The following is a 66,869-nucleotide window of genomic DNA, read 5'->3' on the forward strand; positions in this document are numbered from 1 at the left end:
TTCTAGTTAAAGATGCTAGCTTCTATGCTTACTTTCGTTAAAAGCTCCCTACGCTCCAAAGCTCTAGCGAACACCGCTACAACAAATGTGGGAGAACTACGCAACTCCATACTAGGCTGTCGTCCTATCGCCCTAACGATCTAGGAGCACATCTATCCTTCTACCTCGAATTTATTAGAAGACAAATTAGCACCGTGCCTTATTATACTTATAACATAGACTAGCGCTTATAGTCAGCATATTTCTAAATATGTTTCGGAATATGCTACCATGTTTCTAACTTCCTGCATCCTCGTTATCACTACGTTAGTAAAAGACATCGTCTAGAGAAGTTCTGCCCGCAAGCGACAGCGCCTTCGACTAGCAATCGAATACATTTTAAGCCTCTATAGAATTTTACAGATACGCAAAGGCAGTATATTACTGCACATCTTCTCGGAAGGAGGTGCCAACAAAGCCTGCGAACTTAGAATAGCATACTATGCTGTTACTAGCAGGCAGTTTCCTATTTTAGTAATGTGCCTAGACAGCACACCTAGCTACCTACGCTTCCTGCGGCTCTGCTCCGCCCTAGCGAAATCGCTCCCTCTAATACCTATCCTAAAGCAGTTTGCTACAGTAATCGCAGTTGTTGTGTTAGGACTAGTATGGACTGCGTATCACGTTTTTAAGGGGTACGAGAATAACCCTGTCTTGCAGTCGAGGAAACAGCTTCTTGACCCAGAATTGTTTGCTCTTACAGTTCTAAGGTGCTATCTCTACTCGAAGAGCGATGCCCTAGTCGCATGGCAAGACATCTACGAGCATGCGAGCGATTTGATCAAGCAAGATAGATGTGTAACAAAGACTATCTTTAAAGCCTCTTAACACGTCTCTTATGTAAAAACTAAGTCAAGGCGGTATTAGGATACTGTAAGAACGGTTTGGATGTACAGCTAGGAGAGACATAAACAGACTAACACAAAACCTACAAGTAGAAATCTACAGCTACCTAAGTCCGTTTTCCAAGATAGAGTTGTTACAGCTCTAGCCCCTGTAGTTAGGGGATCGCCTGTAAGGAGAGATATTAGGCGAGAGAGTGAGAGGTATAGCGCGTTCGTCTAGGGCAGATCGCCTGCTAGCTCATACGTGCTCTTAATCAATCCCAGATCTTAACACCTTCTCCGGCGTGTTGTACATAGCATGTTAGTTTGTTATATTAATACATAAGTTTTAGAAAAATTGCAGTTGTGCTTGCGTGTAGTAGTTATAAGGTAGTAGCAGCTGTATAATAAATGCGCAAATCGCTATCTAAAGCACTAAGTCTTTGATTAGGGAATATTAAAATGACTAGATGTTCACAATCAGTTCTTCTATCAGATGTTCAAAGCCTAACGCTAGCCTTTTTTAATATTATCTAGAACCTAGAACGACCCGCTACTTGCTAGAAAAGGCTTAATCTGTGCAGGACTAATGCAACCAAGTGCTAGGACCAGCACAGTACGACCGCTTATGTTAGCAGACAAAGAAAGCCTAATTACTAGTATCTAAGGCATTATTTAGACAGGTGCGAGCGTTATGTCCTGTCCTTTTGCAGCGTCCGCAGTGCCTTTTACGCGGCTTGCAAGTAACCATCCGCCCCCCGCCTTCGTTCCTTCTTACCTTAATCCGTACCCTAGTGTTCGAATAGGCGTTTAGATCTTCTCTATCTTTATCTAAGCATTCGCCCCCTCATGACTTTCTTTTGCGTCGCGTACATCCAGACGCAGCCTTGTCTAACGCCTCTAATTGTACTAGTTTAGCTGCTAGCAATTTCCGTAAACAATAAATTTCTTGTCCGAGATTATTAAGTATCTTAATTATAGAAGGAAATAAAGAAGGCTAGCTAGCTCGCATCTAGCCGCTAGATGGACTCGAGCGAGCCATTGTTTTCGTAGCGTTGCCGGTTGAGTTTTAGTGCTTTACAAGAGCCTAGTAGTCCTGGAGGAGCTGTTTGCACTCATCGAGGTTGCTCTCCGGCTCCTATGTCATGTCCTCTTTAGGCTATCTACCCTATTTGATGAGATAACGCTTCTGGCTAGCATACTCGTTATAATCCACGATTCGCTCAACTCTGTATCGATCTTCTTTTCCTTCGCTAAGCGCTCTTAATCGTTTCCTGGATCCAATGTTACTCTGTCTGTCTTCGTCTCTCAAATCCGTCCATGCAAGCGGAACATCCTAGTCTGCTGCTTCTAAATGTAAAATCGATCCATCTGGTGATTGAAGCAGCTCTTGTCTAACCTCTAACTCTAGTGCGCTCTTAGAATAACTATTCATGCCACACGCTGTCATTCTAGTAGAAAGGGTAGGTTCTATAATGCATTCAGATTGCAAACCTAATACGTAGGCGTCTGTAATCGGTATAGGTGACAATTTAGCTGTGTTCGGGGCCGTTAGGGCTTCTAGAGAACCTCGTTGTTAGTCTAATTGCAATCTGCAATCTAGGTTCTTTGTCGCACAGATCGATTTGCTAGGAGAGGAGCGCTGTCGCTCGTCTAATTCCAATAGTATGCTAGCCGCTTTACTATTACAACTAACAGGAGGAGGCATACTAATGGCTGTAGTTTGAATTAGACGACGTTGGACTGCACTTCTTAACTAGTACTTACTATAGCTGTGTGTATCGTATATAGGAGGGTCGGATGTGTCGGTGTCCCCTAACTCCTGAAATATCATTTGCAGGCAATCTCTGTCGCTAGCAAATTAGTAACCAAAGTCTTTTATTAGGAACTCCTAATCTCCTATTAATTATTAGCAAATAATTTAGCCTTGTCCTAGCGAATCTACCTAGAGTACTATTAAACAGGAAAGCTTCCGCTGCTGCATCTAGTTTCGCGGTATCTGCAAGGTCCTGCTTTTCTTCCATAATAGAGGCTTTATCTCTAACCTCACATTAACCTTGGTTTTGATTAAGGACAGCGGCGCTAGCATTAATAACTGTATTAGCAAGCTTATGTTAGTTAGGACTCGACAAATTGCAAGATGCATTAGCCTACGGTACCTTTATTATTAATAAGAAAGCTAGACTCTGCGGTTATAAGAAGAGGGGATAACTCTACATTAGAGATGTAAGGCAATTTAGGAGTTAGCCCTGGAAGGATACTAATATCTTTAATTCCTACACAATTTTTGTTTTTTTTCTTGTTGCTAGACGTGTGCTAGGATACCTTCTTCTTCCCGTTCTGCTTTGTAATAATTGGCTTGGACCTAGTTAATAATAGGTCATACAATACGAACTTCGTTTAATTGTACCCTTAGAAAGCGGTAGAAGAATTAGCAGGGAAAGAAGACATTTTGTAGGATTCCTAGGAGCCTACAGTTTCGTATACTAGGCGAAGAAGGCTAGTATTCCTAGGAGCCTACAGTTTCGTATACTAGGCGAAGAAGGCTAGTATTCCCGTGAAAGGCTTCTTTTGTTTATATACTATTGCTAAGAGGGCTAGTAAATAGGCGCATAGGTTTCGCATGAACGACGCCCCTAGGACGATATAGCAGAGTAGAGACAAATATTATAGCCTAAAGCATAGCCTAGAGTATAGCACTATAGGAGCTGCAAATGCGTTGGCTTGAGGAGCTATAGGATCTGGTCACGATAGTGCTGATCCTTCATTCCATCCAAATAAGTCTAATTATCGAACTTTCTAACAGCTACTATAGTAGGGGGTACGTGTATCCCGGCTTTAATAGGTTAGAGAACTATAGAGGAGCAGCTAGTTAAGATAAAATCCTTTGATTGCTAACCTATTAGCGCACGGAACATAACTACTTGCATAAAATAGGGCTAGCGATTAATCTCTCGGACTTAGTTTGCCGTGTTCTATATTATTATCTTTCTAGGCTATTAGTCACATTAGCTACTTACAGCCCGATCGATGTTATTTTTAGACCTTAGGCTACCTACTTCCTAGAGCAAAGCTATTCGAAAGCAGTGTTAAATTTCAACTTCTAGTCTAGTATCTACAGAAGTTAGGCCTTAGACTATCTACCCGCACTTAGAGTGCTGCATAAAGGTTAGCCTTTACAGGTCTAGTCTATCTAACAGCAGGGGCAAGCTGCAATATAAGGACAAAAGGCGCTAACCCTAATAGCCTGTTCGGGTCTAGACGACTGTAAGGTGCTCGAATATACTTGCTAGCTTTAATAGTGCGAGTAGTGTTAAATCTTGCCTAGATTAGAAGAGTGACAAATTCGAAGGAGCATGTTATAACTAGATAGCGATAGGTTAGCAGACCTAAATGCTTGTAGAAGGGCAAGGATAGCCTCTTTGTTACTACGTGCGACGGTTGACACTAGAAGCAAAGCCGTAACTTTAGGCCTAGATAGGGGTAACTGTAACAGGGGCCGGTTGGGCGCAGCGTTAGGTCTGCGTATAGATGTAGATGCTAGTGTGCGACGATAATGCCTCGTAGGAATTTGTTAGGAGACAGGCAGCGCTAGATTAGGCGATGCTATCTAGCACAAAAGGGTAGTGTAAGGCAGACTTCACGCGCAGAAGAGCGAACTGGTTGAGTAGAAGCTTGTATTCGGAGTAGAGAAAATAGCAGACGCAGAGCCTAGAAGAGGCAGAGCGTACGCGTACTTATATAGCCTAGAGAGAAGCGAAGCGAAAGGGGTACTAGACCGTAGAAGGTCTAGTAGTTTAGGCCTTCGAAGGTCTAGTAGTTTAGGCCTTCGAAGGTCTAGTAGTTTGCGCCTTCGTAGTAAGACGTAGCCTTTTACTCCTTAGCTCTAAACCTCGTAGTAAGTAGTAGCTAAGGAGAGGCTATGTCCTTACAGGTAGGAATAGAGAGAGATAGCTAGCAGATAGGAAAAGAAGACGGGGGGGTTAGTAGCCTTTTATAGTAGGAGTCGAGGTCAATTTCCTATTTAGGCAGTATTACGAAACGCTGTAAGCCAAGGCTCGGATTACCCGAATAAGGTGCAACCATTTCCTAATGCAGGTCATCCATTTCCTAATGCATGCTTGCCGTCTTATTATTTACTCTATTAGAAATTAACAAGTACTAGCGAAAGATTAGATCCCTAATGTTTACAGCTGTAACAACTTGTCTAGATATTGCATTCGCGACATTACAACTAGCACGCTTTCTAATAAATCTAGGACAGGAGTATTATAATGCAGCCGATCGAGTTCTCCTCTACCTGCAGAGCACTAGAAATCGAGCGCTCGAGCTTAGCGGGGATAGTCGACTTAAAGTCGCGAGCGACGCCTCTTTTGCCGATAACACACTAGACAGAAAGAGCTCGCAGGGATATACAATCAAGTTATTTAGTAGCTTAATTGCTTAGAAAGTAAGTAAGCAAGATATAGTTACAACCTCTACGACAGAAGCTAAGCTTCTTGCGCTATTATAAGTTGCAAATAAAGCTATATTTATATCACGACTAGTTAAGGAACTGCAAATTAATCTGCCTAAGGAAACAATTACGATACAATGCGATAACACTTAAACTATCTAGCTAATTAATAAGGAGGTCTCACAGTTGCAAACTAAGCTCTAGCATGTAGATATTTACAATTATTAGCTAAGACAGGAGGTGTTAAGAAGAAGTATTTAGGTTGTATATGTCTAATTAGACGACATGCTAGCTAACAGTTTTACAAAGGCGCTACTAGCTAATAAATAGGCACAGTTCCTAGGCTAAATAGGTCTTGCAGAGCGCATGAAAAGCGGAGAAATAACAGCAATACGCCTTAAAGAGACCTAAAGCTAAATTAAGAAGCTAGAGGTCGAACAGGCGTAGCTAGACTGTGATCGAAGCTTCTTGCACACGACCTCTAGGTTCGTTAGAAGACAACAGAAGCAGCTCCTATCTAGCTTAGAATGGTTTCTAAGCTAAGGGGGTGTGTTAGATAAAGTAAGCGATACTGCATCGTAGACGGTATCACCTATGTATCACCTAGGTATCACCGACGTATTAGGTTTATGTTCAAAAAGGAGAGAGAACAGACTAACGAAAAAGAAAAATGATCAAGACATAATCTATCATCGCAATCATAAACTTCTCCTAAGCTCATTTTCAGCATTTTCATCTGACACGAACACGACCACCCTAGCACTATTTATCACATATCTCCCTCTACAACAGTTAGATTATCTTTAAAGCAGGCTTAATTGACGCGCTAAATCTTGTTGCACAAGGCTGTGCAGTTGCAGCGCTCCGCAACCTAAGATGCCAACGATCCCTTCGGTTTCGCAAATCAGGGGATTGATGGTCACTTATTTAGGGTTTCTCGGAGGATTTTTGGCTATTGCCAACGATCCCTTCGCCCATTAATGATAGTATATCGTCTTAATAGACTAGAGACGAACTGCTACCAAAGCATAGTAGCGGTTAAGAGGCCTATATACCTCTAAGCGGCTTGGCGTAAGCCGGAGCGAACCATTAGGAGCGGGTTTCTGACATATACTGCGGGTTATCAGTGAAGACGACAAGAAACGTGGATACACCAGGTTTCGCAAAACATACAAAGGAAACTTGGAAAACCGTTGTATATTTACATCTACCGAGACATCCGAGATTACATAACCATACCTACTACAGTATTATAGTAGTTTTGGTACTTAGCATGCCGGTAATGGCGCGGGATGCAGTAAATGACTTAAATAAAATAGAGTTCCATCCGCTAAGATCCAATTGCTCTATGGATATCCATGGAGTAATTGGAGCTGGATGGAGCTGGATGGAGCACTTGGAAAGAGTATCCATGTCATTCATCGATCATTGCAGATTGTAAACATACGAAACCTTAACTACAAACGACAACTCCACTTTACTGTGGAGTTGATATGCTACAAAATCAAGTGAAGCTTCCTACGCACGTGCCGATATTCTTGCTTCTACCGCAGTCCAACTTGTTACGTATTGAGAAAGACGCCCACTTTTTGCATGGCCTTGCGCATGCGGATTGGTAGCACCATTTTCGTTCCCCGCTGAATCTCGCCCTGTTAAACACTTCAATTCTCCTATGCCAATCCGAATTGTTGTCCTAAATCCACAGCTCGCGCGGACTTAGTTCTTAACTCCGGGTTCAGTTGCGTCGTCGGCCCAACCAAAGGTTCCGACTAAATGAAACACCCAGGAGAACGGTTTCGGCCGAGACCATATGGTATGATCTACATAGAATGCCGGATTTGAACAAATAATATTATTCGGCTGGAGTCTGAGAGGGTAATGATAGACTAGTTCATGTATGGAATGAACTGAATTTCCTGATATATACAAGGTCGAGTATCCCCTCCAACAGGTATTTATAAAGGTCTATAAAGCGCCGCACGCCCATCTAAGAATAACACTTGGATATCTTACCAGTTTGCCTTTTGCTACTTGTTCATTCAGCGGCCCAATTGCTGCCACGTCAGGACCTCGAAAAGAACGATATGGCAGACCATCTTGACTTCGTTATTTGTCGCACTTGTACTACGCAGTACAATACGGCAGACCCAGCAACATTAAACAATCGATGCGAAATCTGTAATGTAAGTATGCCACATTATTCGCGTTTGTAGTGCTGACCTCTGGAGGATTTTCGCTGCATGGTTTTAGTCCCAGGTCAGTCTTGGAGCTCCTTGCGCAAGCTCCAAGACGCTGGACACAAACTCAAGCGTGCAAAGCTTGAGGACGATAGAATCACAATGATTGAAATAGAACCCAAGGTAAGGAACTATGCGCTTTGTACGTAGTGCCATCTAATGCAGAATGTAGTTCGGGCTTGTTGGCCAGAGAGCAATGCTCTTACAAACGCCACATGGAAACGTTCTTTGGGACCTTGTAACGTACTTGGACCAGGAAGCTATTGATTGGGTAAGTCGCCACTCTTCTCGCCGGAGTCTTCAAATTTGAAGAAGTATGATGTTAACTGTATCAAAGATCAAATCTATTGGCGGACTCAAAGCCATCATCATATCGCATCCACATTACTATACCTCAATGAATGAATGGCGGATGGCATTTGATTGTCCAGTGTATGCGGCCCCCGAAGACCAAGAGTGGCTGAAGAACACTCCAGCAGATGAGAAAGTAACTTTTCTTCATCAGGAGGTAACAGAGATTCTGCCAGGAGTGACAGCTCTTAAGGTTGGCGGTCATTTCCCCGGCAGCTTTGTCCTGCACTGGGAGAACCATATTTTCCATGCAGATTCCTTTGAGACCACATGGGTAAGTCCCCGTTTTTTATGAATCAGAGAAAACAATATCAGTGATATACACAAGATTAAAAGATGCTCTTATACTCACGTTTCGCATAGATTGCTCAATCTGCAGGAGACAGAACGCCTAAACATGCAGAGTATGGTTTTCTATTGTCTGTTCCCTCACAAATGCCAATGGGTCCAGACGCCATAGCTAATATCTGGCGGCTGATCAAACCATACAATTTCAATGCAACTCATGGAGCCCTTTCTACCTGGGATGTTTATGGAGATGATTTGAAAGAGAGGATCCTCCACAGTGCGAAGATATGGATTCAGAACATGGGCCACCCAACGCATCCATTGTTGCTAGAGACAGTCTAGGGTTCCATGGCCAAGGGCTAACAGGCGTTCCATCCCGGTAACCATATCCTCTTGGGAGCGGAATCGATTGACGATCTTACTATATCTCTATTCTACATAACCCAATAAATAGCTGTTACGAAAGCTACATAGAGGACAGGCCCTGACGAATAATAAATAAGATGACAGCAAAATGAAAAAAAATCACTAGAACAGCTATTCAAGCCAATCCCAATCTAACGTCCCTCCCTGAGTGCTGAGACGCCCGCCGTGCTGGGACAAACGAGGGGTACTTTGACTTCCAGCACTTCGCTCTCGATGTGCAACGTTGCAGGTGTGTTGGGTTCGCAGCTGACGTACCAATATAGACGGTTAACGCCGGCGATCTCAAGCCGGCGATTGCACCGGGGGCCAGCGTCTAGCAGAGTATTGATGCTGTGATCGGACAAGGGTTTGCAGATCAGGTATCGAACGCGGTCGAGGGGTCCCGCTATTCACTCCTCAAACTCTTGCTTGGGCTGCTGAGATACACCAGCTTCGCTGAACCCTTCCATATCGCAGAGGTTGAGCGGGGTGTCTGCAGCTACCTGCGCGTGCAGACAGTCAGCGTCTCCCTGAGCAAGTGCAAAGCCTTTAATCTCGTCCTGATCTAATGCCTCGCCGCCGCGTAGGAGTTGTGTAAGTTGTGAAGCATCCTAGCGATGCTGCACTTGTAGGATAAGGTATCCGCGCTCGTCGACAGTGTGGATCTCCTGCTCGTGTGTCTCCTGCTCGTGTGTCTCCTGCTCGTGTCTCCTGCTCGTGTATCTCCGGTTCGTGCGTTTCCGGTTCGTGCGTCTCTATTTCTCCGAGCTCTATTAGTCGCGCTTGCGCTTCCTTAACAATCGCCTTAAAAGTTGCCGCAAGATCTAATTTAGAAACTAGCTGCTTTAAAGATGCGCTTGTCGGTCTAGGCCTACTGTGAGCGCGTTCGTGGTGGGCTTCTGCTAATTTAACTTCTTCTAGTTGCTAGACAAGCTGTTTAGCAGCCGCTATTAGCGCATTAATAGACTCGTTATCAGAAGGACGTCGCGCTGCTATCGCGAAACAGTAGCCGTAAGACTCTTTGCCCTATACCGCGGCGCGTCGCACGTAGACGTACACGCGAACGCGTTGTTAGCGCACAGGCCCTAAGAGCTGTTAGTGCCTTTGTGATCCGTGCGCAAGCTTAGCACTTGCTCTTGCTAATTGCTTACGTAAGAAATTAAAGGATTAGCCTTAACGTGGTTCACAAGCGAGTCGCCAACACAAGCGGGTCGCCACCCCAACACCAGCGCGGCGCCTGCACAGCAACTTCACGTAATGTCACAACTACGCAATACCCAAAGAACCTACAATGAAGGCAATATACAGCTTGCTATCTTAGATATTAATTCTCATCAGTTTCAAAGCAACGCACGCGCTGCAGCAATCTATAACGTCCCACGAAGAACGCTTGTTGACCGGCGCGCTGGACGACGCTCTCGACGCGATTGTGAGCCGAACTCAAAACGCCTTACAAATCTAGAAGAGGAGGCGATTGTACATCGTATACTTGAAGAGAGTCTACGTGGTATACCACCCTTAAAGGCAAACGTACGAGATATGGCTGATAGACTGCTAAGAGAGCGTGGTGGGAAGCCTACAGGCAAGAACTGGGTTGATAACTTCATTAAGCGTACACCTGAGCTGCGAACGCGATGGAGCCGTCCGTATGATCACCAGCGAGCTGTCTGCGAGGACCCAGCGATTATCAGGCCCTGGTTCACGCTTGTTCAATCGATGAAGGCGAAGTATGGCATCGCAGATGAGGATACCTGGAACTTTGACGAGTCTGGCTTTATAATGGGCAAGATATCCTCTCAGCTTGTTGTTACAAGCTCAGAGAAACCTGGGAAACAGAAGAAACTACAGCCTGGCGATCGCGAGTGGGTCAACAACAAGAGCAACAACATCAACCCAGCTATACCACCAACACCACCTACTCAAAGCCTCTTAAGCCTGCATGAATCCCCTCAAACTACCTCATTTTCTGCGCATGATCATGCGTAGTCATACTCCTTACAGGATTCTTGCGCAACGCACTAACCATACCCGACGTGATATCCCTCACAGCCACATTCCCAGCCCCATACTGCACCGCCTCACCTTAATCCTGTGTCAAGCTATCCTTCCTAGACGACTTCTCCTTCTCCTTCTCCTTCTCCTTCACAGGTCGCACGGTAGTAGCCTCACTGCTTTCAGAGACGACGAGGGTTTCTTGGAACTGCGTTTCGGGCGGGAAGAGTCTTCGTCGTCGGCGAAGTTGATTTTGGGGGAGATCAGAACGGTAGGTGCGTTCGGATCGGTGGGAATGTTTCCTGGATTTGGAGACGGAGGATTCCGTGTCCTCATCGTATTTCTTCGATCGGTGACTGCTGCGGTGATACGGCTGCTTCGCTATCCTACGCTGCGATTTCCATAGCGAGAGACACCCTAACCTAACAACTCTAACCTGTTTCACCAGCGAGCGGCCCACCCCACCGAGCGGCCCATGAACACCAGCGAAGCGTACGCGCAGCGACGTAGCTTAGCACCACAACACAATTTTTATACTCTTGCAACAGTATAATATTATTTAGAAGCGTCGCTATCATTCGCATCCTCAATTTCTACCTTGCACGTACGAGAGTTATGCCCAATCTTGCCACAACGGCCGCAGCGTCGCCCTGCGCGCACCCTCTTCGCCGGCTCCTCACCCTCCTCACGACTGCCACCCTCCTTTTCAGCAATTAAGTCTAATACCTCGCCAACTGTCAGTGTCTCCTCTGCCCGTACGTAGCGTCTCTTGCGACTCTTACGCTTAGTAAGCGTCTCTGTTGCGTCTCGAAGGCGCCCCATCTCTGCGCGCATTAACACCATCTCATGAGCTATCTGCTGCGCGCCTTTTGTTAGCTGTCGCACCTGCTCGTCAAGTGAACTTGCTGGAGACCCTCAATAGATTTGCATTTTGTTTCGAATCAGCGTTGATTGCGCCTCCATTTCTTTGGCGTTGCGCGGTGTTTGCGCCTCCTAAGCGGCGTCATCTTGCTGTGGTAGAGTTTGCGTACGCAGCTGCACATCCAGCTTTGATAACACGGCTTGTGGATCATGTGGACACAATCCAGCGCCTCGAAACCCTGCGCAAGCATTCTCTCTTGTAAATGCCTTCTTAAAAGCTACTTTAAAGGCTGGTAAGAAGGTCTGTTTGTTGATGTGGTGGATGCGATCGCGTGCCAAGGCTGAGATCTCATCGCCGTACGCGCGCTTCAACGGCGAGAAGCAGGCAACGTCAAGCGGCTGCAGGAGGTGCGACGAATGTGGAGGCATACAGAGGGCGATAATCTTCTTCTCCTTGCAGCGTTCCTGAAAATCTATTAAGCAATGGCTCTCGTGGCCGTCAATAATAAGCAGCCTGTACGCTCCTACAGGCCTCGCATGCGTATTAAAGTGTTTAAGCCAAGCAAGCGCTAGATCGTTGTTTGTCCAGCCTGTTGGGCTTACTTGAATAACCTAGTTGCGTGGGAGGTCCTCAGTGAACCAGTTAGAGATAAGAACCTTGCCGGCAAAGATGAGGAAGGGTGGGATAACGCGCCCTATTGCGCTGACGCCCTGTATCAACGTAGTCCACTCGCGATCACCAGGCTGAAGCTTCTTTGCTTTCCCAGGCTTGTCTATGCCTGTCACTACGAGTTGCGACGATATCTTGCCCATCAGGAAGCCAGACTCGTCAAAGTTGTACATGTCGTCGTCTATAATGCCGTACTTCGCCTTCATGTTCTAAACCAGCATGAACCAGGGCTCAATGATTGCTGGGTCCTCGCAGAGAGCTCGCTGGCGATCGTATGGACGGCTCCAGCGCGTGCGCAGCTCAGGTGTACGCTGGATAAACCTGTCAACCCAGTTCTTGCCAACAGACTTGACGCCGCGATCGCGCAGCAATCTATCAGCCATATCTCGTACGTGTAGCTTCGAGGGCGGTACTCCACGCAGATTCTCATCAAGTATACGTTGTACAATCACCTCCTCTTCTAGCTTCGTCAGGCTCTTTGAGTTTGGCTCGCAGTCGCGTCTAGAGGGCTTCCCGTCGCGTCGCCGTCGTATCGTCGTCTTTGGGACTTTGTAGACTGCCTCCGCACGCCGCAGGCTTGGAATTTGGTTACGTTTAACGTCTAAGAGGGCAAGCTGCACATCAGCTTCAGTATAAGCCTTGAGAGGTTGTGGTTGTTGAGACATTACGTGTTGTTGCTAGGTACGCGTGTTGGTGGGGGAACTGGGCCGCTCGGTGGGGTGGGCCGCTCGCTGGTGAAACAGGTTAACGGTAACAAATTCTTAAAAGGACTGCTGCAACACAAGGAAGAGGCTCTTGGTGTATGCGCTGGTATGATTTGTATGGGAATTGATGTTGATTTCTTTACAAACTGTAGACGGATCTCACTTTGAATTTTTCTGGATCGCACTGTTGATGTTCCGGATTCGGGGTTAGGGTGTCGGTCCATGATCTAGAGCCGAAATTCGGGAAAGGAATTCGGGAAAGAGATTCGGCATGAACTCTACTGAATACATTAGCCTTATCATAGACTACGGCACGTGTTTGTGAGAGATGTGGGTTGGATCTAACTTGTTTGAGAACATGGAACCAAGTGAAGGGGCAGATTGACTGCCTCCTTGGATGTAGCTGTGCCGGCTCCACATCTTCCCCATGTTTTTCCCCCGCAATATCAGGATGTAAAATCTGTACATGCTCAGCCGTAAACAACCGGAATAGCGAGATACACTGGAGTGTAGCAGGTATATAAGTTCAGATCCCAGCAATGCCGATTCATCCATTTATCGCATATGTGAACATCCCAACTTTACAAACATGTTCGCGTTCACAACTCTTAGCACATCTATCCTTGCTTTCTCTTCCCATGTCCTAGCAACCCCTACCACAACTCACCACGACGATTATGTCAATTGGAGAAACTTCAGAGCCAATGGCGTCAATCTCGGCGGATGGCTCTGTCAGGAAGCCACCATCGATCCATATTTCTGGGGAACATATTGCAAAGGTACCGCTGATGAGTGGAATTGCTGTGCCAAACTTGGCGACAAGTGCGCATCGGTTTTTGAGAAACGCTATGCGACGTATGTCACTCGCGATGATATTGATAAGCTTGCCTCGGGCGGAGTGAATCTTCTTCGCATTCCGACCACATATGCAGCTTGGATCAAGGTTCCAGGTGCGCAGTACCACTCTGGCAACCAGCAATCGTACATCAAGAAAATCACTTCGTACGCTATCAAGAAGTATGGCATGCATATCGTTCTCGATATTCATGGTCTGCCGGGTGGTATCAATGGTCTAGATATTGGCGAGGTGAATCTTTTTTCACATGCAGTGCTTAACACATACATTTACTGACTCTGTCCAGCGCATTGGCAAATGGGACTGGTTTAATAACCAAACCAACCTTGACCTGTCACTCAAAGCCGTCGACGCAGTCTTGAGATTCATCCAGAGCTCAGGAAGTCCGCAGTCATATACACTCGCTCCCATCAATGAACCAGCAGACAATCCCGACTTTTCCACATTCGGCACTCCAGCAGCTTTGTCAGATAATGGCGCTGCTTGGGTACAAAAGTACATCAACGCCGTTGTCGAGCATACTAAAGCCGTGAACCCAAAGATCCCAGTCATGTTCCAGGGCAGTTTCAAAGGCGAGCCATTCTGGTCAGGAAACTTTGCCGCGAACACCAACATCGTTTTCGACGTGCACAACTACTACTTCGGCCGCCCCAGCGATTCAGACAACGTTACCATTAGCATCTGCTCAGACGCAAAGATGCTTGCTGGTGATGGCAAATTTCCTGTGTTTGTGGGCGAGTGGGCCATCCAGACATTGTCGAACAACAAATTTGCGAACCGCGCCAAGAATCTGAACACTGGGCTCTACGCATACAACAAGTACACACAGGGGAATGCGTACTGGACAGCAAAGTTCTTCGGCAATGTTTCAGTTGCGGGTGAAGGGGTGCAGGCCGATTATTGGAATTATCTGAACTTCATCGACATGGGCATCCTTGAGCCTAGCGCTGGTCAGAACTACTGTTCATAGTTGCTTGATTTAGCAAAGAAATACTTCGTGCCTTTGTCCTGTACGGAGATAATGTACTTGGGGGAATCAAAACGTAGGAAATCTAGGACTGTTCCCAAAGCTCGTAATACCGCCCCTTTCTCTCACACAATTCTTTGTGCGTTCCTCTCTCTACAACACTTCCCTCATGCAACACTAGGATTGAATCTGCGTCTACAATTGTACTCAGCCGATGCGCAATGACAATAACAACCCTCCCCTCTTTGAGCTTCTCAAGTGCCCTCTTGATCTTCCCCTCTGTCGCTGTATCTACCGCACTCGTCGCCTCATCCAACAGGACAATCGGTGAGTCTTTGAGCAGCGCCCTCGCAATCGCAAGTCTCTGCGCCTCGCCACCCGACAGCTTGACGCCGCGCTCGCCGACTTGCGTATTGTAGCCCTGGGGGCAGCGTGTAATGGTGTCGTGGATAGCGGCTGCGCGGCATGCTTCGTGGACTTCTTCGTTGGTCGCCGTGCAGCGTGCATATCGCACGTTCTCCACGATCGAGGTGTTGAAGAATGTGGGCGCCTGGGGAACTACACTTACGGCGTCGCGAAGGGAACCCAGTGTGACGTGCCGGATGTCTTGTTTGGAGATGGTGATGCTGCCGGATGTGACGTCGTGCAGGCGCAAGAGCAGTTTCAGGATAGACGATTTGCCGGCGCCGGTTTGGCCTACAAGGGCGACGGTCTGGCCTGGCGAGGCGGTGAAGGAGATGTCTCGGAGTGCGTAGCGGCTGGAGTCGTACCTGAAGGAAACTTCGTCGAACTGAACTACAGCGTCGCGCACTGCGAGTGGATAGGCTTCGTGTGCGTCCGTGATTGATGGCTGGGTTCGCAGAAGGTGAAGAAGTCGTTCGGCATCAACAAAGTCACCAACCAACCATCGTACATGGTTCGTCAAAAACTTTAGCGGGTAGATGATTGAGTCCCAGTATGTAAGAAAGAAGGCGAAGTCTCCTGGTGATGCTGTGCCCGCGGTGATGCGCTGAAGGATAAGGTAAGCCAGAGCAAAGAAGGTAATCGGCACCACCAGCTCAACGAGAGCCTTAATGAGTGCTTGTCGTGCTTCGAAACGTGTCTTTGCCTTCATGTGGTCGCTCACAGCACTGGAGAGTACACTAGCCTCTCTCTTGAATCGGTTGAAGTAGGTCACAGTTTGCCAACCTTGGATCGCCTGATGCATCTTTCGTGTCTCGAGTCGTTCGGCCTTCGTCACATTCCTCCGGTCGCCTGTCGTGAGTCGCGTTGAGAATGCTTCGGTAGCCAGGTATACGATTGATGCACCAAGCAAGACCATTGCCACCGCTGGAGTGAACTTCCGGTAGAAGACAGTACAAGCAACGATGATGTCGATCAAAGTTGGTGCGATATCGATGACCACTGACTCGAGGACGTTGCCCAACGCTTCGCCTTGCTCAACGGCCTTCATGACCTCGGCTGAGTCTTGTGTAGAGTGAAAATTGATTGACTGGGACATGACATGGTTGAAAGCAGCGTTAGTCAATTGCTTGTACGAGAACTGCTTGATGGGTATCTTTGAGAGCTCTTGAACGAAGAGCAATCCTGATTCGCCGCTAAGTACATCGAGGGCAAGGAAGACGAGGAGTTCTCGAATAGGTATTGATCCATGTGTGACTCTGTCGGCGATAATTCCAAGAACATATGGGATGGCGACATGTAGGACGCGCTCCATTGCGATCGTGAGGAGACAGATGAGCAGACATATCTGCACTTTGATGTCTCGTCTGGGTATGACGTAAGGTAGGAAGATAGTGAAGTCTTCCAGGTAGCCAAGCCAGCCTCCAGTCTCACGTAACCGCTCAGCACGAGCCTCTTTCACATCTTCGTCCTCGCCGCTATCATCATCGCTGTCTTCTTCGTCGATCTTGAGGTAATCGTCCTGGATTGGTGGAGGTGATGCCGCTTCAAGCAATGGATCGGTGTCTTTGGAGCCTTGTCCGGGCGATCTTCAGAATTGAAGTGGCATTGCCTGGAGTCGAAATGTCGTTGTGTGGCTTAATTTGCTCAATCACTGTCTGTTGCACATGTTGCTATAAGGGCCATCTTGGCAGCTAGACATGCTTACCACCGGTCAAACGGTGAGTCACGGCAGCCCTTTTTCTTCTTGTGTCTAGATGCACTGCACACAAAGGCATCCGGGGAACCAGAAAAGACCGAACGTCCGTGGTATGGGGATTCCATCTTCATGGTGGATCCGTTAATCTGTGCACAGTCACCGTGCTCAATACGCGCGGACTCTAGAGGTAGTGCGCCCTTTTGATTTTACGGGTTTGGGCCCTGCACAGCCACGGTACTGCTCCACAAGCTGGCGTCCAGCCGCTCCCGATGCGATTTAGCTTATGACCCAGGCCGTGGCGCAAATCAAGACTCGAAGTGATGTGATGTCGTTCCAAGCCGGCGCATTATGATCAAAAGCGGACCGACTGTGAGTCACGAGATACGTCGGCGTTGAAAGATGAATTGACTAATCTGCATCTCTTGCCTCGATGGCTCATTTATCAGGGCCCTGTGCGAATCTATTGCAAACCTGGCGACTTGGAGTTCAGAAGGGACGCTTGGGCAATCTTCTAAAGCACGATCATCTCAGGGCCTCTCCTATATCCCTTGCGTTCAGGCTAAGCTTTGCATGCGTTGGCTGATGCACGTTCATCTACTCTTGCTTGGATGGCTTTGCAGAGAAGTATTCGGATACATCTCGTGCTCCACGATGGTACAGTGTCCACAGATTACGCGCAAAGCTAAGTTGAGGAAGTAATATCTACTGGCATTTGCCTAGCATCAGTGGCGCCTATGTTGAACGAGAGTCGTTACCAAAACTGTGATGAGACACCGCTAGATCAGATGCTTTTTTCGGCAAACCTCGTATAATTGCATCTACCAGCAGTTCATTGGAACACGAGAACACAAACAGCAACCTTCACGGATCAACTCTGCTTCTTTTATGCAAGATTTTCACCGCCAGATGTTATTAAGCTTGACAACTCATACTCAAGAGACTAACTTTGCCTCTCTCGCGAGGTATTTTCACTAGCATAAGTGGTATGGGCTGTCGCTATAACAAGTCAATCAGGGTTCGTTGATGCAAGAAGTGCACCAATATATGTAGCAGAGCCTTCCTCGTCAGCGAGAATAAAGTCGAAGCCTCTAGCTGATTAGAACAATTTCCATCACACACACCCCGCAGGATCCACCATGATCCGCTGCTAGCTTCAGCTCGCCGCGTGACAGCAAAGATATTCAACACTACCTTTATTGAAAGGCGATAGGTCTGCCTTAGCCAACTGAGCAAACCGTATTACAGTATTTTGGGCGTACGTTTCCCTCTCCTGACCTATTCATACAACATGTTTACGTATCGCGTCCTGACTATGCGTTAGAGTCTTGTATCAACTATGTCAAAATTCAACTCTACTTCCGTAGAACAGTCGGTGTCCGTCATCCGTGACAAGTGGTGTATGTCATTTTCACATCTACGACCATCGAAAACCTCTATTGACGCTGAGCTTCACTCCTAGACTACCCGGCAGTAATTGCAAATGATCTCAACGACGTAAATCTTCCCCAACAAGCCAAAGAAGAGATTTATGCATGCGCATGGGAATACGCCCGTTGCGTTATTCCACAGTACACCAACTGGAACCGCTACGTTGCATGTATACGACTTGCGATCATTGCAATCGTTGCTGAATACAAGGGTGATATGATTCAAGTCGCAGTCACAGACGATCTGCTTGGATATAACGTCAGCACTCTTCTAGCCCAATTATTTGAAGGCACTCCAGCACAGTACGTAAATCTTGTCTTTCTCACATGATACATCTTCTACCTCGCAATGCACTACCAGTATACACTGAGAAGCTAACCTGAGTCTCATCAGTGCGGAAATGGCACGAGAGTTCCGCTGCAGTCTTCTTATTTCGGCGGAGAAATCAAGCAACCGAATCAAAGGTTTGCTATTCAAACGATATGTTGCTGCCCTCGCCAAGTCTCCCAGGCAGTGCTTCCGGATGCGCGATACGGATGTCTTGCTTCGTTTTGGTATTTACGCAGCTCTTGCCTGCAATGATCTCGATGATTTTCAGTACAGCAAAGATGAGTTAGAAATGCTAAACGAACTTGGTTCCACGCTTTACGATAGCGTTGCGTTCTTCAAGCACCGATCTGAAGGCGAGATTGTAAGTAAACGCACTGGTACGAAATGCGTGTAGTAAGCGCCGCTAACTTGGTGTTTACCCAGAACTCTACATTCGCATATGTACCTTCGAGTGCACGCATCAAGGCTTTTCGTCAATGCCGTGAGTTACTTTGGGCGCTAGATGTTGCGTGGGTTGGAAGACCGGAACACCTCGCTGTCATCAATTTCTTGCGCTTCTTGGGCGGACCCATACACATGAGTACGCTTTTCCCAATCACGATTGATCTTTTAGATGCCTAACCGATGGCCTTTGATATAGTGATGCGCCGGTACCGCTTCGTCGGAGACGGACTGGTGATCGGTCGACCCGAGACTCCAACCGTTGTAAAGCAAGCACATGGAAAGTTTAAACTCTGGAATCGTGTTGACGCTCAAGACAGCGAGGTCGAAGGTGCTGACCGTTACACAGCTATGATCGAGAGAAGCGATGAATTGCTGTTCGATGGTCTCAGCGGATATTTGGAAGCCAGTAACAATGTGACTTGTCAAGAGTGTCGAGAGCACCAGTCTTGTAAAGGAGACTCGTTATACGGGTTTGGAGGTGTGCGATTGTGCGACAAGTGTCGGGGCGAGTGGGGCGCGTACATCGACACTTTTCCTAATCGTTTTGCGAGCGTATTCCCTGAAGTCAGTGATGGGGTAGGGTCAGGTTGCCCGTAGGAGCGAAAACGGTGGCTATGCTTGTGGGGGCCAAGAACGGAAGCTTTCATGAGTCGTAGCTCGCGCATCTTAATGTTACAGATCTTGCAGCAGCCAGAGTTTATTGGACTAGCCATGACGTAACAGGGTTGTACTCGGGCGATGCGGGAGGTGGCATAGCGCCCAGGGTAAGCAAAGAAAGCTTCGAACATGAATTGAACAGCGCCGGCTGAGTTAGTCCGAAATACTGCCCGTCTTGTAGTCCATCCTTCTTTACATTGTTTCTTTCCAATTGTGCTTGCGCACAACCAAAGCAATCACTTCCCACAACGCAATCGACATTACTCTTCAACGGGAAGCTCTGCGCTCCACCGCGCTCACAACCCTCGCAATGGTGCCCTAAACAATCACAAGCCTGCTCTTCAGCCTACCCACCGAGCTCCAAAACGTTATTATCGATACGCCCTCGCATCCCCCGCGCGCACCCTCCAATACAAACCCCTCGCCTCCACCGCGCACGGCAGACCCATCTTCAAAGGCACACTAGGGCCTGAATACAACCAGAGCAGATGCACCCACAAGCAGCTCTACGTCGCGACCGCCGGTCTCGAAGTGCGCTTTAACACGCTGCGCTTCGAGCTCCGTGAAGGCGATGCCTAGACGCGCGCGCGGCGCAGCGCACGTGGTTCCACGACGCCTTCTATCAGGGTGCACGAGCCAGGAGGTGAGCTATGAACATGCGGGTGGGTTATATGAGTATAAGGCGCCCAAGTATCAGGAGGTGGTGCTATGCTTGAGAATAGCGCTTTGTTTGCGGGTGGCGCTGCCCTTATCAGTTGCGCGGAGGCCGGCGGTGGATATGCACTACACGCGAGCCTTGATACCCAGTGCGTTGTGCTTCTCATGAACTTCGCTAAGAAGAGTTGCAACGCTCTTCTCTACCTTCTCGAAGGTCTCCTGTACAACGCGGACATGCGTCTCGCTCCGGGGCTCGAAGATGCACGCGAAAGGCTTCGGAGCCGATACGAACCCTGTGGTGAACATGCTTTCCTCTACAACGAGTCTCTTCCCAGTCGGCGTACGGATATTGAATGCCCACAGCAAGCGCGCAATCACTATGCTTGCTGAGTTGCGCGCGATATGACGACCAGGACAGGTTCTGCGACCGTATCCGAAGTTTTGGATTTGCGACCTGCCGATCCAGCGCTCAGGGTGGAACTCCGCCGGCTTGTCAAAAAGGTCCTCATCGTGTCGCATCGCGTAGAAGAGCGGGATGACAACAGAGCCCTTGGGGATGAGGTAGCCCTGATAGTAGTCCTCGTGGGTCGTGGCGTGCGGAATGCCGGCTTGTTGTGGATGACGCCAGCGGAAAACCTCTTTTACTATAGCCTGGACGTACGGCAAGCCCTTCAAGTCCCCAAATTCGGGCAGTCGCTCGCTGCCTACGACTTCTTCGAGCTCCTTCTGCGCCTTCGGGAGCCATTCAGGATGCGTGATGCATGCGAGGACGAAGATCATGAGGGTAGCGCTCATGGTTTCAACCCCAGCATCAGCGAGTATACCGACATCCCAAGCGACCTGCTGCTCAGTCATGCTCTGCGCTTCAGTAGCCCTTTCGAAGTCCTTCGCCCAGTTCCAGCCCTCGCGTTTGAGCGCCTCTTTGTAGCTCTTGACGTGCAGGTCGTCGAGTTCATGGAACCACTTTGCAACCTTGCACTTCCAAGGCGCAATGGCTGCGGGCAGGTAATTGAGCCACGGCAGCGCATCCACGATCCAAACTCCTGGTTGGCCGGCAATGTGGAAATTCCTCATTCATCCGCGAGTTCGTTCCACCTGCCACTCCTTCCCGGTGTGAATACGCATACCGAAAGCCATTGAGTAAGCCAAGCTCGTTGCAAACACTTCAACGCAGTGCGCGATGCTTCCGGATGATTTCAGAAGGCTTTTTAGTAGTTGTTGACCCTCCAAGTCCTGGATAGGTGTGTAGCACGTGGTTGCCCGAGGGCTCAACACCGGCGCTTGAAGTTTTTGATGCAGCAAAAAATCATCGCCAAAAGGTTTGAACACGATCGGATTGCTATTGCTGACTAATTCGTGACCCATGACCTATTCAAACGAGTTACTCATCTATCCTGTTACATCACGGCAGTGTCCTACAAGGCGCGGCCTGCTACTGTATACGTTCCTCCGCTTGTCGAGCAAATCCTTCGCCGTTTCGTAGTCACCAACTATGATCATAGTACCTCCGAGGTCGACCGACACGAGATTACCGTACTCTTTGATCTACTTGGTAAACGTTAGCCATGGAGTCCCCTTCGGTGCTTGACGAAGGTTCCCGAGCAGTGGGAGGCCAGGAGGCCCCGGTGGTAGCTTTGCCCGCCGAAGTCGACGGGCAACTATGTATACGATTAGTATGCCTACGAGAAGGCCAAATATAGATAGAGCCATAGTGTGAGAGGCGTGACAGGTGTTCGTCCCGTCGCTCGACTGTAGGACACTAGTGGTGTTGCTGAGTTCAGCGACTGACCGGCGCTCGAAGTTCAAAATGCTGGCTAGATATATGTAAATGTGATAGACGAAATTGACCGCTTCTTGTGTACATAGGTGGGGCTTGTGTGAACAGGGCGGCATCGATAAACAACCCATTGGTCGTGCATATCTTAATATCTGTCGGTGCCGATGCAGTGAGATTCCGCCTGACCTCATCTCCACATGTCAACATGATGAAGATACGTGTTGCTATCAGAAGTCCAATGCCCGTGAACAATGTCCCGCCTTACAGCCCTCGCAGTGCTCGATCTCATGTGGCCCCTTACTCGTTCCACTAAATGGTCGCATCTCAACCGTCACACCTGCCCATTTCTTAAGCCTATACGCAATCCGCTCCACATACGATTCCTCGTCTAGCTTCAAGCTTCCCAGTCGGTCGCAAGATTTGCAGCGTTGATTGTACACCATAGCATTGTAACCACTACGAGGATATCCTTTGATCCAAACCGCTACAACTTTACTGCTCCATTGGCTCTTTCTGCATCTTTTGTTTTCGCATGTAAAATTTCCCATAACATTCGTCTCGTACTCGGTGTTGAAGTGAGCCTCTATGATGGGGTTGAACCATGTCGACGTAATCGTGGGCGCGACGGCTTCGGCAATTCTTTGGTGCAGTTCAGGAAACGTGAAGAAGGTCCTTGTCTCTTGCCGCGTATGGACGTGTGCTCGATCAATCTTTGGCGGTGTGACAATTGTCTTTATTTCCGGTATATTAAGAGCCTGCATTCGACTTTTAAGTACTGCGAATGGCAGGTCGAAGGTCGAATGCGTGTGAGAAGTGTTCTTCGTCGTGGCGTGGCCATTGCGCTGACTGTTACGCACTTGATGGCGGACAGAAGAGGTCGTTGGTAACGGCGAACGAGCATAATCGGCAGCTGGAACAGACGTGGAGGAGGTAACGACTGAGTCTTTTCTGGTTTTTCGGTGGGCTGGAGAATTGTCTTGATGCTGGCCGAGTGCGTTCAGGCTTTTGAAGGAGCGGTTGCATGCCTTACAGCCAAAGTTTTCCGCATGCTTTGGTGAGTTCTCTTCATGTTGTTTGAGTGCCTTCTCGCTGCCAAAATTACGGTTGCACAATCCACAAAGGCTCATTGTGTGTCCTGTTCAAGTTTGTTGTGAATTTGTAACTTAGGATTGCGGCTACGTGGGAACTGCCAACGATCACTGAACTTGGGAGTTCAGCTTATAAGACATGCATATAAAGGAGGTCACTATCTGTAGGAAGTCCTATGCGATCTTGGAACCAATGGTATAGTGACACATTACGCGCTGTGGCTGCATCTGCGAGTTGATTTCTTGGAAGTGCACGCATAAACTGATGCGGAGTGCGACAAGTTCAAACTGCGCCCCACCCACACCAAGGCTCACTCTTTACAGCCACTTATCATGGCGATTGTGATCTGACTATATAAGTTCTGATCAGGCTGAAGATTTATGTGCGGGGTCAAGCGGCTAAGCGGCTTGGTATGCAGGATGTCGTGTTTGCGCATATGCAGAGGTCCTCCATGAACAACGCGTTAATGGTTGAGTGGGATACCGTTCACGAATACTCATGCACGTAACCAACACGAGATGTCTCCAGGATAATCCTGATATCCAGATAAAGGCTCTTTGTCCCTGACTTCAGCGCCAGTCCAAGGATTCTCTTCCCTCGATTTTCCTAAGATCCTACGAATAGTGCCGCCCGAACTGCTTCGATTGCGATGGCTAAAAAGGTCAAGGGCGCAAAAGCAGCCAAAAATACGCTTCCTCGACTGAAAACAAGGTGAGGCAGGCTTCCTCCGTTCATGCAAGCACACCTTTTTAACGCTGACTACCTCAGCTTATATACAAGTCCATCTGTTACCTTACACTTTGGTCATACTCATCAGATATATTATATACCAGAGGTTCTGTTGCAAAGATTGGAGAATATCCCGAGTCGTGATCCCTGGACACGCGAGACCCACCTTGAAGATGTTGACGCAAGCATTGGTCACGTCTTGATCCACTTCCTGCACACGGGTGTCTATCAGACACTCAACGACGAAGATATCGAGGGTACCGAGAACACTCACCAAACTCTTGTCCGAGATGAGTTCCAGACAGCTGTGCTTGCTCTAAAAGCCGCTAAGAAGTACAGCGTGCCTGGTCTCCAGGAGTTAGCACAAATCGAGCTGGAGCGACGAGGCAAGGAAATGTGTTTACGTGACGCCGTGCGCGCTATTCGAGAAGATTCTGTTGCAGGGCCTGCTGATGAACATGCGTGGCTTCGAGACTTTGTGTCAAAGAAAGTTCGATGGACCTTCGAACAAGACCCTCATATGTTATCGGCACCGGACTTCTTCGAAAACATCGAAAGTACTACCCTGACAAAGCTATTGGCTCAACTAATCGTTGGTCTCTACAGCGAGAAGATAGCCAGTTTGCACAAAGGAGAGACCGCGACTAGCAAGATCTCAACGCCTGAATGTACTGAGCCTCCTGGATCCTCTTTGTCTGATCTATCAAAACTGCCTTCCAGGCGCATCGCCGAAATTTCTAACGCATGGCCTGCGTCTGTAGAGGAATTTGGAGCTTTCGATGACTCGGTAGCTGCCTGGGATCCTCATAATCTGGGTCAGGATCCGGGTAATAGACCGGAAGCTATTGCGTTTGCAGCCTTATCTTCATGCAACAAGGAAGAGAAGATGGAGCTCGAGAAGAGGATGAAAGTAGAAGCCGCGGCGGAAGATAGAGGGAATGCCGAAGCAAGGGCACAAGAGGAAGATCTAGCTGAGATCCGGCAGCTTGAAGCGGAGAAAGGAACCACTACGCAACTCCAAGAGCAAGACGTTACTACTGCAAGCTCTGCTACTTCTAAAGATGAAGCAGATACACTCGAGTTTAAGTCGATGTGGGGTAGCTGGAGCAGTGCGCCTGTCATTCCTGGAAAGAAGAAAAAGAAGGGGAAGAAAGACTATACGCTGGAACCGCCTCCGCCTCCAATGAGTTCATCCCCTCCATCGTCGCCACACAATATCCAGCTCGAGATCGATTCGACGCCAGTAATCGATGATGTCGCTACTGTTGCTGCAAACCTACCTGCTGCGCAGGAAGATCCAGGGGTAGAGGTAGATCCTTACGGAGGGCTTAGTATGTCACGGGCGAAGAAGCTGGAAGCTAAGTTAGACGAGGAGACGAGGTTAGAGGATGAGGAAGATACGAAGGGTCAGAGAGAAAAGGAAGAGGCTGCTGAAATCAAGCGACAGGAAGAAGAAGAGGAAGAACGGTTACGCCTAGAAGCAGAGGAGGCCGAGTTGAAGAGGATAGAAGAAGAGGAAGCAGCAGCTGCTGCCACTGCTGAAGCCGAGGAGAGCAAAAATAAGGAAGACGATGTCTGGGGCGATTGGAGAGGTGCAGCTCCAACCGTCAAGAAGAAGAAGAAGAAGAAGTACACGAAAGTAGAACCGATACATCTAGAAGAGGAAGAGGCAGAGCGGATCCGCCTAGCACAGGAAGAGGAAGCCGCCGCCGCTGTTGTTGAAGCTGAGACGAGCAGGAAGAAGGAAGACCCCATCTGGGATGAATGGGGCGCACTTTCGGCCGGTAAAATGAAGAAGAAGAGCAAGAAAGGAGAACTGATACGCCTAGAAGAGGAAGGGCGTCTCGCAAAGAAGGTTGAAGAAGAGACCGAGCGCAGGAAGCAGGAAGAGGAAGAAGCGGCCGCTGCTGCGAAACCGTTGATACTAAGTGCCACCTCAGGCTTGAGCTGGGGGGAGAATCTAGCCTCAAACACAGACGACTGGGCTGCGTTTGGTGCGGGTGCTCTCAGCAAGAAGAAGAAGAGTAAAAAAGCAAAACGAATAAGCGTTGAAGAGGAAGAGGCAGAACGGATACGTCTAGAAGAGGAGAAAAAGGAAGCGGCCGCTGCTGCTGAAGCCGGTGTGAGCACCTTCGATCCAGCGATCGAGACGGGCGCTACGGCTAATGATGATGACTGTAAATTGCGTTTGGAGCATCTGTCTCGAATCCATGGGTGGCAGAATTGTAAGCCATGCGAGCTCTACATGCGAAAAATTGCTATCAAGCTTCATTCAGTAGGGCTACCGAACGTAAATGGGCTCAGCACGATGAATTGACCGGTGCACCTGGAAAGGCTCACTTTAAATTACGACAGGCATGTCATACCATACAAGAATCATTCTGTCAATCCTTTCCAGGTTTCTATTGCTTAGTCATGTATCATGGCTTGGAATTACATCGACTTGGGATGCACAACCTAGGGAGATAAATACGTCCACCTGCCCAACTCCTTGCGTATCACTACGGGGATACGTCGTGTTATAGTATACCTCCATCACATGGCCGTGGAAATTCATCATTCGCTCCTTGGATCCACGACTTGCTTCCTAAGCTGCAAATGCCATTCATGTCGCTGTTGCCGAAGTACATGAATGGTGTATGTGATCTCGCCTCTCAGCAACGGCGGTATCAACCCCGATGCCTGCTATTAGACTATGACCTGAATGGCATTGATTAGTAATCACTGGCGATCAAACGTAGAGGAAATGTCTCAGATCATTACAATTTTGCTCCCTTAATGTGTTCATCGTTTTCTTGCTACTTGCGGCCGGATTACGGACTTGGTGGAACAGGCGTACGAAGTAGGGAAGTCGACTTCTGCCCCCGGGCCGAAAGCTTAGCATCTCTACTCCAGTCATAGCCCCACTAACCTTACTTGTAAATCTGAGATCGGATCTCGGAGAACTTACGAGCCGTAGGTTTGGTTGCTGCGGATGACACCCTAGTATAGCTCCGGGACACATGGTACAAGTAGCTGAGACATGGAAAGAGATTTAGGTTATTACTCTTTCCATTTCCATCAACGTTTTGACATCTTGCCGTGCACACGAACAACTAGCAAATCCAATTTCTCTTCCGCAACACACGCAAACTGTTACCATGGCAAGCGTGCCTGTCCGCCCGCCATTCGATGTACGCTACAAGAATGGCAGTGGTCTACCCAGCCCCGACCAGACTTTTGACCTCGAAGCCGCACGAAAGATGATACTGGCCATGGGAAATAACAAAGAATTCGTTGCCCAACAGCAACGGGAATACCAACATACCACTCTCATGGCTCCCGGCGTTATCGGTCCTAGTCACCATGCAGTAACCATGTCGCTTTACCAAAGCACCCACAAGATGAGTCGCAAATGGCCTACCGGAAGGCCAGTGGTCTATTATGTTCACGGCGGTGGGCAAGTAGTCGGGGACCGATTCTTCGGTGTCGTGGACGCCATGACGCACTTCTCGCCTGCCGACGATGTCATCTTCGTGAGCCCCGAATACAGGCTGGCACCTGAATACCCGGCGCCCGCCGGTGCATTCGACGTGTATTCAGGACTCGTTTATCTTGTCTCGCACGCGAAAGAGTTGGGCATCGATCCGGCCAGAATCGTCCTTTACGGGTGCTCAGGCGGTGCAGGCGTCGCGGCATCAGCATGCTTGGCCGCGCGTGGACTTGATGGTCACAAAGTCGCTGCGTTGCTGCTCAACATACCGATGCTGGACGATAGGCACGAGGAATATGCGAGTGCAAGCCAATTCCGCACAGAGACAGTATGGCCCGGGTGGTCGGATGAGTGGGCCTGGAATGCTATCTTGGGGTCGTCGGATAGAAACGATCCTGATGGCATAAGGGTTGCTGGTCGCGCTGAAGACCTGTCGAATCTGCCGCCAACATTTATTGACGTTGGTGCCTGTGAAGTTTTCAGAGACGCGGCAGTCAGGTTTGTGACGAGGATATGGCAGGTTGGAGGTACCGCAGAGCTACATGTTTGGCCAGGAGTGTACCATGGGGCCTCGGGGTTGGAGCCGCACGTTGCTGTTGGGAGAGATATGGTGCGTTGTCAACAAAGATTCCTGCACAGAGTACTGCAGATGGATGAGGAATCAACGACGAACGCCTGAAGTATTGATTCTAAGAATGTATGAACCCAGCTATAGAGAACATCAGCAAGACAGCATTGGCGATTCCTGTTGTTAACTCCGAAGCCGCCTTCGATTTGCCGTCTGGTGATGACTCGTTCCCATGTTATCCGGAATCACCGGTTCCACAATTGGTAACATTCGCAAGGTGAAATGATACCAGGTACAGAAGGGACGAGAGGGTTTGCAGTACTTATGTCGGGTGGTGGGGGTGCAAGTCCCGTTCGTGCCCAGGGTCTCCGAGCCGTGAAAGTAGCCTGTGGCTTCCCCGCATCCCCACTCCACTCTCTGTGCCCCGGAAGAGACAATATCCAGGAACAGAACTTACAATGCGGCACGCACATGCAACAGAAATTGCTGCATCCGGCGATAGATCTAAAGCCCGATCAATAGGCAAAGTTCAGTAAAGCAAGGATATCACGACGCATCGCACGTCTCAACTCAACTCTCACTACTCGTCATTCTCGAAGCTGACCGGTGAATTATCTTTGGCGCACGTGTACAACCAACACCGAATATGTCACACAAGCTCGACATCTTGATCGTCGGCGCTGGTCTCTCAGGTCTTGCCGCAGCGATACAATGCGCGTTATCAGGGCATTCAATCACGGTGTTGGAAGGCGCAAAAGAGCTGGCTGAGGTATGCGTTCACGTCCACGGCATCTAGCCACTGCACTCAACATCTAGCCACTGCACTCAATATCTATACTTATCACAACTCCAGATAGGCGCTGGCCTTCAACTGACACCTAATGCCACACGTCTCCTCCAGAACTGGTCTGTGTACGATAGCATCCGTGATCAAATCTGCGAACCCGTCACATTGACCGTCCACAACTACCGTGGCAAGATCCTCGCACATGAAGAAAACTTCGATGCGAACATCCGCCGCAAATATGGAGCGCCATTCTCCGACTGCCATCGCGTGGATCTGCAGCAAGCGCTGGTCAAGCGAGCAAAAGAGCTGGGTGTAACGGTTGTATTGAACGCAAAAGTAACGAATGTAGACTTTGGCTCAACTACCGGCGACAGAGCGCGTGTGAAAACCTCAGAGGGCCAAAAGTACGACGCCGATCTCATTGTCGGAGCAGATGGGCTATGGTCTTCATGTCGATCTACGATGCTAGGACGGAACGACCCTCCGCTGCCTACTGGCGACTTGGCATATCGGATTGTGCTCAAGGTCGACCAGATCAGCGACCCAAAGCTGCGAGAAATGGTGCAATCGCCCGCATGTCGGTTCTGGGCAGGTCCAGATGCACACGTCGTAGCATACAGTATGCGCGGCGGCAACATGTACAATGTGGTTTTGCTTGTGCCCGATGATCTCGAAGAAGGCGTCGCAAGGACGGAGGGCAACTTGGACGAAATGAAGAAGTTGTTTGAGGGATGGGATCCAGTGTAAGATGCTCCACTCGCCTCATCCTACGATTGCATTGTAGACCTAACATTGATTCAGGTTAACCCAGCTACTTGGGTGTGTGAACAAAGTGGACAAGTGGAAACTGATGCACCGGGCCGAGATGGAGTCCTGGATCAATGCGCAAAACAATCTTGTGCTCATTGGGGATTCATGTCACCCAATGCTTCCGTATCTCGCTCAGGGCGCCAATTCTTCTATTGAGGACGGTGCCGTTCTGGGACTTCTACTTGCCCCGGAACATTTCAGTTCGAAGGAGCAGCTACCAGATACCCTGCGACTATTCCAACAACTGCGGAAAGCACGCGGCGAGGGTATCGTACGGGAGACGTTCAAGCAGCGAAAAGACTTCCACCTTCGCGACGGGCCAGAGCAGGAAAAGCGGGATGAGTTGATGTTAGCCCAACTGGGCAAGGACCTCAAAGGCGCATTTCCAAGTCGGTGGACATGTCCCGAGGTACAACCCTGGCTGTACGGATATGACGCAATGGAGGAGGTGAAGGCGGCTGTGCAGGCGAAGGCATCATAATGGCGCGATAACGTAGGAAAAGAAAGTTTTCGGGACGTTGCGAGACATAAACGTCAGCCTCGGATGTGAGGTAAGATATTGCTACCTGATTGGGTTGATGGAGGTATCTGTTAGTAAACTTACGACTCGTGGTTGATGTTGCGCCAGGGTCATCGTGAAACGGCCCACATGGTGGCTACCGAGGCCCGTCGCAGGTCGCACCGTTGACATGGATGAGACAGCCCTACGCCATTCTGCTTGGTTACAATCCGTTCGCGCCCTTGGGAAGATCATGGGTGGTAATTGAAGGATGGTTGAATCCTTGGCGGAAGATGCCGTCTTGTCCTCCTCGATCGCTGGTATGTTCCAGACCATGCAAGGCATTGACGACAGTAAGCCAGCCGAGCTGACATGGCTTGCTAACAAACAACGACCTGAAGGTTCCATAGCAGTGGTAGATTTTGTACACATGTTTGACAGCGGGGCCTTTTGCGTGAACCACTCCGAAAAGCTGTGTCTAGCTCAAGTCAGAAATTTGGCTTTGAAGGTGTTAACGACGTAGCGTCGCATGTTTTTTTCGCGATGCGGGATGTCGACTGGAATACTGCGGATAGTATTCGCAACTCACTGGTGCCAGCACAGGACATGTGCCACTCGTCGAGGTTGATACAACACCCTAGCATCCCGTCCGCCGCTAATGCAACGGGAATGCTGCTCGATGATCGAAACAATCACTAGAGTCATGTACCCGCATTCATCCTGGAATGCAGAAACAAGAGCTTTACCCTTCCGAATACCATACCGAGGCTAAATCAGGGCAAAGCAGACGTCACCCGACAGATTCAGTGATGAGGCACGGAAAACATGGGTACGCTTCCCTGCACACATCAGCCTCTTCCCGCAAACGGGGCATGGAACCCACAAAAACATCGCGTTGATGGAGAACGTCTTGGCATTCCTTTCATCACATCTCGCCGCAGAAGCAATGTTTCGAAACCCAACGGCGTAACTCGTTGTGACTTTACTCCGAGGAAGTCAACCGTGGATTTTGTGTATAAGATGTAGGTTTCCAGCAAAAGTTTGGAGGGCATCGACTTTGATCCTACTTTCGCTTCCACCCTACCACCTTCGCTTTCGGCGCCAGTCTTGTTCTTCGTTGTGCAGTGCACCTACCTTCTTTTCCTCCAATCGACTTGCTCTATACAGACGACTCATCAAACTTCTCCCACATTAACATTTAAACAATTTTGCAAGATGAAGTACTACGCCGCTCAAGTTTTCGCTCTTGCCAGCATTGCAACTGCATTCCCGCATCCCCAGCTTCCCTCGCTACCATCCTTTTCGCTACCAACCGGAGGACTGGGTTCTGGGACAGGTACTGGTCTGGGATCTGGTCTGGGTTCTGGCCTAGGCTCAGGCCTCGGTGGAGGTTCAGGCCTTGGTGGAGGATTTAGTCTACCAACCAACATCCCGTCTCTTGGGGGAAGTGGAGGTTTCTCCCTTCCAACCAACCTCCCCAGCCTGGGTGGAGGCGGCACTGGTACGGGTGGCTCGGGACTGAGCAGCTGGCTCAGCGGTCTAGGCGGAGGTCTCGGTGGAGGCCTTGGAGGCCTCGGTGGTGGTGCAGGTGGTGCTACAACAACGGCTAACCCTGCTGTGCCCACCCCTTCAAAGACTGGTGCCGCTACAGCACCCACAGCGACTGGCGGAGGCAACACTGGCGGTGCCGGCACGATCGGCACGAACTGCCAGCCCCAATCTGGATCTTCCAACGCTTTCGGAGGAAGTGAGAACGGTATCATGGACAAGAACTGCTGCACCGATATGACTATCGTCTTTGCACGTGGTACTGGAGAGATGGGCAACGTCGGATCCGTGTCCGGACCGCCCATGTTCAAGGCGATTCGCGAGAAGCTGGGCAACGACCGTGTTACTGTTCAGGGTGTTGACTATGCTGCCTCTGCTGCTGGTAATGCCAACCTTGGTGGTGACGGTGGCCAGAAGATGGCCGATCTGGTCAAGCAGGCCAAGTCTCAATGCCCTGACACCAAGGTCATCGTATCGGGCTACTCTCAGGGTGCCATGGTCGTTCACAATGCTTTCAGCAAGGGTCTTTCTGCCACTGATGTTAGTGGTGCTGTCATGTTCGGAGACCCATTGAAGCGCCAGGCTATCAGCGGTCTCTCAGCCGACAAGGTCAAGCAATTCTGCGGTACTGCTGATCAGATCTGCGGCGGTGGTGGTGATGGCGGTGCTACTGGAAGCCATCTCAGCTACGGCAGCAGTGCGGATGCGGCGGCTACTTTCGCTATCCAGGCCGCTGGGCTTGCTTAGATGATTTGGGGTTACATTGTAAACTCGCACTGCTGGCCCGTGTGAGCTACAGCATGAACGATGCGCGACTGTTCAGGATGACGCGATAGGACGCTGTGTACATTCGACTGTAGATACTTGACCACTCATTCTCACTCATTCAATTCATTGACCTATCCTTCACCACCATACTTCCTAATAAGATCAGTCATAATACTAACCGCGCCGCTCCGATAATTTCCTCCGAACAGCGCATAGTGATTGAGGTGATGGTATAGCTCATATAGCTTCACCCTGTCTTCGTATTCTTCGGCCGGCTCCGTCTTCGGACAGAGCTCATGGTACTCCTTCAGGAAGCTCCCACCGAAGCCACCAAACATATTCATGATGCCTAGTTCAAACTCATTATGCGCGTAGCATGCCGACGAGTCAAAGACTACGGCTTCAGGCTCGCCTTTGGTGCTACCAATGACGCCTACGCTTGCATTGCCGCTCCATAAGTCGCCGTGTACAACGACTGGTGTAATTCCCTTGCCGTTGTTGAGATGGTCATCCCCAATCAAGCGGGGTACGACCTTGGCCGCGGTCTGCTCAACTAGCTTCTTCACGTCGCCATCCTTCCTCCCTTTCTGCTCCGCATATCGCACAATGAACCTAAGACGATTCTCTGCGTAGAAGTCTGCCCAGCTCTCCTTGTAGCTATTGTCTTGTGGTGTGTCGCCGCAACATGTTGTCGCTGGGAACCCAAATACGGGCTTGTCGTAGCCTTCTGGTATGGGCGCGGGCGTGGTATGTAGCTTTGCGAGCTTGGCTGCCAGCGATTGCGCTTTCGACGACTTGGAGCTCGATCGTCCCGTGAGGTGAAGGAAATCGGTCACAAGGAACGAAGTTGATGGCTGCGACTCGAATCGACCGTGACCAAAGGATTGAGGACATAGAGAGGGTACGGCGCCGTAGATGGCTTTGAGGGACGCGTATTCGCCTTCAATGCGCTGTCAGTTGATTAGCCAGCCCGGGTGTGCTAGAGATTGCGCTTACCTTGAAACATGACCTCTGCCTCTTCCCCGCTTCCAGTTTTCATGAAGAAAGCCTTGCCTGTGCCATCGTCAAGTTGCGACATGATCTTCAACGTCGATGCTGAACTCGAGCCGCCTCCGCCGGCGGAGGAGACATTAGTCTTCTCAGGGTTCAGGCCGAGAAGCTTGACGACTGCTGGATCGAGTTTCATGTTGGATCGTCTTGTGAGAGAGCGCGCGAGCTTAAACATGTCATTGTGGTGAGGGCGCCTGACAGTGTTTGGAGATGTGTTGATGGTGACGTCAACTTTACCATCCTGTGTGGAAGCTCGTGTCGCGCCGACGCGTCCCGACTGTCCTGACTACAACCCTTTCACACGTGATAATGTATTGCCCTGTGGGACGGCACCCAACACCCTGATATCATATGCATACACGTATGCAACGCATTGCGCCTCAAAATTTTCAGTCCAATGGAGCCTGTACACGTCACAAAACCTCAGCCTTCTCGCTGCCTAAACCTAGGTCATCTAGATGTTCGGCATGCCCGTATCCCTGAACGCTCCCACCTCCACTGCCGCGTCATCCGTACTTTATCAATATCATTTTTAACTACATTCGCCTTCGAAATGTATGGGCGCACTGTTATTGACAGGTTCAGCCTGTATCACGGCGCAAGAGCGACGATTCGATCGGACTCGCAAGCAGTCGTACCCCAGCAGGTTCCCTCAACCTCGCGCTTGGAACCTGAGAGATCCGATTACTTGCTTCCACGCCTTGGCCAGTTAGATTACAGGCCCATCGATTCCGAAAATGGGGACATAGGCTTGGTCGAGCGACTACCTGGGCAATACAACGACGTCATCCAGCTAAACCTCCATACATGGAATTTGAACGACGACCTAGTGTACGATGCCCTTTCTTATGCATTAGGGAATCAAAAACAGCCCACGTAGAGCCATCATCAATGGCTTCCTGGTGCCCGTAAAAGGGACCCTGGACTTAGGACTTAGACGTCTCCGAGACATCGATCGATCTCGCATACTATGGATTTACGCCTTGTGCATCAACCAGGGCGATTTCTGGAAAAGATCGCATCGGGTTCAGCATATGGCTACGATATACAAGTCTGCAACGGAAGTCGTGATATGGCTTGGTGAGTGGACGGATCTCGATACTTGCTTATACCGCCAAACGTGTCGAATGGATTGGATACAATGGGTAGATTTCTGCCGCAATAATGGACCGCTCGCGCTCTGGCCTTCTGATCATCTGTGTCAGCATGCTGTAGAGATTAGCCAGCTACCCTGGTTCCAGCGCCTTTGGATCATCCAAGAGTTCGTATTGGCCTTTGCCCACCCAAGGATAATACTCAGGGATTTTGTCACGATTTGGTTAGGCTTTTTTAAGGCTCTTAACAGATACCACTCGCGATTTATGGAACGTTCAGACCTGCAGATAAACGAGCGCTACCAAGCAGAACAACTGCAGTCACGAAGAGGCTTGCTGCAAAACATGAGGGCCAGAAGAGGTGTCGCACCCGGCTTGTTTGAGTGCACTGCCATGTCACGAGGTGTCACAGCTAAAGACCCACGAGACAGAGTCTACGGTCTGCTTGTAATCGTCCGATCTCGCGTAGCTGAGCCTATCGTGGCCGATTACTCCAAGGCTTGGCCACAAGTTCTTGCTGAGGCCACGATAGTGATGATCTCAGAAGATGGAGTGTATCCTTACATGCGATATATATATGTTTCCCCTTCTACGGACTGTTCTATAGAAGGCCATCGTACGCCTTCGTAGGCGCTGGAATTTTCCCAGGTACCGATGCATGGATTAGAGGGTGTTCCCGAAAGGTATACTGGACACACGCTAAGTTCAGAGAGAATTGAGCGCCGACGAAAGTCATTACGTTTATCGTAGAATTTCCAAACTCTTTACACACACGGGCAGTATGTTAGAACTATCACCACAAACATCCTCACTATCACGCCAGATCCTTATCAGAACGATGGCTATGTTATACGATTTTTACCATGACGTCTTGAAGACGAAATGTATAGCACCAAATCGCCTGTACAAGGGGCTTGATGCGAGGTTCAGGTGCAGCCTAAGTCTTGAAGACTTTATTTCGTCTCTGTTAGGTCACAGAGAGGATTTCAAGCGACAGCTTGAAAACAATTGTACCATCGAGCACAAGGTCACAGTGTTTGTTACTGAAAAGCGGGATACTGGGTTCACATGGCTTGACAGCACTTTTGAGATTCGAGCAGACGATCAACTCGTCGCTCTCTTTGGATTTCAAATGCCCTTTATCTTGCGACTGTTTCAAAGAGATTCCACCCATCGAATAGTTAACTTAGCGTACGTATCAGGACGTAGCGATGAGTTTTGCGAGCGTTACAATGATGCCTGGTACCGGGCTGCGATTGGGGAAGCTCGGGATCAACGATTAGAAGACGATCAGCGCGGCTGGGTCGGTAATGCCGCAGAGGGTTGCCCCGAGTATGCGATCATTTAGCTTGATCGCGAAGGTTTGTGGCTTTACGGCAGCACCAAAACTCGATTCTACTCAATTGGCAGTATGAAAGCGCTTCACTATTGACATCAGAAATGAGCGGCCCCCCACACAGCTTGCATACAGTTCGCACACAGTTCGCTTCCTACATCATAGCAAGTATGCGACAGATTAAACGTCGCCGGAAGTTAATGTAAGTCTGGTTCGCTGAAGCTTTATGTACGATGATCAGATCCATGATCCGCATGGACCATCCGACACTCGAACTACGTTGCAACGTTTGAGCCTGGCGGATGGTCAACACTAGCGCAATTTCCACTTTGAGGTGGGTTTGCCGAGGTACATGAAGATTAGTATCGCACGAGCCTTCATCGGCCCTTTTCTACACCGATATATACATCCAGTACGTGTCAACATTGACCCAAACATCAACGTAAAGGTTGCACCAGCTTTTCACCATGGACGCATTCACCGCAGGCGACATTACCCTCAAGAATGGTGAGGTCACTCATTACTACGAAGGAGGATCAAAAGATGGCACACCGCTCATCTTCATCCATGGCTGGCCGGATATCGCGGAAACATGGAAGCACCAGCTCTCGCACTTCGCTGCTGGATCAAAGTACCGTGTAATCGCGCCTGATATGCGCGGCTATGGCGACTCCACTGCTCCTCGCAAGAAGGAATCATATGCCCTTGAAGTCCTCATCCCAGAGCTGGTCGAGTTCGCCGAGAGGCTTGGCATAAAGAAAGCCGTATGGATCGGTCACGACTGGGGCTGCTTGATCAACGCACTCGCCTCCCACTATCCCGAGCTCTTCATCGGTATGGCGAACCTCTGTGTACCATACCGAAGCTTAGAGCTCGGCTTAGACAACATCAAGACTACGATAAACCGCGACATCTATCCTGAAAGCGAGACCGAGTGGGGCCAGTGGGAATACATGAGATACTACGAGTTGTACCCCGAAGAGAGCGTCAAGGCATTTGACGGCCACCCAGAAGTCATCACTAAGATCCTATACATGAAGGCCGACCCTAGCAAGTGGGGTCAACCATCAGCCACAAGTCGGGTTCTGAGGGATGGAGGCTGGTTCGGTGGACATCCCGAGCAGCTTCCTGATATTCCGCTTGAATACACGTCGCTTGATGAGTCGCTTTACTCGAACCTGCTCAAGAGCAAGAAGAAGCATGGGTCTTTTGGGGCGACTGCGTACTACCTCAACCACAAAGCCAATGCCGAATATGCTAAGAGCCAGAAGAATGGTGGTGTGTTGGAGTTTCCAATGCTGTTTATCGATGCGAAGTACGATAGTGTGTGCTCGCCTAGTGTGGCCCCGAAGATGGCAGAGGTTCAAAAGCAGTATGTGAAGAACTTGACATATGAGACGATTGAGGCGGCGCATTGGGTGCAATTGGAGAAGCCGAAGGAGGTCAATGAGGCGTTGGAGAAATGGCTGACTACTTTATGAGGAGTGTGTTTCTGACACACGTACATCTCATGTCGTGTAATCGACCTAATGCATGGTTTATTTCCAAGAACGTGTTGTGCGAACAGTGTATGACGTGGGAACATAAGTGTCGTCTTCGTTTCAAAACTCCCTCTACGGCGTGCTTAACAACTATGAGCCTCTAGAGTGTCCCACTACGAGAACTAGAGCATGGATTGGACGTCGCTGGTGTCCCAACACGGTGGCATAACCTGTGTAGACAGACGGGGTATGGTAAAGGTTGTTCCTGGTAGCTGTGTAGTCCATGGTCAACCTCTTCCAATCAGCTTCAGACAACACAACCAGCACACATGAAGGCACACGTACACCTCTCCAGCACACCTTGAGCACTTTCTACGAACGGCTGCATGCATCGCCGCATTAGACTTACCGGCGGTGGTGTTCTTGACGAGGCTGGCGAATCAAACTGAAGCAATGAACCAGGTGCCTTCGCTCTTACAAGAGAGTCGTTCGTGGCAGAATGCGAGGATTCAAGAGCCTGACAGAAATCCCACCAATAGTGCTTCGCGCAGCGCTACCAACATCTTACCCTGAGGCGAAACGCAAGCCTATCTTTAGAGCTTTGTATTATGGATTGTAGTTGTTATAACGTTGCGCAGCCCGCCAGATCTAACTTGTGCTGAAAAGCTCTGCACAATGGAGTATCGACCACTTGGTGAAGGAGAAATCCGTTTATTGTCAATTCTACAGCCGTTCGGTGATCTGTCAGGAGTTAAACCTGGAGTGGAACAAGATTCTCATCTAGCCGAAAATATACACTGTGAGCTCCATCACCGCACCATTCAAAACTATCGGTCGTCATCAACTCCCACCCTCGAGGATAACGGAAACGCCTTTCTCGCTTTGAGTTATACTTGGGGCAGCGTTCATGATGAAGAAGTGATTTTTGTTAATGAAACCAAGATCACAGTACGAAGAAACCTCCAGAAGGCCTTAGAAGCATTGCGCGAGACAGACCTCGTAAAGAGAGGGTGCATGGTATGGGTGGATGCAATGTGCATCAACCAAACGGATACCAAGGAGAAGAGCATAGTGATTCCTAAGATGGGGGAGATCTATCAAAAGAGTTGGTGCGTGATGAAGTGGCTAGGAGATGCGACTGCCGGCAGTGACGAGGCGTTTGATTTCATCAATGGGGTGTGTGAGGCTCGAGAGCGAGGTCTCGAAGCGACGACAGAATTTTTAAGTCAGATGTTGACTTCTAAACGCTTATGCACCGTGTGGGAAAACCTGAAGGATCTTGTGTGTCGGCCATACTTCTCTCGCCTGTGGATCATACAAGAGTTAGCGATGAGTTGCGATCGAAGCTTGGCCCTGTGCGGTAGAAAGACTACGACTTGGGGACGCATGCGCAGGGTTTATCAATGCCTCCGTATTCTCGAAAATGGCTTAGAGGACGATACGTTCAAGGATGTACTCCGAGATGTGATCATGAGCCACGATGACATCAAGATGGCTTACGAACGCGTCCCAAATTATCATTGGAAACTACTCGACGATTACCATAGGCTTCAAAGCCTTGACGCGAGGAGAACTGATAGTTACCAAAGATGCCTCATCACACGCTGTCGCATGGCAGAATGCCAAGATCTCCGAGACAAAGTCTACGGCATGTTAGCCCTTCTTAGAGAGGACCTTGCCTCCCAAATCGTTGCGGATTACAAATGCAACCTGTACATGGTGTATGCGGATTTCTCTAGGAATTGGATCGAAACCACGAATGACCTGAACCTTCTTGGTAATTGTGGAGGGACTGGCGCACAAAACGAAGACAAAGGGGCGCATTGTTCGTGGGCGGTTGACTTGTCGCAAGAGATCAAGCTGCAGACAAGCAACTACCACTGTCGATATCGCGCGAACGGAGACATGAGAGCGCACTACCATTTTAAAAGTACCGACCTCGTCGTGCGCGGCGTGATTGTCGACAAAATCGATGGGTTTACTGGGCGGCGCCATTGGGATGATGACTTCAATAAGCTTGCCGATTTCCTCGATTCAGATTGTGACAGCAACCCGTATGGCGACGACGCAGCCCTTACAGAAGCAATTTGGAGAACTCTGGTAGGAAATCGAGATTATGGGGGCGAGCGAGCACCTGCAAAGTATGCTTGTATACTGGATATTGGCATTCTCGACAGCTCATGTCTATCCTTCGAGTCTGATGGTAGCGGAGATATCATTAGCGTTCAGCACAATCTTCATCTCTGGTGGACACGGAACGCAAAGATAAGAATCAACGGGAAACCGCTAGAATCACATCTCAAGAGTCTCGGTATCTTACGTGAAGATTCAAAAACGTACAATGAAGCTGCCGGGCGGGTAGACCGGTTTCTATGGAGTAGACGGTTGGTCACCACCATGTCGGGTTTCGTAGGGATAACGCCTAACATGATTCAAAGAGGCGATGCTATAGCAGTCATTGGAGGCTGCGCTGTACCTCTTGTGTTAAGGCCACGATGCCAGCAAAAGCCGGAATGTCTCACGTATGAGATAATCGGAGAGTGTTTCGTTTACGGGATCATGGATGGAGAGATTGACCAGGGCGTAAGGGAAGGAAGACACGTTCTTAGTGATATAACCATCTCGTGATCTCCTTGTTAAAGTCTGCAAAGACCTGCATCTGCATTGGCTGGTTCAGCCCGTACCGTATAGTATACGGATGTCTAGTGCTAATGTCGCGTCCGCGGAACCATCGAGCTGAACGCAAGTTGTAGAGGTTTTTCCGATAGCAAATGTTCAAAGCACGGCCATGACTCTTTGGTTTTGATGCCTGTCGATGGAATTGATGATAGGCTCAACCGAGATGGGGTGGTGACTGGTGGTTGTCAACAGATGCGGATCGCTGTCCCTTTTGTCGCTAGTGCACTGGCCCTTCCCGTGCCTCCACCTACTCAGCTCTCGTTCATCTTATTGAAGTTGGCGCCACGCGATGCTCCAAACCTATTGCATGTTAACTTCGTCTTCCAGAGCTTCCTGAAACAGGTCGCAACGCCCTCAGCACCCGGTACGTGATGGCTACACCCGCAAATGTATTGTGGGGGCGGAACCGTAGCGCGATGAAGGGTCGATCAACTCAGCCTCCTGAACTCGGGCATAATCGACAAGCCGTCGCCCGCACATCGAAGTTGTTTCGAGCTTGTGGGCGGGTCTTGCAAATGATGCTAAGATGTGAGTGAACTTCGCCCCTTCGCTGTACTGCGGCAAGATCACTGCGATATACGTTCCAATCAGACCGCTCTCAATATAGCATCAAGCTGCAACGTCTATGGAAGGGCTTTCGATTGCGGCGAACGGTATTTTTGAGGACCGACTTAGTTGTCTCCTACTGACAGAATCTAGGTGTCGTTGTCATCTCTGTGGCTTTTCAGCTTACCAAGGCGTGTATCAAACTTTACACATTTTGGGAGACGGTCGAAGATGCTCCTCGGGAGATCATTGCCATCAAGGAGAATCTACGCTACTCAATCTCGGTTTTCAAAATAGTCGAATTTCACGGCAACCATCTTGGCAGCTGTCTAGCAGAAGGTGTAGAGCACTATAGTGCCAAGATCGCAGTAAGTGCATTGATCTGGGAACGTAAGCTGCGGCTGATCATCCCAGGATCTTACAATCATCGTTGAAAGATTTGATGACGGTATTCAATCGCTGTCGTGGAGGAAATGAGTATGTACGGCCTTCAAAGCTGCCCTTCACAGCAAACATGTTCAACGATTTCGCGACTCGTTGAACGATACAAATTCGACACTCACATTGGCTATGGCCTACGAAAGGTACAGTGGAATATAATGCATACAAAGAGTGGATTGCTAACTATACATACTAAGCGTGATTCAAGCTCGCTCCTCCCGTTATTCGACAAAAGTCACAGTGCTTGGAGAGATTGAGCGACATAGTGCCCCCAGAGCCGTTCGAAGAGGCCCACTTCGTTTGCCCGGGATTGAAGACGCGTCTACCTGGGCGGCAGTGCAGAGCGTCCCTTCAAAATTCATCGGACAGCTTTCTCTTCGCTCTATCACGTCTTCATCCACATCGAATGCACTGCAACCTTTCGGGAAAATGCTAACGGAGCACTGATTGATTGATTATGGAGTACAGGAACTCATGTTGCACGCCATCGCACAAACTGCGGTCACCACCTTCGAGTCAACATCGATGGAGATCTTTGCACAAGACGGCTATACGATTGACAAATGTGGACAGCTGCGGCCTAAGACTTTTGTCTATGCCGAGAACGTGCAGTATCGCGTAAACCACCATGTATCAACATTTCGGACTGCACTCAGATGTGCTTGGCTACGCACAACAACCCTTCACCACCACAACGAATCTTTCAAGAAACGCAGGAAGTCCAGATCATCCGATCGCTGATCTTTTACCCTACAACATGGCTGCAGTATATGGGCATCCAGACTGGCCTTGAGGCTGTTGTAGTATCCGGGGGTCGGAGCTGGCTCTTCAATTGTAACATAACAGTGACTCGTCCTGTTTCCGATGACTCTCTGATATTCGAGCTTTGTCGCACCGGTCAAACTCGTGCTGTAGAAGCACTGTTGGAGAAAGGGATGGCAAGCGTAGTAGACACGAGCCCAAAGGGGTGGAAGCCACTGCACGTAAGATGCTACGTCCGTGTAGAAGACTCTGTCGAGATAAGAACGCTGACCCTAGCCGCTTTGCTGCTGCAGCAGGTCACGTCGACCTCTGCGCTTTGCTGATCAAGGGAGGCGCAGACAAGCCCGCACTGGTGTACGAAGGACCTTCCGAGGCGATCCTGTAGGTTCTCAATGTCAAATGACGGAAGCGCTGCTAAGAGAATCAGGTCACCGATATCGCTTCCCATAGCATCTTGTACTGACGAGCACGCTGCTACCAAGATCGCCATGCTCAGACTGTTTTGCGAATGCATTGACATAGCCAACGCTGACAGTGACGGTTGGTCTGTTCACGACTGGCTCAAGAGAGCATACGCAAGGGAACGAGTTCCAATATCGCGGAACAGCATCACGTGGCTACTTCAATTTACCGTGAATGAAGAATATGTCGAATTCAGTGCGCGCAATATCTGGTCAGCCCTGCAACACGCGAATGAGATCGGTTCTCAACCATGCGCGCCACAGCAACTTCCTCGAACAGATTCTCAGTCTCTCTGACGACGAACGTTTGAATCTCAGCAAAACACATCTAGTCGCCCTAGGCTCTTGGCTTGCTCTACGCGTAAGCGGTCGAGTAGTCCTGCCAATGGTAGTGAATGCCGGCTCATTCCTGCAGATGAAGGGCTTTGATTGGATGGAGGATAACTTAACACATCGGCAATTCGTGCAAGCACTGCCGACTATCTACTCAGCTTGGTGTAACGCAGTACTAGACTGCATTGAGCAATTGAGAGCTTATATGCGGGAAGAGCTTGATCGCTATCTATGCCAACTTGGCATGACACGACATGCATTCATCCGTGCATTAACTCAAGCGAAAAGTGGCTCACACAACGTAAGTGCTAGCGGCCTCCCAAGCACTGTATGTACATCCTGCAATGATGACTATGGTTCATTTGCTTGCGGATTGGTCGAACCTGCGCGTATAGCCTGTAAGAGGCTGAAGCCTTGGTTAGTAGTACTTGGCCTGTGGCCTTCGTTATAGCTGGTTGGGATAGGCTGCAACCCTCGGAGCGTTGTCGGGGCTTCATCGGCGCTCCACGGACCCTTAGAAGTTTCTCGAACCTAGCACTACGTGATACATAGACTCAGCGCAAGCGTAGTGTAGCTTCTCTATCGAATTCATTACTGTTATACCTTGCACTTATGGTCAACCCATCGCACCCTTACATAGCCGTCACAGAATGCGTCAAATCTGGTCACAACTCGGACTGTGTCTGCGACAAAATCCGAAAAGACTCGAAAACATCGGAAGAGTTTCAAGAGTAAACCGGAATGTTGCAAATGAACGACAACGACGATGATACTTATGCGGATGACGAGTTCTTCGACGCCCAGCCACATCTGTTCAACGATACCGACCTGCAAGCTAGGCCTATTTTGAACATGTTCACCGACATAGCGACTCTGCTATACAGTTCTCAAGGCCGAATCTGGCTTAGTGAATACTCGGTCGGGGAGCGCCTGTGCTCGACTTGCTTGTTATGCAAGGAGAAGTACATTGGTGAAGATGGTCTATCTGCCGACTTTCCACCAATGCCGAAGAGCGTCGAAGGTCTACGTGTGAAGTGGTAAGCGCACGCGAAGTACTCTATTGTGACGCAAATGGCGCTGGAATCTGGCCTTCGTATGAGCTCCTCATGGCGACCCTGGTGACCTTGTCGCTAGTCTGACCTGTTCCAGGTCAATGCGTTTGCCAAGACATGCTAGACAATGTGAGCTATTCTGTTCGTAGTACCGACTTCCGCCAAGAGACTATGTATCATGCGAGAGGTTGGCTACCCACAAGTCTAGCTTCTGCTAGCTTACCTGAGGGAGCTTCTGAGTTATCTCACTATGCTTTGTAATTCCGACCGTAGTTCTGAACCTTGAAGCTATTATGTACGTACAGATCTACATGCATATAAGAAAACATGCTTCCTGGCCATCTTCAATACGTTGTCCAACTCGATCATTCTTCCACGATTCATTCTCACGCTATTCTAAAAGTCCCCGTTTATCAAAGTCACAGTATTCACTATTGTTACCATGGCCCAGAAAACGCTCCTCCTACTCGGTGCAGGACCGAACGTTGGGGCTTCAACGCTGTCTCTTTTCAAGAGTGAAGGATACAAGATCGCTGCTGTTGCTCGCACAGTCAGACCGAATGTTAAAGCGCATGCAGATTTGTGTCTGACCGCTGACTTCAGCGATCCGGGCATGATAGGGGCCATCTTCGAGAAGGTTGAGCAGGAATTAGGAGTACCTAACGTTGTAATCTACAACCGTAAGTCTTGATTTCTTCACATGTGGCCATGTAAGATGCCACCGCTAGTCATTATCCACTGCGCTTTGGTGTTGCAAGTACGACGTGCAATGTGCAGAGTTGTCAACAATCAAGCCAATCTGCAATCAAGCCAAATGTGGCCCCTGCTTACTAGCGGCCTAGAATATACAGGTACAGCTATACCTAGATAGAGGGATGGCACGTCTCTCTTATAGGCCCGTGGCTGATCGACAAGGCTAGTGAGCAGGGGCCACATTTGGCTTGATTGCAGATTGGCTTGATTGTTGACAACTCTGGCAATGTGCGGGCCTTTTGTTATCATATTTACTCGATATCAGTAGCTTACTCCAATGCAGCTTATTCCTGGACTAGAGGTCCCAACCTTGCAAACCCAGTCTCGGCACTACTCAAGGATTTCCAGAAAGATCTCACAATTAACACTGTGAGCGCTTACGCTGCTGCTCAAGCCGCCGTAGCCAGTTTCAGTAAGCTCCCTCATGATGCAAAAAAGACCTTCATCTACACTGGAAACAATGATAACACACTAGTGAGTCTCGAGGATATCTTCCCCAAGAGTTGGAATGTGCTTACATTTCTAGATCACGCCTGAGTTCCTTATGCTGGGGATCGGGAAATCTAGCGCTTGGTATATGATTCAGACGTTGGTTGCTACCCCCAGCTTCGTATCCAAGGGATACCGCTTCTACTACGTTGATGAGCGTACACCAGAAGGAAAGGCGATGTTTCATATTTCGGGACCTGGTCATGCAAAATATTTCCTGGAGCTAGCGGAGAAAGATGGGCAGGGGGTGCCATTAGCAACGTTTGTAAGGGGCAAAGGCTACGTGAAATTCCCCAGTAATGACAGGGCAGTACTCCCGCAGCTCGCTATTGAAGACACAGTAGATCCGAGCTATAGAGCACCAGGGACGACAGAAGGGAAGTTTGGCCATTGAATCAGTGGAGTTCACTTGAACTCGGTACAACATTACGATGCAGCAGCAGCAGTCATGAAAGTGGCATAGTTAGATACTGGGTTAGCTCTTCTACACTTAGATTTAGCCTCATCGATCACATATTCAACACACTTTTGTAACGCCCAGCAGGCACTTACAGCGGGCTCCTGAAGTGTGTAACCTAAAGCACGTTCCACCATTTTTCTGAGATGATATATCCAATGCTTACGATAGTATGTAGACATTAAAGCCCGACGCATTGTATAAGGTGAAGACCAGATCATCAAGGAATGTCCTTTCGCCATGGCCGTAGTCGGGCCGATCCGGTTACTCCTTGGCGAATTTAGCTGCTCAAAAGAGACAAGCCTATCGGCGAAGGAGCAAATCTGGAGAACAGTGCTCTAATTCTGCACTCGGCCGCTTTGAAATCCAAAACATGACCAACCTTGCTAACACCGACACAACATCCGTTGCGATGTCAAAGTTACTCCACCACGGATGTCTATTAGTCCGACCACGTGTAGGAAATGTAAGCGCTCCAAATGATTCTGAAGGTTTGAACCTGAGACAAAAGCATAAATAGTTAGCAGCTGCCCTCAAAGGGTGAATTACAAGACTTCATCGTCATTACTCTCATCACTATCATTCCCAAACACAAAAGTTCCAAATTATTCATAAACCACCATGTCCCGATATGCTGAAGCCCATGCCAACCCTTCTGGCCCAGGAGACGATCGTCCAACTGCGCTCCAGATTGTCCAGGACGAAGGAGTCAAGGGCAAGCTGGCTGGCAAAGTCATCGTCATCACAGGCACTTCCTCTGGAATTGGAATCGAGACTGCTCGTGCCCTGTCCTTGACGGGAGCAAAGCTGTTATTAACTGCAAGAAACCTGGAAAAAGCCAAGACTGCTCTGAACGGAATCCTCGAGCCTGGGCGCGTTGAACTCGTTGAGATGGACAATACTTCCTTGGAAAGTGTGCGTGGCGCCGCGAAGAACATTCTGGAGAAGTCGAACAATCAGGTGAATATCCTGATCAACAACGCTGGTATCATGGCTCTCCAGACGCTAGAGAAGACGAAAGACGGCTTCGAAATGCAATTTGGGGTTAATCATCTCGCCCACTTCCTGCTATTCGAACTGCTCAAGCCAGCTCTCCTTGCTAGCGTCACGCCTGAGCTCTCATCTCGAGTTGTCAACCTTTCTTCTTCGGCCCATCACGTGGCCTCCATCAATGAATCCGGGAACTACAATTTTGAAAAGACTGACTATAAGGATTGGGTTGCTTATGGGCAAGCAAAGACTGCAAACATCTATATGACCAACGAGATTGAGAGACGATACGGATCTCGAGGCCTTCACGCGACCGCCGTTCATCCTGGTATGATCCAAACGGGACTTATGCAGCACTTGGACACCGCGATGCTCGAAGCCTTCAAGAACAACAAGGAGGCTTGGTTACAGATGAAATCGCCAGAGCAGGGCGCTGCAACCACGGTATGGGCTGCTATTGGAAAAGAATGGGAGAACAAGGGCGGAGAGTATCTTGCTGAGTGTGGGAAGACGACCCGTGGAAACGACAACCACGAGATCTCGGGTGTGGGATTCGCAGGTCATGCTTACGATCCCAAGATCGAGGCGAGGCTCTGGGGGGATTCTTTGGCAATGATTGGGCTCAAAGATGATCAGTAGTCTGGCATGAGTGAGCATGTTCAGCTCCTGCAGTCGGATGCCTGTCTAGATATGCTTGTGTGGTAACGAGACGACCTAATCAATATATGATCATACGTTTGTATTGCAGTTCTATAAGAGCGGGTATCGTTCCTTATGGCACTTGAATAGACTGTGAACTATAGCAGGTCATAACATCCGCTCGTTGCTAGTACCGGTATCTTGGTCCACTTTGACAAGCGACCGAGGTACGTTGGCGCGTAGTGAGAATCAAGCGTAGCGGGTTTTGCATTTTGAATACAAGCACCGATAGCTTCTCTCTTGCGATCCCGGAGGTCTTGGGTTCTGAGATTGGAAAGGCACTATTCAGCCACCGTCTCCACGATGAGAGCGAACCATCTCATGAGTATGCGAGTGGAGGTTTGTGGCTCTAGCGTTCAATCTGTAATGACGAATACAAGTTTCTTTCCCCGTTTGTCGTGAGTCCTAATGAACATGCACGTGTACTTCAAACATTGATATCGTTAAATAGAGGATGATTGTTACCGCCCACTCACTGTAGATCTGGGCAACGCAGCGATCGATCAGTTTGAGGAAGCTCCACGCGTTACTCATTGGAACAGTAGGAACAAGTGCACAATCGTATAAGAATATCTGGGAAGAGATATGTATGAAGCGTTGCCTTCATGATGAGGGTTTCAGAGCTTATGTCCAGTCTTGTTCAACGCGCGTTGGTAGCTTTCGGTTTCCCTACAAGCATCCAACCACTTGTTAACATTCGGATACTCCTTGCCCTGCGTCCCTAGCTCCCTCGCGACAATGACTTCGGCTGTGAACTGCATCATGGCGTCCGCTGCGGTAACATGATCACCGCAGATGAACTTGCCTGGAGAGAGCGACAACTCAGTTTCAAGCCAAGACATATCGTTCTGCACATTAGCCGACATGCTCTTCTCGGTTGCTTCAAGCAGACCCTCAGGTGCGTCTTTGGGGATGTGCGATCGCGCATAGAGGATAGCGAGGGCGTGAAGCGAGAACGTGCCTTCTGCAGCGTGAATCCACTGGCGGACTTTGATGCGCTCTTTGGGATCGTGGGGTAGAAGACGACCCTCCTTATCGTATGTCTCGCATAGATAGCTGCATATTGTCAGGATTCAGATGCAGAGTGCAGTCAGTTTTTGCGTACTCGCTGATTGCTCCGCTTTCATAAACAGTCAGGGTACCATCTTGGAGCGTGGGGAATTTTCCCAAAGGATTACGCGACGCAAATTTGAAGTCTTCTGGCGCCTTTCCGTTCACTCTGTCGGAGAACTTGATATCATAGTCAAGTCCCAGTTCCTCCAATAACCATGCGGTGCGTATGCACCGCGATGCTTGGAGAAACCAGAGCGTGATCGTAGGCATGTTTGAACAGTAGCAGTGAGCAAGAGGGGTAAAGGACACGACAGCGAGTGCCAAAGTCCAGCTTACTTGAGGCGTGTGAGCTACCCTGGTTGTGTGGCGTCATATAGGGCGCATCTTACGGGCGGAGTCGACACTGGCGGGGAAGGGTCCAGCGGATGTGCCGGTCCAATCACCAGTCGCTCTTGCATGGTGTTGGAAGCGGCACCAGAATACGCCAGCTATTCAGGAGGGTTCGTCGCTCGATGCCATCAAGCATGACAAGGTGAAGGTTATATACAAGAACCCATCATTTTTCAACACTCGTTGAACCTGGGATGATGATCAGCACTAGTTCATTTGACGACAGTCAGAGCTTAGAACAGTAAAGACTGACCCGTTTCATACACCTTTTGCTGTTTTCCAGAACTTCCTCAGGTGGACCCTAGGGGCCATCAAAGACCATGGTACCGTAGCACTATTGTCGAAAGCTATATCAGTGCTTTTGGACGAGATGTCTTTCATCCCCTTCACGTCCGCGTTCGCCCATGCCACACCTGACTCTAATGCATGACGCGACTTTATTATATTCGCAGCAACAGAAGAACAGTCCAAACATAATCAGCTGTCGAAAACTCTTTTGAGCATACCGTACGGCACCGTGTTTCAGTCTTTAGTAGCAGTCAAAAGATGCGACGATCCACATACACTGCCACCACTATCAAGGTGCGAAATCTTTCGATCAGTCTTCGGCTCCCCTGTTCAAAGAAGTTGTCTGGCGAAGAAACGCTCTAGCGATCCGGAACCCCGAATCCATTTGTGAGTGGGTTTAGCGCTATCTTCCGCTTTGGCATACTGCTCATCCCAAAACGACGCATGGCCGGGCGCGGCACCTGCGTCTGATCTCGACTTGTAGGAAAGCAGAGTGAGAGAATGAACCGTCGGTATGCATGATGTTAGTCTCGTCGTCACGCCAATGCAGCAAGTGTGTGGGTACTGCCCGTCTTTTGATCGTGAATTACCAACCAATCAGAGACCTGGACCCTTCGGGATGTCTGCCGAACGATGTGTGCCGAGGCACCTTCCCCACGCTTTCGCGCCAGCTTACTCGATCGTTGTCGTGACGCCCGATACTGCAACAACCTCATCAGGGCGTTTCTAACGCCTTGTGGCATTGATAGGTCCTCGGTTCGCGATATTGAATCAAGGCGAGTTAGACTTGACATCATGGGATGGGGTGGTAGACTGAGAGATAAGTCGCCCCGCGCTACTACTGCTAGATAAACTCCAATACATCGCCACGGCACAGGCACTGTCTCTGATCTCTTGACATCATACGCTTCGCTTTCGACATGGCCTCTACTGAGAAGCCGATATTGTTTCACTACGACGGTTCGATCTTCTCCCATCGAGTGCTATGGTATCTATGGCTTCGCGGCATACCTTATGATGAATGCGTGCGTACCATCTATCTAGTTGCTATCGAGTTGCTGATGGTACTTCTAGATTCAATCTGCATTCATGCCACGTGCAGATCTTGAACTCATTGGCGTCGGCTACCGAAAAATCCCTATCATTGCTATTGGAAAAGACGTATACTGCGATTCTCGGCTCATCATCTCCAAGTTGGAGTCATTGTACCCCAACAGCGCTCTCGCACCTTCCACGCCATCCGAGATCGGTATCACGAAGCTTTTCGAAAGCTGGACGGTTGATGGCGGTATCTTTGCCAACGCCGTGAAGATGATGCCATATTGGAAGGAAGCAAGCTTTCTTTCGAACAAGGCATTCATCGATGATCGCGCGAAGCTCATGGGAAGGCGGTTTACCGCCGAAGGAATGGAGGCTGGGCGACCAGACGGCGCGCAGCATTTGCAGCAAGCCTTTGACATGCTGGAAACCACTTTCCTTGCCGATGGTAGAGACTGGATTCTGAACACGCAAGAGCCGTCGTTAGCAGATATCGACGCTGTTTGGCCCATCAAATGGTTGATTTCGGACCCGAAAATGGAAGACAGTCTTCCCGCGGAGCACTTCAACGCTAAAACGTATCCGAGGGTGTTCGCGTGGGTGGAGAGGTTCGTGACAGAACTGGACAAGAAGAAAGAGCAGATACCAAAGCCAAGTGCGCTAGATGGGAAAGCGATGGGCAAACGAACTCTTGAAGCCACTACCTCACCAGAAACCATTGTCTTCGTCGATGTCAATTCGCACAGGCTCAAACAAGGCGACGAGGTCGAAGTCTTTCCATCGGACTACGGACAGATGGGTAAGACTGCTGGGACCATCGTTGGTCTTACAGTACACGAAGTTGTTATCCGTAACAGCAAAGGCATGCATGTACATTTCCCGCGATGGAACTTTGCCATTTCCAGAGCTGCTTCAAAGTCTATGATATAGACTGTGCAATCTTGGGGTATGTCAGTCTATGATTGTTCCAGTCGACCTACGCTATGAGTTCATTCTTGGATATATAGTATGTTCCTAATGTTATCTCATACCACCAGGTCAAGCGATGGATGATTTTAATAATCACAACATGTATGCCATGAAAACAATGTCCATGGCGAACTTGAAAGTCTACAAGATAGGAAAGAAACTGATGCTAATGTCATTCTAGGGCATTGCGATTGCGTCCCGAGCTTCACAGTGATGATAAGTAGGAGACACGCATGCCCAGGCAAAATCGCAACAATATACACATCACGGCACTTAACGAACATCAAGATGGGTTGGTTGTGCTTATGTGGTAGGTACTTTGTTTATCGGATTACATTAACCATGCCCAAGGATGTTTTACGAGATGGTATCCATCGAACACTGCAACAAGACGATATCGGAAATGTCCCGTCAGGTCACCAAACCCGATTTCGTTATCCCAATCTCTAAGATGCCAATGAGTCGCTCGCACCGTTTTGTGTGCAGTAGTAGTTCAACTCATCACCACCGATGTGGTTTTCTAGCGACTGACAGAGGTTCAGCTTGCCCACTTCCGTCTACATTTTATTAGTTTCTAAAGGATTCGGTAGTCATTGATTGGTAGCCTTACCATTTTGCAGTCAGGGCACTTGTCCCATTGCTTGTCTCCAGTGTTTCGCTGTAGGTATGCATCGCATGCCTTCTTTGTTGCGTCGGCGTTATACACGTACTGGCCGCCGATTTTGTCAATACAGAGACCCTCCTTGTGAAGGTCGGCGTTGACGAACGAGCCCATGAGGACGAAAAGAGCGGAGACGGCGACTGAGAAACGCATGGTGGTTTTAGGATTTGGAAGCGATTGAAAAGAGCGAAGTTAACAACAGAAGCGAGTGTGGATACTGGGTATATACAAGACTCAAAGAGCGAGAGTTTGGTGACCTTGAAAACAAGGTGCAGAAGCGGGATAAATAGTCAAAACCGGACAATAGTACTCACCCCCTTCTCCTACTTTCGTTATCATCACCTGAGTGTGTAAAAACACAGCCAGAATCCTTCGCCCGTTCTCGGTGTAATTGTGGCGAATGTCACTTCGTCGTGAAACGTGGTCGGGCCACCACGGTATCGAGGAAGCGCGCAGGAATACACCAATACACCCCAACTCCAGTTCCAGTCGGCAAGTGAGCCGAACCGCTTACCTATCAAAGCGTTCTACTAAGATCCAGGACCCCAATACCCCATAGTATTGCAGGTGGGTGCCGAGAACCCGGAACCTGTTTGTACGTCATGCGCTTCGGCCCGAAAGAACGAGGCGAGCGTGTTTCTGGTACACAAGGGACCACATCAATTAATATCGGGCCTGGCAAGTTCCGCTGCAGGAACGAGAAACCTTGAGGGGTACACGTTGCTAGGCATGAAGGAACTATTGTCCGTTGGAGACAGCAAATCACCGGATGACTATGCGGCCAATCAGCCTTGCACCTGAATATACTATCTGAATACGAACACTCCACCACCATTAATCCTTTATCACTCCCTGCCAAGTAATTTGTCTACGTTGGTTTCCTGAAAGAATACTGAACTATGCAGATCGCGTCTCAGACTCCATGTCACGATTAGTAGTACCGCCGGGACGGTCAATGTGCTGCTAAGTAACTGGCATCTCTCGACAATAAGTACTGCTAGTCTTCCTGGCGATTGAGTTTGTCTCACCACCTCACAGTCGCTCATTCACTCCTTTTGTGACATTCCCACATTCGTTGAACATAATCTGTGTATTCGCCACGATGCACTTCACTCCTCTCCTCGCCCTCGCTTCCAGCGCTGCTCTGATCGTGGCTGCTCCCACACCCGTCAGCATCGGCGTCGACGACGTTATCCTTCACGGCAATGGACGTTTCACCGTGATGAAGAGATCCGACTTTGAAGAGCTGGACGCTGCGCGCAAGTCCGGCGTGGTACCTCCCAAGCCCGCCTACCTCGACGAGAACCATTACTCCGGAAACGAGACCGTCTCGCCAGCCAACAAGCACTTGAAGCGGGCTACCAGCATCATCATCCCTAACCCCAACTCTCGTTTCCTCGGTTGGGATGTGCAGATGAGTCAGGTGACCAAGGGTGCACCGACTACCATCAGCGTCGCCTCGGGTTTCTCCGTCAGCAACACCATTTCGGTTGGCATGAGCAGCACTTTGACGCTAGTCAAGGACTTCCTTCAGGTCTCCATGTCGGTTGACTATAGCCAGTCATGGCAGACGACGCAGACGCAGACTATCACAGCCGAGGTCCCCAAGGACAAGTACGGCGCTTTTGTTAGCAACCCCTGGACCAACCGTGCAAGTGGAAACGTTTGGACTGGTAGCATCGGCGGTGACGGAGAGCTCTCCTACTACCAGGCTGATTCGTTTAACTCTAAGCAATACGACAACATGGAGTGGGTCGATGGTGTCATCAGCCTTTGCACGGGCGACGAATTCCCTCTCAAGAGGTGCTTGGGCGAGGGCACCTTGTAAAGCTGGATACGGAATGGGTACGAGATGAAGTGCGGATGTGGGAAATGGAGAACAAGTGGCAAAGTGGATATTCTCTCACCGAGCCTGCATCGCGAGCATCGTTGAGGTACCACTTCTAATGTAAAAGAGTTACTGCGAGGCCTGCTGAGCATTGCACTGTACAAAATCTTCCAGCAACCGGCTATTCGAAGAGAGTTCTTTTATCAATTCACTTGCCGTCATGTATCAAACAGTCTATCTTAGTAAAATTGAGTCAATTCCGTCGGCCCCTTCACGAGCCTGACGCTTCTCGAAGAAATCGTAGCTCAAAAGTCTATTATGCATGGTATGAAGAGAAAGTGATGTGAGTGGGGATGGTCTCGTGGTTCGCATTGAGTAGCTGCCTAGCAATAACACGATCTACATCGCGTTGTACGAAGCAACATTAGTATGCGTGAGATAGTAACGTCCGATGTAGTTTATAAACCCGAATCAGTAGCTATGTTTCATATGGCATCCAGATAACGTCCAAGGTACGAAAGAAGAATATGATGGGCGAGGTACAGGCTGCCAGTGATGTTCATATATCAACCATTAAAACGAATGAGATAGATTGATGACGCGTTGTTGGGCAATTTACATCAATTTTTCCCACACACATACAGAAACGATGTCAGCCAACCTACACAGACATAGCATCCCTCAAACTAGTAGCATACCCACCTGTTGACTCAAAGCTAGCAGTACCATATAACCCTCCAACCTACTCATCATACATCTCATCAACCCAAGGCTTCAACGCCGCAAGCCCAATAGTAACAGCCTCCTCAGTTCTAATCGTCCTACTTCCCTGTCTCGGCACCAAATTAACCCAAGCATCAAAAAGCTCACTCGCCATCGACTTATCCAGTCCCTTTGCCACGAGAACAGGGTCATTGGCGACAGCTGGTTCTATGCCCGCCTGGCCGCCGAATACGATGAGGAGGTGTTTGAAGGAATTCGGAGCCTTGGCTGTTGTTGCTGTGGACGATTCAGATTTGTTGCTGGTGCCGGAGAAGAGCGAGTAGACGGATTGACCGCGTTCAGATGTTCCAATGGACATGTCGTAGCCGTCTGGGTATTCACATTCGGAAAATACAGCGCTGAGTGATGGGGCGCGTCGGACTGTGTAGCCCCAGTAGTAACCTCCTTCTTCGCGGGGCACGCTGGCCGCACACGCGGTAGCATCCAGGTTGTCACATTCTTGCTGGGATAGGTGGGGCCAGTTGGGCGGTTGATCGGCGTTTGTAAAGCGGACGGTTGTGCGCATGCCTTGTTCAACAGGGGCTTCTTTGGGTACAGGAACACGGATTGGGTATGGCAGACCGCATTTCACGTATGCGTACTCTTGGTCGTCTGACAGAGACTTCTTTATTTTCTTGCTCTTGGTTGTAGATGAAGTGGGTGGAGGTGCAGGACCGACGAGTACGCCTTCGCGATACCGACACCACTCGTGACTTCGAAGATGATGCGGCATATCCATACTCGGCAGATTACCGACCCATTTCAGATTCTGATGTTCCTTGAAAATGCTCATCCGGGGATCCTCGGCGTCATACCTTAGATGAGGAGGGCACTCAGCATAAGACAACAAGTGGTAGAGGAATTGGTCTGGATTCTGCCAAGCTTCGTCGTGTTCCATGATGGAGTCAAGAACTTGTTGCTTAGTGCGTCCTTTGCGGATGTACTTTGGATCAACGACTCTAGCATCGACATTGCTTGGGTCATCGTCGAATACTACGATTTCATCGACACAATAGATGGCAGCTGCGCGTGCGATTCGTCCAACTTGAATGGTCTTGTGATCAGGCTTCTTAGCATTGAGAGTCCAGCTACCGGGTAAGGCAATAGTGACGGTCCAGTCGCGGCCTTTGGTTGGGTTGAAGATGGCGGTAGGTTTTGAAGTGTCAATGTCTTCTACGTGTTGTTCTTGCACTTCGCCTTTTCTCTTCTTGGTAGGACTGGCGTTGTCGTAAGAATTTTGATGAATGACAACAGATGCCGACGCTTTGCGTTTCTATCACGACGTCAGGATTTAGTTTTGCCTAGAACTCTGACACAACGTACTTTGCTATCATCGTTGGAATGTCCCATCTTTTTCTTGTTCTGATCGGTCGCCTTCCTGTCGGTGGTGTCGTAACAATGATCGCACGGTAGGCCTCTTCAATCACTTATGTAATCGCAGGAAGATGTGAGTAGGCGGGTGATATGATGTTGAGGTGAAAGTCGCAGATATCGAAGCTCGCCAGCTACTTTTTGTCCTGCATTAGCGCGATCCACGAGATCCACCCGCGCATCCCTGCCATCGTCAGCCCTAAGGCGACCTGCCGCAATGCCGCGCAGGCAACTGTGACAGCGCGACTTGACCACAATACTGACTCTCCCACCTTGACGCATCCTTTCCTCTCTCCCCACTGTCGCAGTCGCATAAGCCACTTTTATCGAACCGTGTTGCTTGAACAGCATAAACCTTCCAACATGGAAGGCCACAAGTACATGCACCCCACCCCCATCACTCGCATCCACCAACCCACTAACAACCTGGCTCTCTAGGTCTCCTACCTCCCTTATAACATCCACGACATCCACACTCTTCACCTTCCTCGCTCTCTACCTCACTACGCTCTTCTCCCTCGATACCTGGGCCGCCGCACGAGGCTCACCTTATCGCGCACCAGGCAACAATTCCTTCTACCGGCCGGCAGCCACACCACCGGCACCGGATAGTTACCAAGGCAGTATGCATGGACGGGGGAATGCTGGGCCTGGGGCGGGAAGTCGAGGAGGAGGAGGAGGTAGAGATGTCGGGAGAGTAGCGCAAGCGAGAGATTCGAGGCCGCCAATTAAGATGGGTGGGTCGGCGGCGTGTGGTGCTTGTATGATTTAGGGAAGATGCGCGGTTGTGAGGCGTTGCATGTTTCTATGTGTGTTGCGAATGGAGGTGCATCATCAGGGCTGAGTTTGAGTGATCGGATAGTTTTAATAGGCACATGTCCAACTACCCACTACCAATGCATCAGTCTCTGGGAACCACAGCATCATCCATATAAAAAAAATACTTTCATTGCTCCCTTTCGCGCCATGCTACTCAGTGATGCTAACGAAACTAACTATGCTCCCCTCCTTACATTAGTACTCATCAAAGTGATCTTCTTTCCCTTCTTCTTCTTCCCACCAGGCTGCTTCTTCGGAGCTTCTTCGCTTTCGCCCAAAGACATGGCCTGTGCTTGAGCGATCATGTCTTCCTCGGCAAGCAAATCCTTCTCCCAATCCTGGAGCCATCCATCATCGCCATCATGATGATCCTGTGGTCCGAAGACTGGAGATGTGCCAGCAACTACTGCAGTGCCCCATACAGTCCGCGGCGCTGACGGGCTTGACGAAGGAGAAGCCAACGAAGCGAAACCATCGCCACGGCGCTGTGGCCAGGGCGGCGACGTTGAAGGGTTGTCTCCATCCAAGACCGGCGGTGCGTCCGACATGCTTCCTGATGCCAAAGGCTGGAAGTCGTCGGCAGAGAACCTTTCGGTCATGCTCGGACGCCTTCTGCGCGCAGAAGCGAACTCGGCGTACTCGGCCTTCTCTGCGCGTTGTCGTGCCTTCTCCTCCTTAGTCTCTTTCTCGGTGTGCTTCTTTCGCCTCCTCTCAATCTCAGGTCTGAAGCGCTCCAATACTTCCGGGGCGACAGTGTCGGTCCAATCGCACTCAAGGAAACCAACCTCGCAGCCATATGGTAGATGCGCCAGGTATTTTGTGCGCTTCCGTAATTCATCATCGACTACATGGCCTGTAGATACATGCTCAACGCGAGGAAGGATCGTTGAAGGAAAAGATGCAAAGTTGCCGAAAGCCGCTTTTAGAATGCGAATGTCTAGTGGCGATAAATAGTAATGCAATAACGCCTGGTAAAAGAAATACTCGGACGGCGTCTTGTGGTGCTCATGTTGCTGTCGATTGCGAAGCTCTGCAAGTGTAAGAGATATCCCATGACTTGCTGCGGAAGAGTGTGATGACATGGACACCGTTCTGTCCTTACTTTGACTGGTGCCAACCTCGGAGATGTTTGGTGTTGGGGTGAAATCTTGGCCAGACTTGGAAGCGTTCTGCATTGTATACATCTCTGGTGCGGCACCCTCGTCGAACACGATTGGCGCCCTCTTCACCTTCGGTTCCGCAGGTTTGGCTGGTTCTTCCGGAGGGTTTCCGATTCCTTTCAACTTCTCTTTCGCATCTCGTATATTCTTGATCGCTTTCTTCGTCCACTCCATGCTGTCTTCGGCAAACATAACCTGATCTTCTTTTCCTTGCTGCTCCAGCTTCAAAATCTCCTGATCGAGTTGTTCTAACATGTAGTCCTCCCCGCCTCGCATTACGCGGGCATAGTCGGTGACCTCGGCGGCATGGTACCAGGGGATATCTTCGTCTTTACTCAAAGCATCCGCTCCATCGCGGGGCATAGCCAGTGTGCTTCCAGCGGATCTAACCACCAGGCGAAGAACTACGTCGCCTCCCTCTCGGGGAGGCTCACCCTCCTGTCCTGTGTACCAGCGCACTGGTCTAGTTTCGGACGCGTATATGGTGTCGAAGCACAGCGGACACTTCTTCGAACGTGCCTTCTTCTCTGGGGCCTTGCCTTCGTCTTCGGAATGCATGTAGCGGATGAGACATGGGAGACAGAAGATATGACCACATCTGGCCATCCTCGGGGCTACCGGAGTCCCAAGGCAAATAGGGCAAGAGGCCTCTTGTGAAAGCTCGGATGCCAATATCTGCAGGACGTTATTCCAGTCTAGGTGAATATCAGCATCGACGCTTTGGGCACGATAGTCGCCGCGCGGGTCTACGATGAAGCGGTAGTTGGCGTGTACATATCTACATCATGTTAGTTGCGCACTCCGTGGGGTTCTCCTGCCGTTGAAACTCACCTGGCCTTGTCGACGGCATGGTAGCCCGAGCCAAGACCCCAGGTCGGGTTGCGCCGATAGTTCCTTCCATAACCATGCGACTGGTGGTTGGTTGGGCGTGGCGGCAGACTAAAGTTCATAAGGTGGGTAATGGACGTCTGCCCTTTGCGATTATTGAATGGACGCATGGCGAGAGACTCGACAATAGCATCCTCGTCCGTCTGCCTGAATCGCTTGGAGCCTTTGTGCTGCTTCTTCTGCTGCTGCGTATTCCGAGGAGTGGGTGATGATCGCGCCGGCGCGCCACTACCCCGCGGCTGCGCAAAGAAGCTACTGGTACTGATGGATGGAGTCTGGTTCTGGGCGGGTGAAGCGGGTCCAGAAAGTGCGGAAGCCTTGGACGAGGACGCGGTGGGTGGGTTGCTAGACATGACTCCCAGCTAAGGGCTCACGATAGCGCGTCGATGACGATGACGACGTTCTGCGAGGGTTTCTGTTTTGGCGAGAAAAACCGCAACTACGACCAGGGTAACAGATGCAGGACTGAGCGTCTCCAACGACAGGTAAGAGAAGCCGTCTGTTCAGCTACTACGTATACTGCTCTGTCGCAATACTGGCTGATGTCCGGCTTGGCTGCAACGCGAGAGGGGATTCCGGGTACTGATAGAACGAACGTCAAGACAGCGAGGAGAGGAAACCAGAAGGGGAGAGGTAATGTGGGTGTTGTAGTGTGTAACTGCGAATGTTGGCGTCCCCAAGAGGGTGACTTGGAGGGGACAGGAATCAGAAGATGGAGTGGCGATTGACAGCCTAGGTAATGGACATGACGACTTCGGATCACGTGTTCATGCGGTTTGCGGTCCAACTCGCCCACCTACTACGTCTGAGACAAGTGCTCTACAGCGAAGCGTGCATTGCGAAGGAAGGTCATTCGTCCGCGACTACAATCAACCCAAGACATAGGCTATACAGGACAGCAAATATCTCGGTGGTGTTCTGGTGTAAACCTTAGCATCCATCTCTGACGACAGGGTCTCCGCACAGACGGTTGCGATTGCCCTTTCGGATCGGCTTAGGACTTCTTCTACAACCTCATCTCCATTCACCCTCTGCACTCGACGTCTTTCCTTCGCGGGCAGCCTCTGCTGCGCTCATGTCATCCTGATACCATGACCCCGCGGTCGTCTATTCGCCCATCCACACCTCAACCCTCCTCGCCTACAGCCGTCGCGCGACCCTGCACCGCATCATCCAAATAATTATCCGCGAATATCTCTACGCCGCATTGTCGCCCATTCCCATCACGCCGGGCGCCATCGCTGGCATATAGCAGCTCGTCGCCTTCTCGCACTCTCCTCGTTGCCTCACAAGTTGGCTGCTTGGTCTCCAGCCGGCGCCGACTGTGGAGGCAACACCGCGTCTACCGCTCATGATGCCCGGCCCTTATATGCCTGGTAGAAGGCAAGAGCAGCAGTACTACCACCACCATATCCCGCCCCAGACACACTCGCCCGTCCATCACAACCCCTATGCCGCCCCTTACCACCACCTCCAGCAGTATGGCCCTCCCCACGGCTATCCCCAACACATGCAGCCTATGCAGCAGCAATGGTACCCGTATCAGCAACCACCGCCGCCCCCGCCGCAGTACGCCATGCCTCCGCGTCAGTTTCAGCCTCAACCTCATGCGTCGCCCGTGGTAGTTACTTCGCACCTGCACATGGCACCCCCAGTCAATCGCGCCATGGGTCAAACGCCGCCTATTGTCCATTCGCGCACTCCGCCTGCTCCTCGTATGCCCACTCCCCAATCGGCGCCGTCCACAGCTTCACTCCAGTCACATGCTCAAATGACCTCTTCGACCCCGCAGACAAGCACCACTGTCGACAGCTCTCCCCCGGTTGCTGAGTCAAAGTCTACTCAAGCAGCTCCGACCACCCCACAATCCATCGCATTCAAGCCCTTCTATCCGCCTCTTCCCTGGCTATCCGTCCCTGACTCGGACTTCCCTGCGCGCGCTGCGCGAGGGCGGAGAAGGCGAAGAGCTCCGGTGTCTACCGAAGAGCAGGCTTTGGCACTCCCCTCACGCGAGCAGGCTGTGGACGAGCATGACACGAAGGAATCTGGGCATGACACTGAGGGTGATTTGACTCCAACTGAAGAACCAGAAGAGTCGCAGGCTTCGACCATTGCGGGACCCTCTGACGCTGAAGTCGATACCCCGTCTACCTCACATCCGCCTTCGGAAGCCGATTTGGCGCAATCTACCACACCGTCTACCACAACACCATCCGCTATGCAATCGCCTGCGCAGCCCTCAGCTGCTGTCAAGAAACACGCCCGCAACACCACGATTCCTGCCGTACCCCGCATTCCTGTCAAATCCGCAAAAGCACCAAGTGCGGCTTCTACTACACAACAGTCGGTCAAGTCGCCTGCCGCGACTCACAAGGAGTCGATCCAGGCTGAAGACGCAGTTGTAACGACACCAGACACGGGCGCAAATGCTGAAGAAACACCAAAGGCATCTCCGCCTAAGCCGGCAGCACCGAAGTCATGGGCAGAGTTGCTTAGAGCGAAGAATGCTCCCGCCGCGGCACAGCCAGCCCCTGTACCCAACGGCGCTGTTGCTGCTCCCAACGGTCCAGTAGTGCCAAAGAACACCACACTCGCCGATATTCTGGCATCTTTCTCAGTCGATTCAGGGAAAAAGGTTTCCTTTATCGAGCCTCGTGGTCTAGTAAACACGGGCAACCTCTGTTATATGAATTCTGTGAGTTTTGATCTGTTATCGCCCTCCGTCTTCTGCTGACATTCCATCCAGATTCTCCAAGTACTTCTATTTTGCGTTCCTTTCTACGACTTCCTCGATCAGGTTGCGAAGCGCGCTGCCCATAGCTTCAAATCTGAGACACCTCTCGTTGACGCCATGATCATGTTTCTACGCGATTTTCGACTTATCGACTCTGCGGATAACGTCGATCAACTCCGACTCCGGTTGAAGGGTAACGAGCTGGAGCAGTACGGAGACCCACTTACGCCCGAGTACGTTTACGACGTCATTAAGCGTCTGCCTCGCTTCGATAACATGAAGAGGGGTCAACAAGAAGATGCCGAGGAGTTCCTAGGGTTCTTGCTTGCTGGACTGCACGACGAGTGCGTGCACATCATCAAGAGTGGGAGGCAAAGCCAGTCCGCAGACACCGTCACATCCCCCAAGACTGAGCGCTCAGGGTCCATTGATGGTGGCTGGGAAGAAGTCGGACACAAGCAGAAAACCGCTATCACACAGAACTCTGGTGCCATTGACATCGAGAGCCCTATCACGAAGATCTTTGGTGGTAAGCTGCGGTCAGAATATAAGAGGCCGGGCGAGAAGGCTTCCGTCACGCTAGAACCGTACCAACCGCTTCAACTTGATATTGGCGAGCCCAACATCAATAATATCTCTGATGCTCTAAAGAATCTGACACGTCTGGAGACATTGGACGGTGCGGCTCGGGGGGCCAAGGCCTCTACGAAGCAAGTACACATCGAGACCCTCCCCCCAGTCTTGATACTCCATCTGAAGCGCTTCCACTACGACGAAAAGGGACCTCAAAAGATTTGGAAGAAGATTGGGTACCCCTTGGAGCTAGAGCTTCCCAAGGAGGTTTTCCCGCCACACAAACGAGGCAGCTACCAGGCTCAGGGAGGCTTCCCGCGCTACAGGCTCACTGGCGTTGTGTACCACCATGGTAAGAACGCGAGTGGTGGCCACTACACCGTGGACCTTCGACGACAAGAGGGCAAGGAATGGATCCGTATGGATGACACCATTATTCGTCGTATCCGCGCAGCAGAAGTCGCAGAAGGCGGCGCCGAAGAGGATCCCAAGGTCCTAGCTGCCGCTCTCGAGCAGCACAAGAATGATGCTGGGAAGAGCAAAAACTTCTTCGCCCAGATTGACATGGAAGAGGAGGAAACTGACAAGGGAGGTTGGAACCAGGTCAACGGGACGGAGAAGCAAAAGGACGGCATCAAGAAGTGGACCGGCGTCGTCAACGGTGCGGCGACCCCTAACTCGGGGGGTAGGAGGACACCACTGCCCAAGGAGAACGTGCGCGACAATAAGGTGGCGTACATCTTGTTCTACCAGCGTATGGAGACTTGAACAAAAAAAACATGTAGCGAATGGGCTAGCTAGGTGGGTATGATGAACAAGCGTTCACACGTGAGCCACTTTGTCATGTCAACACAAAAGTTAACTGCAGCATCTACGACCTGGAAAATAAATGGTCACGATATTTATGCCAACGACGTGTGGAACACATGCATCGCGTCTGCGCGGTATACGAAAAGGAGTAGGAGTAACGTCACGTCGCTGTGATACCCTTGAGGCGGGTGTCTAGGATACGACGGAATAATAAAACAATTCAACATTTACCTCTATTTTCCTCTTTCTGTGCTCGATATATTGAGCCGCTTGTGATCACTCCGAGAGTCTGGTGAATGCTTAGAAGAAAACGTACGTGTGGGTCTTGTGCAACTTAAAAGAACCAGTATGATGGAACTAGGTAATTGGCGGGTCTTAATGTCGTTTGTGCCACGGGCGTACGTGAAAGTGCAGGTATGGTGCAGGACCAAGGTAAGAGGTGGGTGTGTAGTGGAATGCTTTTGTGAGCGAGGCCAATCGTGAATCTTTACATCTCATAGCACGATAAGCAGAAGTATCAATGAAAGCGATCCATGACCGAGTGGAATAGTATAAGATGACGGAAACGGAGATGAAGGCTCCAGACTGTTATGGCCGGCTCTTCCATTGATGTCGCCTGAAATTGTAATGGAGGAGGTTTGTTATCAGTCCCATACGATAGGATGTCTGCATTGGGCTGGGTGACAATGGTGATTGAGCAATACACACGAGGCCATCCAACGTGGCCGCATTAGCGTTACGCGGGGAAGATACCTCGGCTCAACGCGCGCAAGCTTACCTATCATCCTTCTATCGGCGACCATGTAACATTTTATGCCACTCTCGGGGCTCTAAGCTACCTGTATATTTCAATTCTTTATCGAACAGCGACGACGACAACGAGTGCAATCTTGCTCGACAAATCTTTATCAACGCGCCGCTGTCCTGCCCAACATGTCATCCATCCAACCCCAAACAGCACCACCTCCCACCTCGCACGTCTTACTCTCCTACCCAGCCGACTATGTGCTCCTCGTCACGATTAATCGCGAAAGACAAATGAATTCCATTCCCTTTGAAGGCCACCTCGAAATGGGCCTGGTATTCGACTGGTTCGATCACGAGCCTAATCTACGCGTTGCCATTGTCACAGGAGCTGGCAAGAAGAGTTTCTGCGCAGGTCAAGATCTGATTCAACTCGGCAAGATTAGGAGTGGGGAGCTGAAAGCAAGTCCTGGCTTGATGAGACATCCATTAAGCGGATTTGGAGGGCTGAGTAGGAGGATGGGGAAAAAGCCGGTTATTGCTGCTGTTAATGGATTTGCGCTGGGCGGAGGGTTTGAGATTGTTCTTGGCTGGTAAGCCCTGCTTTCTCTTCTTGGGGACAGGGATTATGTTTTGTTGACGAGTTTACAGTGACATGGTGGTAGCAGCACCACACGCGACATTCGGCCTTCCAGAAGCTCTTCGCGGCATCTTCGCTGGTGCAGGGGGTCCACCACGTCTCGTCCGCAATGTAGGCTTACCCGTCGCATCTGAAATGGCGTTGACGGGCCGGCCCATCACCGCACAAAGAGCCAAAGAGCTCAACCTCGTAAACCGCATATCGCCGTCCCAAGATACTGTGGTGGAAGAGGCGTTGAAGTTGGCGAATGAAATCGCAGCCATCTCACCCGATTCGGCAATTGTCACACGAGCGGCTTTGAAAGAGGCTTGGGAAACTGGCAGTGTGGAGCGGGCTACGCAGTTGACGATTGAGCAGTATAATCACGGGTTGAACGCGGGTGAGAACGCGCTCGAGGGGCTCAAGGCTTTTGCTGAGAAGCGCAAACCGATTTGGCGACCCTCTAAGCTGTAGAGGTGGGATTGCTAGACATCAGGCCAGCTAAATTTACACATTTGCGCAGTGCACGGTTTGTCATCTGCCACTTGCAATATTCTCACATCATTCTGGTGTTGTGTCTTTGTTGCCCGTGGCTAAATGATCTCTCACAAGGACGAAACTTCGTCCGTGGTAGCATGCAATGGCAAGCTTCGGCAACGCTTTCCCTGGTACACGACGTCGATCGGCGTGTCTCTGATCTCCTTGGCCAATAATCCCGCACCAAGCTTTATGAGGCTGTCTTACCAAACCCAGTGGAGTTAGTACAGGATGCGGGAAAGCGTAGTTATCGCATGCGTACTCCTACTACCTACCCCATAACCCCACCTTCCCCCGCATCATGGCATCCGGATGCCGCTAACTCAACACGATGTCAAAGACCCGACTGTGGGAAAATCCCTCGGTAGGCGCTATCAACGGCGGATTATAACGGAGCCTTCCGTCGCCAGGATAGTTAGCATTGACTCGGTTACATTGACATTGATTTTGAATAGAGTCCCAATCGTCTACTGCTGACTTGAGCTGCGCGATTCGAAAAGGAACTAACGGACCTGCTTTGTCATCATACTTGTTCTACCATGGTGAATCGACGAGCTAGCGACGCAGCTCCTCCACCTCAAACGCCTATTGCGCCCGTCGCAAAGCGGAAACGACGTGCTTCCTGTCTGGGAGAACAGGAGCGACGCGAGAGGAAAAGAGCCATCGACCGCGAAGCCCAACGCTCACTGCGAGAAAAGACAAAGACGCACATTGCAGAGCTGGAGCGAACGATCCAGATACTCCGAGATCAAGATCGTAATGGAGCGACCGCAAGTTTACTGTCTGAAATTGATGGCTTAAGGGCGGAGAATGAACGATTGAAAGATGTAATTGATAGTGTCAAAAGCGTGGTAGGACTCGACTTTGGCGTGTCTAGTAAGGCTACCGCGACGGCGGTGCCACGACCACAACAGGCCGACGATGGGGGCGATGGGGGCGATGGGGGCATCTCTCCTGCTGCAACCAGTGCCGGTACGCATAATTCTTTATTATTGGCCCCTGACCTTGTGATGGGATGGCTCACTCTAGATGGTAGGCCAGCGATCGCCTAAGCCGCGCGCCATGTCGCATGGCAGTGCGACGAGACCATCTCTACCAACACCCGTCGATCAATCGAGTTCTTTTGTTCCATCTAGGATAAACCGCCCACTCGATCTCGATGGCATGACGGTCATGTCAGACGTGCACGTGCCCGTGGCGTTGGCAAACCAACATGAACATCTCGAGATGGAGCACGATCTCCAGCCTGTCCGAGAAAGCTCAGAGGAAGGGGAGGTGGAGGACTTACCCTGGGGTAATGCACCAGCAACAGCAACCTGGGCGCCCATGATGGAAGAAGTACGTTTCGCTGGACCTATGCCTTATCTCCCTTGCCTATTAACCCCCTCTGACTACAGATCTTTGGCCCAAACTGGCGTTATCCATCCCCAACTATCCTCCACATCGGCAATCCAGACACCCCAGCCACCTCAACCCCTTCCTCCGTCTGTCCCGTCTGGAAAAAGAGCAACGAACTCTTCGGCAAAGTCTTCACTTACCATCATCGTTCCCCTAGCACCACAAACAGCTCTTCTTCTTCTTCTTCTTCCTCCTCCTCAAACAATAGTCTAGTGCGGTCCGAGACTGCAGAAGCAGGACTTCTCTACCTAGGCATAAAACATGGTTGGGACAACTCATCATCACCAGAATGGACGAAGAGTCCCGCGCTCACGATTTTGAAACAGGTTGACGAGTTACTATTTGTGCATCTACCCAATGTGGAGAGGTTGGCTGTGGCATATAAGAGTCTCAAGCTGCTCAAGGTACGTTGAACATTCTATTTCCAATCTAAATGAAAAGTATGGGAAAAGAACGTTTCGGAAAGTTTACAAAGCAAAGGAAAGCTAATGTTGGGAACCAAAAACGTTTAGTATTATCTCAACGCAACAAAAGAAGAATTAGACAAAGTACCAGACTGGCTTCGTCCAAGGTAAAACCTACCCCCACCCATTTACCTATCTTGTCCCAACAACCTCTAATAACCCCCATCCCCAGTTTCTCACAATCCTCAACCTCCCACCCCATAGCCCTCGACTTCTTCGCCTGGCCTACCATTCGCTCCCGCCTACTCAACCATCACGCCACACTCTTCCAAACCAGCGCAGGTGCCGACCTCTCAAGCTGCTACTCGCGCTTCCTGCGCTTCGACTGGCCGTTTTCCTTTGAAGACGCCTTCTTCCTCGACGAGAATACCGGCATGCATTACCCCAGTCCGCTGTTTGAGCATTATCACGGGGATCTAAAGTACTGGTCGGTAGACGAACAGTTTTTCGATACGTTTCCGGAGATGAGGGGGGATATTGAAGGGGATAAGGAGTGGGGGAGGAAGGCTCGTTAAAGAGAGAAGAAAGAAAGAAGGAAGGAAAGGGATTGTGTGTCGTCTTCGTTTGTGTACAATGGTGGACGGTTCTTTCTAGCGACTTGATTAATTGAAACGAAACTTGCGCCCAAGAGTTCTGAATGTTTGGTTTTAAGCATATGAGATATGTATCCACGGCAACGACTACAACAATATGACGTTTGTATGTTCAAGTCAAAACTGGTTGTGTCCGCCTTGCTTTGGACATCAACGATAGGTATACCCACGAAAGACGTATAGGGAGCCAAGTCATCATCATCCATACTTTTTTCGTACTATCCTTGACTGTC

The 66,869-nt window shown here is 50.0% G+C and overlaps 24 protein-coding genes across 24 annotated transcripts in view; 16 read left to right on the plus strand and 8 right to left on the minus strand.

Annotated features, from left to right (window-relative positions):
- Window positions 1-7,403: 7,403 nt before the first annotated feature.
- Window positions 7,404-8,938, plus strand: ALTATR162_LOCUS8296 (uncharacterized protein; the record flags this gene model as incomplete). The annotated part of the gene is made up of 5 exons (XM_043315926.1): window positions 7,404-7,502; window positions 7,548-7,679; window positions 7,729-7,827; window positions 7,894-8,181; window positions 8,885-8,938. The coding sequence occupies 5 exons, from the start codon at window positions 7,404-7,406 to the stop codon at window positions 8,936-8,938; spliced, it is 672 nt and encodes a 223-aa protein (XP_043171861.1).
- Window positions 8,939-13,416: 4,478 nt separating this feature from the next.
- ALTATR162_LOCUS8297 (uncharacterized protein) lies at window positions 13,417-14,653 on the plus strand (the record flags this gene model as incomplete). Its single annotated transcript, XM_043315927.1, has 2 exons — window positions 13,417-13,914; window positions 13,970-14,653. The coding sequence occupies 2 exons, from the start codon at window positions 13,417-13,419 to the stop codon at window positions 14,651-14,653; spliced, it is 1,182 nt and encodes a 393-aa protein (XP_043171862.1).
- Window positions 14,654-14,735: 82 nt separating this feature from the next.
- Window positions 14,736-16,721, minus strand: ALTATR162_LOCUS8298 (uncharacterized protein; the record flags this gene model as incomplete). Its single annotated transcript, XM_043315928.1, has 2 exons — window positions 14,736-16,641; window positions 16,708-16,721. The coding sequence occupies 2 exons, from the start codon at window positions 16,719-16,721 to the stop codon at window positions 14,736-14,738; spliced, it is 1,920 nt and encodes a 639-aa protein (XP_043171863.1).
- A 3,672-nt stretch (window positions 16,722-20,393) lies between these two features.
- ALTATR162_LOCUS8299 (uncharacterized protein) lies at window positions 20,394-21,341 on the minus strand (the record flags this gene model as incomplete). The annotated part of the gene is made up of 1 exon (XM_043315929.1): window positions 20,394-21,341. One exon carries the CDS (start codon window positions 21,339-21,341, stop codon window positions 20,394-20,396), a length of 948 nt encoding a protein of 315 aa, XP_043171864.1.
- Window positions 21,342-23,782: 2,441 nt separating this feature from the next.
- ALTATR162_LOCUS8300 (uncharacterized protein) lies at window positions 23,783-26,179 on the plus strand (the record flags this gene model as incomplete). Its single annotated transcript, XM_043315930.1, has 2 exons — window positions 23,783-23,844; window positions 23,902-26,179. The coding sequence occupies 2 exons, from the start codon at window positions 23,783-23,785 to the stop codon at window positions 26,177-26,179; spliced, it is 2,340 nt and encodes a 779-aa protein (XP_043171865.1).
- An 823-nt stretch (window positions 26,180-27,002) lies between these two features.
- Window positions 27,003-28,013, plus strand: ALTATR162_LOCUS8301 (uncharacterized protein; the record flags this gene model as incomplete). The annotated part of the gene is made up of 1 exon (XM_043315931.1): window positions 27,003-28,013. One exon carries the CDS (start codon window positions 27,003-27,005, stop codon window positions 28,011-28,013), a length of 1,011 nt encoding a protein of 336 aa, XP_043171866.1.
- A 535-nt stretch (window positions 28,014-28,548) lies between these two features.
- ALTATR162_LOCUS8302 (uncharacterized protein) lies at window positions 28,549-29,980 on the plus strand (the record flags this gene model as incomplete). The annotated part of the gene is made up of 3 exons (XM_043315932.1): window positions 28,549-28,671; window positions 28,756-29,432; window positions 29,491-29,980. 3 exons carry the CDS (start codon window positions 28,549-28,551, stop codon window positions 29,978-29,980), a joined length of 1,290 nt encoding a protein of 429 aa, XP_043171867.1.
- A 1,233-nt stretch (window positions 29,981-31,213) lies between these two features.
- ALTATR162_LOCUS8303 (uncharacterized protein) lies at window positions 31,214-32,293 on the plus strand (the record flags this gene model as incomplete). Its single annotated transcript, XM_043315933.1, has 1 exon — window positions 31,214-32,293. One exon carries the CDS (start codon window positions 31,214-31,216, stop codon window positions 32,291-32,293), a length of 1,080 nt encoding a protein of 359 aa, XP_043171868.1.
- A 152-nt stretch (window positions 32,294-32,445) lies between these two features.
- Window positions 32,446-33,500, minus strand: ALTATR162_LOCUS8304 (uncharacterized protein; the record flags this gene model as incomplete). The annotated part of the gene is made up of 2 exons (XM_043315934.1): window positions 32,446-33,254; window positions 33,311-33,500. The coding sequence occupies 2 exons, from the start codon at window positions 33,498-33,500 to the stop codon at window positions 32,446-32,448; spliced, it is 999 nt and encodes a 332-aa protein (XP_043171869.1).
- A 2,761-nt stretch (window positions 33,501-36,261) lies between these two features.
- ALTATR162_LOCUS8305 (uncharacterized protein) lies at window positions 36,262-37,275 on the plus strand (the record flags this gene model as incomplete). The annotated part of the gene is made up of 1 exon (XM_043315935.1): window positions 36,262-37,275. One exon carries the CDS (start codon window positions 36,262-36,264, stop codon window positions 37,273-37,275), a length of 1,014 nt encoding a protein of 337 aa, XP_043171870.1.
- Window positions 37,276-43,238: 5,963 nt separating this feature from the next.
- On the plus strand, window positions 43,239-43,538 carry ALTATR162_LOCUS8306 (uncharacterized protein; the record flags this gene model as incomplete). Its single annotated transcript, XM_043315936.1, has 1 exon — window positions 43,239-43,538. The coding sequence occupies one exon, from the start codon at window positions 43,239-43,241 to the stop codon at window positions 43,536-43,538; it is 300 nt and encodes a 99-aa protein (XP_043171871.1).
- A 453-nt stretch (window positions 43,539-43,991) lies between these two features.
- On the plus strand, window positions 43,992-45,185 carry ALTATR162_LOCUS8307 (uncharacterized protein; the record flags this gene model as incomplete). Its single annotated transcript, XM_043315937.1, has 3 exons — window positions 43,992-44,229; window positions 44,571-44,776; window positions 44,829-45,185. 3 exons carry the CDS (start codon window positions 43,992-43,994, stop codon window positions 45,183-45,185), a joined length of 801 nt encoding a protein of 266 aa, XP_043171872.1.
- A 684-nt stretch (window positions 45,186-45,869) lies between these two features.
- Window positions 45,870-46,877, plus strand: ALTATR162_LOCUS8308 (uncharacterized protein; the record flags this gene model as incomplete). Its single annotated transcript, XM_043315938.1, has 1 exon — window positions 45,870-46,877. The coding sequence occupies one exon, from the start codon at window positions 45,870-45,872 to the stop codon at window positions 46,875-46,877; it is 1,008 nt and encodes a 335-aa protein (XP_043171873.1).
- Window positions 46,878-47,554: 677 nt separating this feature from the next.
- On the minus strand, window positions 47,555-48,260 carry ALTATR162_LOCUS8309 (uncharacterized protein; the record flags this gene model as incomplete). Its single annotated transcript, XM_043315939.1, has 2 exons — window positions 47,555-47,993; window positions 48,043-48,260. 2 exons carry the CDS (start codon window positions 48,258-48,260, stop codon window positions 47,555-47,557), a joined length of 657 nt encoding a protein of 218 aa, XP_043171874.1.
- A 1,328-nt stretch (window positions 48,261-49,588) lies between these two features.
- ALTATR162_LOCUS8310 (uncharacterized protein) lies at window positions 49,589-50,636 on the plus strand (the record flags this gene model as incomplete). Its single annotated transcript, XM_043315940.1, has 2 exons — window positions 49,589-49,693; window positions 49,743-50,636. 2 exons carry the CDS (start codon window positions 49,589-49,591, stop codon window positions 50,634-50,636), a joined length of 999 nt encoding a protein of 332 aa, XP_043171875.1.
- Window positions 50,637-51,121: 485 nt separating this feature from the next.
- ALTATR162_LOCUS8311 (uncharacterized protein) lies at window positions 51,122-51,489 on the minus strand (the record flags this gene model as incomplete). The annotated part of the gene is made up of 2 exons (XM_043315941.1): window positions 51,122-51,232; window positions 51,286-51,489. 2 exons carry the CDS (start codon window positions 51,487-51,489, stop codon window positions 51,122-51,124), a joined length of 315 nt encoding a protein of 104 aa, XP_043171876.1.
- A 949-nt stretch (window positions 51,490-52,438) lies between these two features.
- ALTATR162_LOCUS8312 (uncharacterized protein) lies at window positions 52,439-53,164 on the plus strand (the record flags this gene model as incomplete). The annotated part of the gene is made up of 1 exon (XM_043315942.1): window positions 52,439-53,164. One exon carries the CDS (start codon window positions 52,439-52,441, stop codon window positions 53,162-53,164), a length of 726 nt encoding a protein of 241 aa, XP_043171877.1.
- Window positions 53,165-53,906: 742 nt separating this feature from the next.
- On the minus strand, window positions 53,907-55,276 carry ALTATR162_LOCUS8313 (uncharacterized protein; the record flags this gene model as incomplete). Its single annotated transcript, XM_043315943.1, has 2 exons — window positions 53,907-55,199; window positions 55,250-55,276. 2 exons carry the CDS (start codon window positions 55,274-55,276, stop codon window positions 53,907-53,909), a joined length of 1,320 nt encoding a protein of 439 aa, XP_043171878.1.
- A 384-nt stretch (window positions 55,277-55,660) lies between these two features.
- Window positions 55,661-56,069, plus strand: ALTATR162_LOCUS8314 (uncharacterized protein; the record flags this gene model as incomplete). Its single annotated transcript, XM_043315944.1, has 2 exons — window positions 55,661-55,674; window positions 55,736-56,069. 2 exons carry the CDS (start codon window positions 55,661-55,663, stop codon window positions 56,067-56,069), a joined length of 348 nt encoding a protein of 115 aa, XP_043171879.1.
- Window positions 56,070-56,292: 223 nt separating this feature from the next.
- Window positions 56,293-58,517, minus strand: ALTATR162_LOCUS8315 (uncharacterized protein; the record flags this gene model as incomplete). The annotated part of the gene is made up of 2 exons (XM_043315945.1): window positions 56,293-58,054; window positions 58,108-58,517. 2 exons carry the CDS (start codon window positions 58,515-58,517, stop codon window positions 56,293-56,295), a joined length of 2,172 nt encoding a protein of 723 aa, XP_043171880.1.
- Window positions 58,518-59,518: 1,001 nt separating this feature from the next.
- On the plus strand, window positions 59,519-62,239 carry ALTATR162_LOCUS8316 (uncharacterized protein; the record flags this gene model as incomplete). The annotated part of the gene is made up of 2 exons (XM_043315946.1): window positions 59,519-60,859; window positions 60,911-62,239. The coding sequence occupies 2 exons, from the start codon at window positions 59,519-59,521 to the stop codon at window positions 62,237-62,239; spliced, it is 2,670 nt and encodes an 889-aa protein (XP_043171881.1).
- Window positions 62,240-63,214: 975 nt separating this feature from the next.
- Window positions 63,215-64,118, plus strand: ALTATR162_LOCUS8317 (uncharacterized protein; the record flags this gene model as incomplete). Its single annotated transcript, XM_043315947.1, has 2 exons — window positions 63,215-63,618; window positions 63,677-64,118. 2 exons carry the CDS (start codon window positions 63,215-63,217, stop codon window positions 64,116-64,118), a joined length of 846 nt encoding a protein of 281 aa, XP_043171882.1.
- A 602-nt stretch (window positions 64,119-64,720) lies between these two features.
- Window positions 64,721-66,558, plus strand: ALTATR162_LOCUS8318 (uncharacterized protein; the record flags this gene model as incomplete). Its single annotated transcript, XM_043315948.1, has 6 exons — window positions 64,721-65,153; window positions 65,218-65,519; window positions 65,579-65,726; window positions 65,793-65,983; window positions 66,092-66,150; window positions 66,216-66,558. The coding sequence occupies 6 exons, from the start codon at window positions 64,721-64,723 to the stop codon at window positions 66,556-66,558; spliced, it is 1,476 nt and encodes a 491-aa protein (XP_043171883.1).
- A 296-nt stretch (window positions 66,559-66,854) lies between these two features.
- The window catches only part of ALTATR162_LOCUS8319 (uncharacterized protein), a gene marked incomplete at both ends in the record, with an annotated part of 845 nt that continues 830 nt past the window's right edge, over window positions 66,855-66,869 (minus strand). The window contains one exon of the mRNA XM_043315949.1: window positions 66,855-66,869. This exon is cut by the window's right edge and continues 465 nt beyond it. Within this exon, the coding sequence (XP_043171884.1) occupies window positions 66,855-66,869 (15 nt within the window).

Source organism: Alternaria atra, assembly GCF_907166805.1.
Source record: "Alternaria atra isolate CS162 genome assembly, contig: 29, whole genome shotgun sequence".
Taxonomy (NCBI): Eukaryota; Fungi; Ascomycota; class Dothideomycetes; order Pleosporales; family Pleosporaceae; genus Alternaria; species Alternaria atra.